Consider the following 72089-nt stretch of genomic DNA (forward strand, 5'->3'; position numbering starts at 1 on the left):
GCATGGGGTTCTTCCTCCCTAGGTGCAGGACCCTGCACTTGCCTGTGTTGAACTTCAGGAGGTTCCTCTCCACCCAACTCTCCAGCCTCTCAACTTACTTTATAGGAAATTCAGTCCAGTATTGTGGAAGAACTTTGGAAAGACCCTAAAGAAAAATCTAAGATAGAAAAAAAAAAAAAGTCTAAATACAATCAAAAATATACCAGTAGCAGCTTTAATTAAAAACATACTCAAGAAGTGAGTTAAATGATACATTTATTATAAAATTTAAACTGCAGTTTTAGGGATCTTAATAGCCAGATGCACTATTCCTTGTACTGCTGCTACCTGTAATAAGTAACCTGGGATTGTTTCTCCATGAAAGTGAATCATCTAGACCTTAGCTTGTGTATATCTATTATTATTCTGAGAGCTCTCTGAAGTAGAAAGAGAAGTATGTGGAAAGCAGTGAGAAAAATAGATTTTCCAACTTCATATTTATGTGAACACTAGGTTGGTTTGACTTGGTAAAATTGAGACCATATTTTCTGAGATATAATGGATGTAGATCTGGTCTTCTTGAAGAGAAATGGGCATCAGAATATGCTTCAGGAGATATATAGTTTTTGCTATTGCTGAGATTGATAGGAGTTTTCCAGTGAGCTCAGGATTAGTAAATTGATATTCAAAATGTTATCCCCACTGCTTTTTGGAGCTGTTGCTCCCCTGTCCCCCACCCTGGAAAGTAAACTAAACAATTACATACCTTAATTTTAGATCTAGAGAATGAATGACTGGCCTAATATGAAGTTGTTGATTAGTAAAGTAGTTTTACTCTCAGAAATGTAGAAATGTCCTCCTTCATCTAGAAGTCTCCTGAAATGCCTCAGTATCTGAAATATTTCCTCTTTGATAAAGTGACTTGCAATTTATCATTCTTTAGCATACCCTCTCTACCCACACTGAGCAGCATCTGGGGAAATAAAAAACAGAGGGAAATCTTTTAAATAAAATCATCCTTAGTCGAATTAACAGGCCTGCACACTAAGCTGAGCCATACACTGATTATGCATAAAAAGTAATTGGCTAGGTCCCAATAACTTTATTTTGTGCAAGGACCAACTTAAGAATTTGGAAAACTTTTGACTAAGAAAAAAGAGTAGCTATAATGACCAGTTCGGGCCACGTCTTTCATCTTAATATTTTGATAGCTATTCTTCATGAACAATGAAATAAAAATATGTTGCAATAATGAAATCCAGATTAATAAACTTTTCTTCTCAAAAGCGTTAAGACTTGTAAAACTCAGATGGCTTTGAAACGTGTTTATTATTTGAGATTATCTCACTGAACTAAGGAAAACTTCTTGTTGTTGTCTAAGTCTTTGTTTTTTAGAAAATCTTAGAGATGTTGGCTGGAGGGGACCTCTAGAGGTTATCTAGTTCAACCACCTGCTCATATTGGGACTACTATCAACACAAGACCAGGTCAGCTGTAGTTTTGTCTATATGAGTCTTGGAAAATCTCCAGGGATGGAGATTGCACAGTCTCTTTGGGCAACCTCTTCTAGTGCCTTATAGCTGAGTGAATACATCCAGCTTCTCCAAATGGTCTCTGTCCTGTTTCCCCACTGTTAACTGTCCTGTTTCCCCACTGTTAACTGTCTCTCTCCTTCCCAAATTATGCTGATACACACACATAGATCTGGGAGTATGCTTTGACTGTGAAGATCAGTCTAAAAAAGTATTGAGCATGTTGTCCTTTTCTGCATTGTCTGTTGTTATCATCTTCCCCAGTCCATTGAAAGGCCAACATTTCCCCTGAACTTCTTTTTGTAATATATGCTTTTACAGAACCCCTTCTTGTTAACTTTTATGTCACTGGCTGTTTAACCCAAGCTCACCTGATTTTGCCCTTAAGTACACAAGCACAGCTCTCCTATTCCTCTTTTGTTTCCTGTCCTTGTTTCCACTTCTATTATGTGCTCTTTGTGTCTTGTGGTTGATCAAGAAGTTCCCTGCTCTTAGCTAAGAGGACCTTTGCGAAAGTTCCTGCTTTTTTTTTTTTTTTTTTTTTTTTTTTTCCTTTACAACAGGAGAGTTCCTTGCTGAGTTTTCAACAAATAAGCTTTAAAAATCAGCTGGGTCTCCTCTCCACCTTACATGGCTGCTTCTGGGAGATTCTTCCTAGCAATTTCCTGAACAAGCCAAAATCTGTCATCTGCTTGCCCATATGTAAAAGGATAATGTCTTCAATCAGCTGCTTTCTCTGGATCCTGAATGCAGTCATTTCTTGGTTTCTTGGTTGCTGCAATGAAAGCTGTCATCTGTGCGTCATTCACCAACAGATATTCCCTGTTTGTGAGCAGCAGGTCAGGCAGGCGTTACCCTTGGCTGATCCTTCTAGCAAACGTGCTAGGATATTACTGCTGACATGGTTTAGGAATCTCCTAGCTTTCTATGTAGTGTCATGTTATTGTCCCTGCAGATGTCCTGTTGGTAGAAATCATCTGTGAAGACTAGGGTCTGCAATCAACACACTTTAAATTATGCTACCTCTTTGTGGTCAGGCTGTCTGTAGCAGACCCCCTCCATGACATCCACAGTACAGTTTACCCTTCTAATCTTAACAGGAGACTCTCAATAGTGATGTATTCAGTTTCATTCTGGAGTAAGTCAGAGAGGTGCTTAAAATAGAGTGAAACTCCCTTTCCCCTTTGATCTTGCCTGTCCTGCAAAAGCAGCATGTACTTGTTCATGACTGGGCTCTAACCATATGTAATATGCCACCAGGTCTCCAGCATGGCCAACCACAGTTACACTGGAGGTATCCCTGTTTTTTTTTCCGTGTTTTTTTGGGGAGATGGGGGAGACGTTGCTGTATTCCATTATTTACAAGAATGGTATTTTATTTGTATTCTGGTTATTCTGTCACTTACAGGAAAATACAGTGACCCTCTCAGTTAATGTAGAGGGAGTCTATATTAACATGATGAAATAAATATAGGCTATTATTGCTCTCAAAGAAACATGGCAATGATCCTCTGCATATTCCTTCAGAACAAATTTTGAGAGGCAGAGGTGAAATATATTGGATTTTACAGATTTAGCACTTACTGAAATCATGAACTTTCTTGAGTTATGATATGAGATGAACAGCAATATGGCTTGTAATACTGGGAGCAAAGTAATGGTTCTGAGACTCGGATTAGTGCATCTACATAACAATCTTCTAATTAAAGGGGGTGAGATTTAGCCTACTTTTCCAGGCTTACCACATTTCAGAATAATTATATAAAAAATAATATTTCTAACATTATTTCATAAATAAAATAAAAATTTTCAGGCAATATTCTAAAAAGCATGCAGAATTGTATCACTTTTGCAAGTTCTCTTGAACTAGTAGTCACTCAAGATCTAAATTAATTTACTTAAGTATCTAAATATCTGATACTTAAATGTTTAATCAGCATCACTTCCATTTTAAGTAAATAATTCCACAAATATAAAATATTTCATTTTTAATCTTTTTGCAGACAAAACTGATAACTCCAATGAAATAAGCAAAAAAAATGTTATAGGTATTTTCATAGAATTATATTACAGTAGATGAATAATTCATTGAATGAAAAATAAAAAATGCAAGCACATACACAAAATAGAAATCAGTATTTTGGTATTACTGATATCTAAATACAAAGCTAGAAACTAAACTTTATCTAATAATATAGCCTTTTCTTTGGTTATTCATGTCAACAAGATGAGAAGTCTTATATGAATTTTCTTACGTACATCTGCTACAAGTTATTCCTGTATTCCTTCATGTAATAATGTGTAGGATAGTGATGCATCAGCATATGAAATGAGAGAAAGTAAAATTGTTTGGACAAATGTCCAAATCTAAATTACTTGAATTTAAATCCTAAGTATTAGATCTCTGTATCAGATGTCTTTTGGTTCTGGAGAAATTCAAGGTCAGGGGAATAATTAAATGTACAGTAGTGAGCAAGCTGTGTAAACTGAAAAAAATACAGTTCTTTGCTGTGAAGAAACGGCATTTATTAACTCCCAAAATATTTCAGAAAATACACTTTCATTTTGTTCTGTAATCTTTCTGCACCAGGTCCAAAAAATCAGATTTCTAAGTAATTCGACACTTTTTAAATTTGTTGCTATTACTCTGATAGCCAAATACTGAAGAGTGTATTTTGGAAAGGTTTGTACTTCAATCAAGTTTATTCTCATTTAGAGTGAAATAGGTGGCTGAACCTACAAGCAGGGGAACTGAAAAAGCTATCAAAAATGAAAAATATTTTCAGAACTTTATAAAAACAATATTTATTTAAACAAATATGCCTGATATAAATATGATTTACTTTTAACTCATATGTATTTCTGAATTCTGAATAGAGTGCTGACTGTAAGTCCATCCTTCATTTCAGACACTGGACTTTGAGCAGACCACCTAGCATTTGTCAGTGTTACTTCCCCATCTGTGAGAGGGATACGATGGCACATCTTTTACTGCTATGTCACTGAGTACATTCTTATTAAAATACCTTGTAATGTGCTTTTCTGATATAGAATGCAACTACATTAGAAATTTAATGAAATATGCCATATATTTGAAATCTAAGAAGTTCTCAAGAATTATGGTTGTCGGAGAACTATTTTTTTATTATTTTTATTTTATTTATTTTTTATTTTTTTCAGGAAGGGATGCTATAAAACTTCTGACACTGATAAATGATGTTGAACGATACGTAACGTCAGTGCTAGAGGAGAGTCTCAAATACAATATGAGGAAATCTTCCAAGTACAGCGTCATGGATGAACTTAAGTGCCGTTTGACTGCCCAGCCGAATGAAGGCTGACTAAAAGCAATACCTTTTAAAAGAGACAACAAATATTTACCACAACATTACCTCAAAATCTGTTTTTATGAGTAAAAGAGAACAAAACATTTATATGGAGCTAAGAATTGATTGACAGCCCAATTAACATTGTAACTGTCTAATCAAAATACTACGGTTATTGTTTTTCTAGTTACAATAGACCTATTATTTGTAGTCCAAAGTAATACAGAAAAGCTTCATTAATAATTTCCTCATATTGTTATACAAGAAAACATGCTAACAGCACCCCCCGCCATACACACATGCTCTGATATTGCACTTAATCTAACAACTGTTAAAGCAAACTAGAACCAGATTAGACCAAGGCAAGCCTAAGCCCTGCACTGCCAGGTCAATACATAGCTCATAGCTTTTCACAAGTTATGGCAAAAATTGTATTTACTGGGCTATAACAAACTGTATGTGGACCTGGTTCTGATACCAGTCCTCACAGGCTTGCATACATCCTCCTCTATTTGTGCAATTATCTATCCAGCTTTCATATCCAGATGCCCATTTGTGCAGATCAATTTAGCTCCCTCTTAAGAGAATTTCCCTCTGAAGCTTTTATTTATGAATATTAATTTGTCAAGCCAATATGAAAAAAATGAGAGAAATCAAATTATTTTCAAATAAAAAATACTCAAGGAGAATGTGAATGACAGTGAAATTCAAACAATACAAATAAATACAAATAATTTTATACTCCATACAATGAATGTTGACAGAGCACAGTCTGCTTTCTCTTGAGCAAGTCAATAAGTGTTACATTGCTTTATAACAATTTGTGACACAGATCATAATAACGAAAGGGCTCAGTATTATTTGAGGGGAGTCATTGGACTTAAGGAGATATCTGTGCTTACAAACATTGTCCCAGCTTACCATGAGGAATTATGAAACACCAAACTTTTGACCCTAAAAGAGGGGTTTATTTTCAAAGTAAAAGTCCTCTCATCACTAATGATAATCTCCTAATCACTCCTGGTAATTTTAAGATAGTTGTTTATGGAGATAAAAAGGCATCTTTAGGAATCTGTTTATAGTAAGAAGTAATCTGTTTATAGTAAGGAATCTGTAATAGGCAACTGCACTGACAAACTTCACCCTCTATCTTTCCTGTTTTGGCATATGAAATTGAACCTAGCTTCACACGTGCTAGGAAAATATATTACCTAGGAACATACTCCTCTGTTTTCTCAGACAGTCGCTCTACATTTACTCCTGTTGAACTTGTTCTATAGTTTATGACCAACTGAATGTTGATTGGGCAAAAACATGAACCTGTTCCTTTCCAAACGTGAGGGCCCTAACCAATAGCTACAGAATCAGTATACCTTTCTTTCCAGTGTAATGAAAATTAATTAAATGACTGTAATAAATCCAAGGCCACAGCGTCAGAATGCTTTTTACTCCAAACTCAGAAGAACACTGTCCTGATATAGAAGAACTTGAATTAATTTGCAAATTAAGGATTAAATAAGGGGGTTCCTCCTTAAGCCTGTTTTCAGAGCAAATAAACTTACAGCCTTCTGCATATAATTGTGTCTGAGTTGTTTAGATGGGATCAGTTGTTGCCTGTTGCTTTTCACATTTAGGAACTATTCATTGAAGGGATGTGTTCCTGACTAATGAGACAAACACACGTTTATGGCACAGAACTCAGTATCAGAGGATCCATCCGTGCTGCTAAAGAACTTAGCTTTCCATATCCTGATCATTTTATAATTCATACTATATAAACCTTAGTTTATTCCCAGACTTTTTTTGAGTTAAAAAACAAGTTTCCGAAAGATGGAAAAAATCTTCATCATGATTCTTAGGACTGGGACTCTACAAAGCGTGTCTTCTTTCAATATACACGATCCTCCAGTGCCCTTCCAGTAACCTCAAGACCTTTATACCCACACCCTTGGTCATGTTTTGTACTATAAACACATCATTTGAATTGGATCAATACTATCCAGATATCATTTCAGATAGTTTGTACTGAAAGAAACATGCAAAAATATATAATCACATCTTAAAGCTACAGGATGTCGTGAGGGGCTTGGATAGGATTCAGTGTCAAATGATTTGTAACATGGATGTGGCCTGTCTGCTCTAGCAGAAGGTACCACCCCTTGGCTTGCAGGCAAAGGAGTATCCAGCAGAGCTTATGCATTTAGCAGTGCAATTTAAGTCAGCATGTCTAATGTTACTGGGAAAAAAAAAAAAAAAAAAAAAAAAAACAGAAAGAAAGAGCATGGTATGATAGTTGTCATTATTAGCAGGACCAATTAGCAGATACTTAGCCTAGAAGAGAACTCATGGAGATCCTTATCTGCAAAAACATATTAGTGCCATTGATTTTTTTCAATGTCTAAAATGGTTAAGTATTTGTAGAAAGGTTTACAGGACAGGGACCCAAATGATAAAACCTATTTTAGGGATAAAAGTGATGGAGATTCTTTGATGGATGATCTCCTATTATATTTAGTGATTCCTATGTGACAAGATGGCACTTTCTATTGTTAGCAAATCCCATCCTTCATTTCTTTCAGAAATGACATTGAAGCCCTTTAGGTCCTCCTAAGCTGGTTTGAAAACACAGCCTCTTTGTTATTAATTTTTTTTTTTTTGATCCTTTTTTTTTTCCCACTAAGTCCTGATTGATTTGACTTAAACTGTCCCTAGGCTCAGAAGCTTGGCAACATTATTCCCTCTTTCCCATTCCTCTTTTTTTTTTTTTTTTTTTTTTTTAAGTCAGTATGTTTGTTTCAGCTGTTTTTCCCTAAAGGTTTCACGGTTCCATATATAATCCATTCCTATTATTGCTAACAGCAAAGAAAAGACTGCTCAGTTTTTAAAAATTATGAGCTCTTAGTTGCTGAAATGACTTCTGAGATTTCTAAATCTAAAATGAGTTTAAACATACATAGAAGTTTGTTGTCCTTCAGTCTAAACACTGATTGCACCAACGAATTTTAAAGGAATAAAGAATCTACAAAATATTTTCCATTTAATTATGAAATATTAAGAGAATCTCATACACTGTACAAGTTTCTCCAACTTGTCTACTGGGAAAAGCATGAAAGGGTAGCAACTGACACGGACAGGATCCTACCCAGGGGTACTTCATCTTCCTAAATAGACAAGAACTACAATGAAAAGTGAGTAATGATTCACTGTTAAGGTGACTGTGTCAGAGATCTACCAGCAGAGATAGTTTACACTTGTATACATAAAAATACAGTGAGTGATTCAAAGCTAGATCTCTTTATTGTAATGAGAGGTAGGAGGGCAAATAACTCCACAGGCAAATTGAACCCTCTATCCCTTGAGCATGAATTCGAACCCAGCTTTTCATACATCAGGGGAACATAGTACCCGGAAGGATTCTCTCTAATCAATCTTCACAAAAAACAAAATCATAAAAAATGGAATAAAAATTCTAATGTTATTACTTCAGTTAATATTTTCAATATCCATTATACAAAGCAAATCGTTTGTGAATTTGTAATTTAAGAGAACTTTTCTCTGTAATCTCCACAACATTTTGAAAGATAAGGCATGTCTTAGGCAGGGTTTCTTCACACAACATGTTCTTTGTGAATTTAATATGTCAACAAAGACCAGGAAAATGCTGTGTGTTGCAAATTCCTATTTTACACTTTTCCCAGTGACAGGATGTTAAAGTAATAGGGACCATGATTTATCTTCTCATATTTCTTCTTCTTTTTCAGTTCATCAGGTGCAAAAGGAGATCACCAAAATTTTTGTTCTAGACTTTAAAAGATAAAGATAGTACAGGTTTCTAAATCTGTGTTACATTTTGCTTCTCTCTATTTTCCTTTAGTACATTGTTTTACTAAGATGTGTAATTTTTGGAGTGCTATTATTTTTCAGAATCACAGAATCACAGAACTATTGACATTGAAAGGGACCTCTGGAGATCATCTAGCCCCACTCTCCGGCTCAGGTAGGGTCACCTAGAGCACTTTGCACAGGACCCTGTCCACACGGCTTTTGAATATCTCCAGCAAAGGAGACTCCACCACCTCTCTGGGCAACCTGTTCCAGTGCTCTGTCACCCTCACAGGAAAGACGTTTTTCCTCATGTTCAGAAGGAACTTCACGTGTTTCAGTTGGTGCCCGTTGCCTGTTGTCCTGTCGCTGGGCACCACGGAGAAGAGTCTGGCCCCATCCTCTTGACACCCTCCCTTCAGATACTAACATGCATGGATCAGATCCCCCCTGAGCCTTCTCTTTGGCAGGGTGAACAGGCCCAGCTCCCTCAGCCTTTCCTCTTGTGACACACGCTCCGGTCCCTTAAGCATCTTAATAGCCCTTTAGCTCCATGTCTCTCTTGTAGTGGGGAGCCCCGAACTGGACCCAGTGCTGCAGGTGAGGCCTCCCCAGGGCTGAGGAGAGGGGGTGGATCACCCCCCTTGACCCGCTGGCAGTGCTCTTCCTCCTGCACCCCAGGACACCATTGGCCCTCCCGGCCGCAAGGACACACGCTGCTGCCTCGTGGTCAACTTGTTGTCCACCAGCACTCCCAGGTCCTTCTCCGCAGAGCTGCTTTCCAGCAGGTCAGCCCCCGAGCCTGTCCTGGTGCATGGGGTTATTCCTCCCCAGGTGCAGGGCTCTTGCACTTGCCTTTGTGCAACTTCCTGAGGTTCCTCTTTGCCCATCTCTCTAGCCTATCCGGGCCCCTCTGAACGGCAGCACAGCCCTCTGGTGTATTAGCCACCCCTTTCAGTTTTGTATCATCAGCAAACTTGCTGAGGGTGCCCTCTGTCCCTTCATCCAGGTCATGGATGAATAAGTCATCCCTGGAGACCTCTGAGCTCTGTCATTCAGCCAGTTCTCAATCCACCTCACCGTCCGCTCATCTTGCTGCCTCCTCCAGGACATCTTTTTTCTCTTTTATTAACAGCACAAGCTTTCTTATATGTAATACATTGCTCATATCAGTTAAATAATTTCTTTCCTTAACCAGAAAAAATAGGGTTAAGTCTAAACCACAACTTCACACAGTGCTGTGACTGTGGAGAAAAAAATGTTTTTATGTAAGAGAAAGGGATATATTTTAAATTTTTTCTTCTCCTTATATGTTCTATTTTTATAACAGACTTTTTAACCACTATATTCTGCTAACATAGACTAAGCTAACAATCATATTAGCTCTAATTGGCACCATTCTTACCGCTTAGTAGTTGGTGGTTATCCTTCAGCACTTCAACCTACCCTCTCTCTATGCAAACTAAAGTCATCTGCTCTTCTCACAGACCTACTCCCCTCACAAAACCTTCCTAAACTACAAATATTAGTGTTAATACAGTCACTCAATTCATCTGGCACTGACCATATTATGTATACATACATACATTCACAAACACAGACACAGACACATATACATATACGTATGAAATTAGAAATATATTCCCATCTGGTATGTGCTGAAGTTTGCAACATCACATATTCACAGAAATATATATGGATAACAAATTTCATGGTCATAAATATAACTCATATATAAAATATGTCATTGTAAAGCACAGTAAAATTAAAAAAAAATCAGTAGTATAGATTAGCTCTGAAATACTTACTTTCACCTTTTAAATTACTATTCACAGTTAAGTTATTCTTATACAGTTTCAATTGCTAGATTTTCCTGTTCCAAAAATCAGTGATATAGAAGAAATCTTAAACATTACCAGAGAGTGGTAACCTATCAAAAGCCTAGATATGACCTGCACAGAGCTCAGCTTACACTCAAGAGGAAATTGCAAGTAATGCTAATATTAAAAAAAAAAAAAAAAAAAAAAAAAAAAGATTTGTTCCATAAAAAAAACCCTTGAAATGAACTAATGACTTTCTTTTCTATCCATAGAATGAACAGCCTTATTTTGTATATTCAGCTTCACTACTTAAGACATATGTCCATCTCATATTTAAACACTAACTGCTATGCTAAGTCATATTTCACTCATACTTCAACAACATTTTCAGCCTCCTCTTTTTTTCTGGTCTGATTTTTTTTAATTTTTTCACAAGCAGAGCAAACATAGAATCAGATTTTTAGAATACAACTGTTCTGGAATGTTTTACAAAATAATTCAGTTCCTACTAGCTTCCCTAATAAAGGCCACAGTGTAAAATTCTCATCAGCTAAATATTTCCACTCTGACATCATCTGGAAGATTTAAAATGGAAAAAAAAAAAAAAAACCTTGCAAACCTCAACCTTTAACCTGTTGAATTACTGTTGAAATCTAAGCCCTGAAAAAAGTGCCCTTAAAAAAGGAAATAAGGAAATTCATGCTTTATTTCCAACAAACTAGAACAACTATTAATCAAAAAAAATAAAAATCCATGTAACACATTTATTTTCATATTAATAATCAAAAAGCACTGAAGAAAAGTCCAGAATATTATGAATATGCGTTGTAATATATTTGTATTATCCCAGCCATTTGTTCTGTACTACAGCAAAAGCATTTTTCCTACCTGCCAAAAAAATAATTGGTCTTTATTGTTTTAAAATGACAAGTCAATTTGGCAGCTGCTACAATGTTTATTTCCCATGATATTACTCTTCCAGCACAAGTGTTAATTAATAATTTTCAAAATATTATATTATGCGTTATCCATTTAAAAATTTTAAATTTAAGGAACACATCAACTCTTTCTATATTATCGGAGCTGTATAACCTGTACTAATTTGCCTCACTTTTTAATAATGATAAGAAACAGATCATTTCTACCTCAGGTCTCGGATGCATGCAGCAGTTGAGACCATTTAACATTAGGAACATTCACAATGGGCTTGTACTGTAATCCATCTGTCATAAGCTTATGCTATCTATGCTCGGTGAGAGGGATGTGACACATTATATAGCTTCCAGCATTTTCCCAGCCACTGTGATACTGGAGAACAAAGTGGATGAGATTACCTGTTCCAGATACATTTACCACCACACTGAAAAAGTAACACTGAGAATTTTCAGAACTAAAAAAATTAATTGAAGAGAAAAATAGAATAGAAATGTAATTTTCTTTTTTTTTTTTTTTGTGGGGGGGGGTGGAGAATGAAAGAACAAACAGCACTATCTTTCTGATTTTTCATAATTCCTAATTGCTTGGCATGTTCCTGTGCTTAAAACTAGAGTGTGGGTTTATTTTTCAGAACTTTTATTTCTATGAATCGTCCAAATTAGTTTTCGTTATGAGCACAATGTCATATGAAAAAGGATCTTTATGATTAAATTCACACATTATGGGAAAGCTTTCCGAAAGTATTTACTCTGGGCATAAATTTATTCCAATGAAATTGTTTGAAGCTTTTCAGTGTACAAATTAGGCTAAAAGTTTGTGAAAAAAACACCTACAGTATTTGATGTTCCTAGATTTTCTTCAGAGGTGTGCATAATATATAAAACACGCAACAGTGTGTGATTTTATGTGTGTTTGTGTGCAAAATTCAGCATCACAACATATATGATTTTGGATATATATATTTGCAGGAAAAGTATGCTTAGGTTTCACCTTTTGACGGGGGCAAAAAGCTAAAAAACCTAGCAATAAATGCATGAATATAATCTAAAAGGAAATAGCTAATTTGCAAATGGGAGATATTTAATAGATTTATATATATATGTGGGTGTCTCTGTGTACGTATGTGTGGGGGTGTGTGGGGGTGTGTGTGTGTGTACAAAATACATACCAAATTACTTCGATTTCATTCTTCTAGAACGTTTCCCTTCACACTGTTGACTTCCTGCTCCCTTTTTTTAGAAAAGTGTTTTGAATCCAGTTGTGTGTTCCTGACTCCAAGGAAAAGCTATGTAAATTTTTTAGTAAAGTTTCATAATCCTTCTGGAGTTTATCAGTGTAGAAATATAAGGCCTAACCAGCTTTAAGAGTAAAGAAAGATAAAATTCCCAGTGACATTGATTTTTTTATTGATCTCTTATTACATCATACTGTTTCCTATGTATCTGAAAAATATTTATCTATGTGTCAAAACATAGACAAGATTGAAGCTGAAATTTGAAATTATCCTTTATTTTATGCCCCTTCAGATCATATCGGGGGAGTATGATAGTCTTGTGTCTGATAGGACATATCCTGAAAGAAGAGTTAAACTATAATGGCCTCCAATTTCCTTTCATCGTGATACTGATTGGTATTTATATATTTTTTCACTTTGAACTGTCTGACGACTGTGAACAGTGTGACAGCATGTCTAAAGCCATATTAAGTTCTTCGATGGGTGCATGCAGTAGGCAATGAGGTAGACAAGTGTAGTTTAGAAAGCTACATGCTGTAATTCACATGTATCAGTAAGACAATAAGTCTCTTAAAGCGTCTTCATATTAAAAGACAAGTGCTAGCAAGGAGTATTTATTATCAAATAAATAAACTGTAAGATCCTTGGCGCACGCATGCACGTGTGCGCGCACACACACACACACGCAAGTAATTATGTCACAGTTTTGTGCAGTACCTGATCTGTCTGAGATCTTTAGGCATTGTTTTAATGAAATGTATATTTTTATATAAATGTTCTTCTCTGTCTCTCTGAGATAGTCTTTTATCACATTTCCTTTGGACCCCGTTGCTCCTCAAGGTATTTAAGCTTTAATATTCTATTATCAGGCTCCCACTGACCTTTTTTCTTTATCTGTAAAGTGACTTCTGCTTTTGAAAAACTCCTACTTGATGAGTTTGACACATTCACTGGTTTATTTTTAAGGATTTTCTTGTAAGAATGCACTAACTTATGTACTTACTTCTAAGTATGTCACAACAGGACCGTTATGACCTGCGCTAAATAACTGCATAATAAAATTGACATTACTTTTCTAACCCCTTTTATCTCTGTTGTTGTTTTTCTCTATACATATATGCAAAGCAAAACCGTTATCTTGCCTTTTTGTTGTGAACATTTATATTGGGAAGTATTAAAAAAAATGAATTTCTTTTGCCATTAATGTTTACCAAAACAAATATCTAACATCCTGACCATTACCATGTCACCGCTTCTTCATATTCCAGATCAGACTACTTGTACTACTCTGTAGTATCTTCTTTTATACTTTTCTTGTGATATGTCTGGGATAAGTTCATCTTTTTATTCTGTGTTTGTATAGCTCAAGGGAGACCTAAACTGTGACAAGAGCCCCTAGGCAGTACAGTTACAGAAATTTGGGAAAGGGAACATATTTCAAGGTGACATGTCTAAGAAAATGGAAATTCTATAAAATAGTAGATAAGACCTCACTACATACAAAGTCATGAACTTTCCAGAGACTAATGCATTTCAATAGAGGTCAAATTTGACTGTAGCGCAAATCAAGGGTGTGAGCAGAACCTAGTATTAGGTATAGATGAGTCTCACTTCTTTCTATTAAAAGAGCATGTGTAAGAACATAGCTGAAACTTTTCTTTTGCCTAAAAGACAGTGAAGACCTGCCTTGCTTCCCCCTCCTTCCCTCTCCCACCCCCTGGTCAATAAAGCAATAAATTCAATGCCTTTTGTAAATATAAAAAGTGTGCTTCTTGAGAAACTTTTTTCAGAAATCTGTGCTTCTTGAGAAAGCAAAATATATATCAAAATTTCCTATCCCTCTTCTAATTGCACCGAAGAATAGGCCAAAAAACAAATATTTTTTATTGTCAGAATAGTTCATATTTATATTGCTAGTTAGGTTGTTCTTGCTCTTCATACGTTCCATGGCTCAAGTGAAAATATGGAGGTAAATTACCTCCAAATAACAATATTAAGAAACTTTGAGCAATTATTATTATTACTATTAAAGCAGCCCAAAATGTGATAGACAGTGTTGCGCAGATATTTACTTGACGGATCTGTTCTTCTGTGAACCATATTCTTTGTTCTGAGTGTGCAAGAGGTTTCAAACAAGAATTATATAGTGAGAAAACCGTTGTAGATGAATGGTATACTTGAGTACCATTGTGCTATGTTATGATATTACTAGAAAGAGGTATGAAAACAACACAAAGGAAAAACAAAGAAGTTGCTTCCAGTTAGATATAACCTAATCTTGGAACTTAAAGAAAATGAAATTTTATTCAGAAATACATATATTTATGTATATTTCACTCAGAAGATTTCTACATATTTCGTCTCAGAAGATGCCTAATATATGTTGCCACTCACATACATGAAATCTCACCACTGTTACAGAAATTGTCAAATATGTCAGGAGATGTTTTGAAATATCCACTTGGGGTATGTACCTGCCAAAGTATCCATCAGTCAGAGAATTATCTTAAACATCACCTTAGCACTGAAATTCCAAGTTGAGTCTCTTACAAAGGCTAACAAGCCATCTGGGTGTAAGAAATGCCTCAATTAAACCTACAAAACAGTAAATAATACAGGGAATGATAGGTAGAGAACATGTGGTGAGAGATCTTTGAAGAGAAGCTTTAGTTACACTTCAGTTATCCCTAACAATTATACAGCAAATGATTCCTGGTCTTTGTTAAAGAAAATAGGCTAGACTCCTTTGTTTATCCAAGAATGTAAACAGAGAAGTCCATTGGACAGATGGAAATCATGCAACATTTGAAAGGCTGAAAAGCTCTATAGGGTTTCTAGTGGTGTATCTGATAAAATTAATAGGGCTTGTACAGAGATACAAAATAGCCTGGGTGAAAGAAATTCTAACCGCTCTTATTACCTTTAGAGAACAACAAATTTGAAAGTGTTTGTAGTTATGCCCAAAATTAAGAATATTAAATTAGAAAGAAATCCATGCAACAATTTGGTATACTGTATAACACAAGCAATATAGCCAATCTGTGAGAGCTGTGTGAATCAGCTTACTCACTGTTTGGAAAGCAGCAATTTTGACACATTTTAATATGTGTTCATAAGGTGTTAGAGAGTACCCAACAATATCTCTTAAGGCATTAGTGGAGTTGAATCTTTTTCTTTTTTATCTTTTTCTTTTGTTTTTTCTTTTTACTTGATGAATTTTCAGAAGTATGCTTTCTACTCTTCAGATATTCAGCAGTTCAAAAATTCATTGTTAAAATAAAGTAAAAGATTTATGTTGCTTACAGGTATACACAACCTCCCCATTTACTTGCAGACAACATATTGATGTATGCTTACTCAAATTTCTGACCAGACTAATTTGAAAGTTGTGGAAACTTTGGCAAGTCTTTCATTTGATGGTCTCCTTATTTGTGGCACATGCCTAATCTTTAAACCAGACAAGCAACTTTTGCGGGTTTAAGATTCCTTACAGAAGTTTCATGTAGTTCTAAAAGGAAACTAACTGTTGTATAGTACACTATACAAGGGAAGGGAAATTACATCCCTGCTTGCACACTTTGGTCTCTACTGCAGTTACTTGGTTGCCTCTGTCTCTATTAATATTTTCTGATTTTGATTCTGTGATTCATTAAGTACTACTATCTGCTATATCCCTGTTTCACACAGTGCTAAACTCCTGAGGCTGCCTATGCAAATAGAAAATGCATGAAGACTTTCTCACTTTCTAGAAAAGTACACAGAAGTGACAATAATATATAATATTACAATAAACAGTATGAACAATGGAGAGTAAAGGGATTTTTTGAAATGTGGTTGAACTGTGGCTCAAAAACTAGAAAATATATTGTTTGTTAAAGTACACTTTTTTTAAAAAAAGTAAGATGCTATCGTTTTCATCAGGCAAAAGGCAGTGATATCACAATATCTGTCTGTGAAACCTAAACCATCTGTAATTCAAGTGAAATAACAACTCCAAGAATTCTTATATGTATATCTGTATTTTCCCTAATGTTTTGTAACATACTTATCTATATGAAATCACAAAATAATGTTTACTATAATCTCATAGCTAAAATGGTAGACCTAGGAACTGAGGCCTGGACTTTATGGGTAAGATACTTTTTTTTTTTTTCCCCCAGTGATTTTGCTCTGAACCTTGAGCTGTCTATGCTGGCTGTCTATGCTTTCTCTATTATCAATAGAAAGAGATAATAACATCCAGAATGGAATTTTTCCTGTTTTAAGAGAGGTGTCTAAGATACTGACTTTAATGTAAGGAGAAATTATATATATTGGGTCTTTACAGCTTGGCAGAGAGAAGATAGAAGGGACGCATTGAACAGGTAACACAATTTGTCACCATTTTATTAAGAAAAGATGTATAAGGCATTGCATGAAATTATCGTATAGTACATTAAAAAAAAAAAAAAAAACCCAAATATGTACGGCTACAGAACTCATTGCCATATGAAATAATGGAAGAAAACTCTATCAAGTTTTTATTAAATACAAAGAGAAACATAAAACATCTGACTCCAGAAATCCCCTAAAAATGGAATTTTGGCAGCTGAAAAAGGTGTTCTGAGGAAAGTGTTATTTTATATGTTCTTCTAATCTTTGTGGTAATACTTGCACGTTAGAGATGTGTTACTTGGCTGGATATGTAATCTGACACTCTTTTAGAATGTGTTCAGCCAAAGCATATTCTTTTACTTTCCTAAAGTGACAATGGTTAGAATTATTTTAACATAAGGGTTTGATGTGAAAAAAAGTCCAATATTAGGACTGTGGAAGTACAATTTAACCCACACTTCATTAAAAGCCACAGCCTTGGGAACTAGCTTCAATTTCTTTGATATTAACTTGGGGTATTTACATTATGTTAATACCTTTAATGTGAATCCGTACATTCATTCCCTGGAAAACATTAATTTTATTATAATTAACCTGTACTTTGATTTCTTTGTCTTGCATGATAATTCTAAAAGCATATTCAGGTTTGTCATAAACTATTTCAAAAGCTATTCATTTTATTCCTTTTACTTGAGGGTGACATATGGTTCTTACACCTGAAAAGCTGTTTAATAATCTGTAGTGTTTGCAAATGGCCACGTGCTTCATAAAAACTCTGATACTGAATTGTCTACAACATAAAATAGTACCTTTTTAATATTTAAAAGCTACGGCAAGAATGTTCTGAACACTGTAAAAATTAATCATACACATATATATATAGTACTCTTAGATGTCTAAGTGTTCATCACCATGCAATAAAAATCAGTCACTGAACACATCCACCTCCAAATTTCAGGTTCTTTGATAGATGATGCTGTTGTAAAGATATTATATGTAACCCTGACAAACATCAAAAAGATTTGATACACTTAATGTTGTTAGTAACTCAATCAAAAACATAGTGAAAAATACCTTATCAAATTATGACTAAGGAATCTAAAAACAGGTATACTATAATTTGATAAAAATGAATAGTGAAAATGTTAGGATAAAAGTCATAGAATCCAGAAGAAGAAGAAGAAGAAGGAAAATAAGATATCTAAACATAAAGAATAGGAAACACTTAACATTCCAGAATGGGAACACCTTCCAGAGTGGGAAAGTGTTTTTCACCCTTTTTTCTCCTTTCATACTTGACTAAGACTTGTTTCCACTTATGAATATAGAATCAAATTGTTTTCTGCCTCTGACAGCACATTTGTAACATCATCTATAAATTACATAGGCCAGTTTAAACAGTGGTAGAGTGCAAATTACCTAAACTCAAAACCTAATTTACACCCATATTTTCACTATCTAGTGAATTAGTACTCCTAAAGTAAGTGTGCCAGCTCCCTGTACAATAAGTGGAAAAAGTTAAATACTTTTGAATCTGGCACAGAAAGAATCTGTCAACCTAAGGTACCTAAACTTAAGGAGGCAGGATCTGATCCGAAGAGTATGGAAAACTGTTCCTCTCTCTTCTGATAATACCGAGAGCGTAGACACTCAGGGTGGAACTGGGTAGAAATGAGCACCTGTGTCTGACCTAACTGTTAAACTTCCTTTAATAATCAGTGCAGAGCAACAGGAGCTTCCGCAGCATAATTTATCTTTTCATAAAACTGATGTTTAAAATAGGTCAGGGGAAGTACCTGTTTTTCACTATTGACTCTCAGGAAACAGGGAGGTAGGATTCAATTTTCTGCCTGGTCTCCAGCTGCTCCGCTCCAGATGAGAGTAGGATAAGTCCTGCATCATATCTACCATATCTGTCTTGCTATTCTAGGGCATCTAAAGTGATAAAGAATGTGTATTTTCAACAAATTTAATCCATGGAGCTGATTGAAATGCAAATATCTTCATTGTTCACTTGCCCATACACAGGTGCCTAGTGCCATTAGAGATACCTAGCATATCTGAGAAATCTCACAGATATGAGGCTAGCAGACTCCCTTAGGGTATTCAGGATATAGCATGTATGGGAAAGGAAACCTATTTGACTCTAGAGTGATAGCTGGAGGCCAGACGGAGTACCTGTGACATTTCAAACAGTCGTAGCTGACAATGTGTAGGCAACTGAATTGAATCCTAATGTGTAGCGTAAGAATCAACTCCAGATTAAGGACCCTAAAATAAGTATCTATATGTGGGTATTAAGGCTCCTGTTATAATCAGTGGAAATCAAAGCCTCATTTCAGCTGCCTAACTGTAGACGTCTAGCACCATTTGCCAAGTCCTAAAGTAGCTGAGATAGCTACTAAGCTGGCATGTACATCACAAGACTTAGGGAAGATTTATGCTCTTCTGTAACAGACAATGGGTGCCAGACAGTATATCCCAGACATGGAAACACTTTGTGTCCTGGGATAAGAAGGAAATCTCATCCTTCTGGAGTGATCAGCTGATGTGCTCTCTTGGTTCCACTAACTGTAATGGGAGAATGGATCCTTACCTAACATGTTGGCAGCTATATGTAGATCCCTAAATATAGTTATCTTATCCTCTCCATATCTAAAGTAAGGGGAAGAGTGGGAATACTGTTTCGTCAAAGCTGCATAAGCAGAGTGGAACTTATAATGCTTACCAATTCCAGGTATGCATCAATCCAATCACCACCCTCCTGTACTCTGACTTCTGCAGGAAAGAAACCTGATGAATTTAATAAAATTAATCCTCCATAATGCTTGGGAACAATAAATGATTGCAGATCCTTAGGTCTAATGATTACATTGAAAAATAGGAGATAATTTCCACAGATAAATGGGAGCTAATAGATCAAATGAATAAGAATTTTGAATCGACTTTTCACAGAGGTTTTCCTTTGTAGAGTATGGACATTTTGCTATCTTTTCATAAAGTTCAGGTTTGAAGTACAATGATATCACATTATGGTCAGCATATCATTGAAGATACATTCATCCCACCTAATTTTAAGGACCTTAAGATAGGATTATAGTTGCCCAAAGCTCCCTCTGCAGTCAATGGAGAGAGACAGAAATTTTTCAGTGATTCCATCATCTTAGACCAGAATTACCCCTGTACAAGGATTATTTTCTTTCCTTTTCTCTATTACTGGAGATGAAACCAGCCTTCATGTTTTAGCTGAAGATAGCAAAGGAAAGCCACTGAGAAAAAGGGGTAAAACTCTAGCATGATAAAATCACTGTAAAGCTATGTATTCCTTGCATCTGACAAAAGAAATTAAAAGATACATACACTAGATCACAGCAATAGCAAGAGGTTGAGGGGTATGTCAGACATACAATAAAAATTAATTCAATTCAAGGATATAGATCCTATATTTGTAACAGTAAATTAGGCAGTGTGAAGGAAGGTTCCTAGGTATTGGAAAATGATTATCCATACCATAAAAGTGTTAGAGTAGTCTTTTGGTCTTTTGTACGTTTTTGGCCTAGGTCAAATGACACTCTCAAACAATTCCTAAAAGTGGTTAAGTATTTGCTAGAGTAGACAAGAATGTGCCAGTTTGGCACACTGCCTATGAAAGTCCTCCAGCATTATCCCACAAATTTCACACCACACAAACCCCTTTGTATCTCACCCCACGCCTAAGCTCATGTCAAATGCCACCCATTTACTGTAAAATCCCAGCTCTGTGGGCCTACAGAGCAGGTCTCTCATTTGTTCATAATCTATTTTTATGATAAAATCGGTCTAGTTCATTCAGAAAATGACCTGGGTATGCAGGATATAGAATCATAGCAACATAAAATAATTCCAGTTGGATCTGATTAATTTATTAACTAATATTAAATAAATCAATAGAACCTTGGAAGGCGTCTAGTCCAATCTCCTACTCAAAGCAGGGCCAGCTCTGAGGTCAGACCAGGTTGCTCAGGGCTTTGTCTAGGTGGGTCTTGAAAAACTCCAAGGTTGGAGACTGAGCAGCTTCTCTGGGCAACATGCACCACTACCTGACTGTCCTCATGGTGAAAAGGGTTTTCCTTATACCCAGTCTTTCACTTTCCTAATGCCATTCCTACATGCCTGGTCAACACTTTGAAATACCTCCTCTGCAGCCTGTCCCTGCTTTCACTGCCTATATGCTGCCTTTCTTTCACTGGAGCTCCATCATGAGCTCCCCGCTTAGTCAAGTCAGATACAGCTACTTTTTTTGTGAGTATCAGGATGGAGTGACTGTCCTTGCACTTTGAGGAGGTTGTCTTTAAGGTCCTGTCAGCTCTACCGAGATGCTTTGTCTTTCAGAACTATCCCCCATTGTATCCTACTTACCAATTTTCTGAACAGGTGAAACCTGCTCCCCTCACGGCCGGCGTCTGTATCCTGTTACTCTCTTTCCTCACTTCCCTAAGGATCTTGAACTGCACTATTCCATGGTTGCTACGGCTAAGGTTGCAATTGATTATCACATGCACAGCTTGTTCTTCCTTGTTTGCAAATGGTAAATCCAGTTGTGCATTACCCTTGATTGGCCCTTTGGTACCTGCATCAGTTCCTGACACCCTCAAGGAATCCTAACTACCAGTTTCCCACAGTGCTGCCCTTCCAGGATATATCAAGGAGATTGCAGTCCGTTGAAAGAACTAGGGTCTGTGGTCCAGAGACTTACTTGAATTTCTTCATCTTGATTAGGAGGTCTCTAACAAACTCCCACTATGATATCACCTTTAGTGGCCTCTTCTCTTATCCTGACCCAAAAGCTCATAACCCACCTGTCGTGTATCCCCTGCAAGAGCTCTGCACATTTGAGCTGCTCTTTCACACAAAGGGCATCTTAATCTTCCCTGTCTGTCTTTCCTGACAAACACTTATCTGTACATTACAACACTCCAGCCGTGTGACCTGTCCTACCACATCTCCGGCTTGTTTTCCAAGCTGTGTGCATTTGTGCATATACACCTGAGATGGGTGTCCTTTTGCCCTAATTTACCATTCCTGAGTTCTCTCCTGTTCCTATCACTGCACCGTTTGCTTTCCATCCTTGCCAACCATTTCCACACTTAACAGTGTGTTGTTATCTCCCTCCCACATCATTCACAGTTCAAGGGTCTCCTCAACACCTTGGCCAGCTTTTTGGCAAAGTTACTGTTTCTCCGCTTGGTCAAGTGGAGCCCATCTCTTCCTAGTAGACGTTACACCTCAGAGAGGGTCCCACGGTCATACACGCCAAATCCCTGCAGTCAACACAAGCTGCACAACAAGATGTTGACCTACGTGTCTAGTTAGGCTTTGAACATCTCAAAGGATGGAATCTCCACAACCTCCCTGGCCAGTCTGTTCCAGTGTTCAACCACCCTCACAGTGAAGAATTGCTTTCTTGCATTCAAGTAGAATTTCCTGTGCTTCAGTTTATGCTCATTGACTCTTATCTTGCCACTGGGAAACACTGAGAAGAGTCTAGATGTGATTTCTTTACACCTTGTCATCAGATACACAATGATCAGATCTCCTCCTAGTCTTCTCTTCTTCAAGCTGAGAAATCCCAGCTCTCAGCCTCTCCTTATATGAGAGATGCTCCAGTACTTTAATCATCTTTGTGGCCCTTTGCTGCACTTGTTCCAGTAGGTCCATGTCTCTTCTGCACTGGGGAGCTCAGAACTGGACTGAGCACTCAGGATGGGGTCCCACCAGTGCTGAGTAGTGGGGAAGAATCACTTCCTTTGATCTGCGGGCAATGCTATTCCCAGTGCAGCCGACGCAGCTGCTGGCCGCCTTTGTTGCAAGGGCATTTCTCCACATTGCCACAGCAGTTGAATTTAATAAAGAAGTCAATCCCAGGGAGAGCTCTTGTGGACAGTAACCTTCTCTTCAGTGTTCACTGGCAAGCAATATAAGGGAGGGAGAGAGGGAAGGAGGAGAGAATACACAATTTGGTGTCTGGTGTCTCTGCGTGCCGTAAACAGGACAGGGAATGGATCGTGCAAGGGAGTGCTCAATAGAGACTTCTTACCTGAGGATGCAGGGTAGAAGGCTCCTTTAAATCCTCTTCATGTGCAATATGTGCCAGCTGAGACAGAAAAGTGGAGTGTATTGCATAGCATGCTGTCGAGTCATATGGGTGAATAGGTGCCTGTAGGATACAACCCATGCCTGGGCCTGTGTCATGTAGCTTACAATTGAGATGTGATCACCACATTTTAGGGCGGAATGGATTACAAATCTAGACAAAAGCTGTGCCGTGTCAGCCGATCTCCGTACCAGGCATTTGTTTACTAGTAACTATAGAGACAAAGTTCAAATTATCATTCTAATTTTTTTCTCTTCATTGTCTCCAAATGAGCTATGTTTTTTTTTTTTCAAAGAGTGAGCAATTCTTGACTTAACTTTAATATATTTCAATGTACAGAATATGACTTTTTAAAAAAGGTGACACAAACAGCATGCATTTTAGATGCTGAGAGGAGATTAATATTGTAAATGCAAAAATATTAACTCTAGATAAGATTACTATGAAACTAAATTAGGTGATCTATTTCACCCTGTTTTACCAGAGGGAGAACGTTCTTTTTAGGCAGAGTACATTGTTTTAAATGAAAATAATCCACAACAGATGTAAAGAAATACTATTTTGCAGAGAGTGGACCATTGGTGGCATATTTAAGAGCTAAAGAAAATAAATTTGTTTAAGCAATCAATGAATAACATCAAATTTAACTGAAGGGTACCGGCAAGCTAGCAAAGCTTGGGTTTGAGTATAGTCAGCCGTGTTTGCTAAGTGCCAGAAGGGAATTCCTGACTGGGCATACTAATTTATTCCTAGATTTGCAGTGATTTAATTTACACATGGTTGTCTTTTTTTTTTTTTTTTCCCCACATTGACAAACAATGAATGATTTTTCTTTTAAGTTTTTAACCTTCAATCCCTATAGGTTGGTGTGGGCGAATTACTCACTAAACCATCTCATTGCCTATATCTAATTCTAGTACTGTACTATTCTTTCTGCAAAGTCAGTTTTGGGTCAAAACCATACAATGTTCTTACAAGATGTAAATTAGATGTTGTGATTCAGCAGTAATGCCTATAATTTTGAATGTATTTTCTTCCAAAACATAAATAGCCATTTCTTCAAGTTCAACGTTACCAGGACAAACTCAAACAAATTATAGGGTTCTTGGAACAGGTGAGTTTCATAGCGTTGTAGCTATCCAAATAGAAAAGGAGATTAAAAACACTACAATCAAAGACTGAAAACTACATTCAATAACTTCAAAGTCAAGAATCAGAGAGGAAAAAGGAGAGTTTCAAAACAAAAGAAATTTGGCTTAGAATGTACAGAACCCAAGAAAAGATCATACAAAAGATTTTTAGATGGATAAAAGATGTAAAAAAAATGCAAATCTTTTTCAAATGAATAAATATATATGCTTGAAAATGAATAAAAATAAATAATGTTGTTAGAGTGTGAAAAAGTATGTTTTCTTGTAAAATATATTCTCTCTCAAATATAAAAACTATAACTAAGTCAGGGAACTACGTTTAAATCTGCCATCCAGATCTGTAGCAGGCCTTCATCAGATTTCTTCCAAGATGGTACATATAACATTTTCTGGAAGCAACATGAAATTATGCATTTAGGACACCATAAGGTAGGATTGCAAAAGACCAGTAAAAAGGACCTCTGTGCTGTGGACACCTGATGTATACCGCAGTTGGTCTTCCTCGGAATAATCCATCCTACGTCTAATGCAATTGCCCTTTATTAATGCAGCTATTTTCTCCACAGGAATATCTACCAGGTGAAGACTACTCTAGTGGTTATAACACTGGTCTTGCTGTTTCTCCAACAAACCTGTGCTTATGACAGCATAAAGCTGTCTTAAGAGCTTGCTGTGGTGGTTCTAGCATAGCTGGCGCCTCCTCTGCTAACGCAACTGCTCTTAGTCCTTTGATGAGTTTAACAATGCAAGAATTTTGAATTTCATGTATCAGTTTCAAATCCTGATTTGGATCCTGAAGCCCTATTTCCTTTCAGTTTTTGGCACCTAAGGGAGGTGTAAATTAAGAACAAGCCACGAAGGGAGGGGGATAGGTTTCTCTAAGAGATGATTCAGCCAACACAGGAAAATCAGCTGTCATTTGAAGTTACCTACTTCTCTTCAGATTAGATGCCTTAGGAGTAATGAATCCAGTGCTGGGCCTATACAAGCAGGTTGTCATAATTTACTCACAGTTTCAAAACAAATCAAGCTAAAACAAAGTGCATGGTGGCTGCACATTTTAACACTCACCTTAAGTTACATTAATAGCTAAACTACTTTCCATCCTTTTACCTTGTGTATTGCATCTGCTAATGTGTATCACTGATAACTTTCACACTAATAAGCCAATGTGAAAGTGGTATTCATAGTAGAATAACGTCAGTTCAAAGGCTTAGTATGTTTTATAAATACATCTTCAGCTAAGTCATAGTTTTGTGTACAGATCAGTGTTTGCTCCCGAAGAACAAAAACTCAGAAATTGCTTTAAAGTCACAGAGAAAGAAAATCATATAAAAGTGGCTTACAAATGGGTAATTTATAACACAAAAAGAAGGGAATTTAGTCAATAAATGATCCAATCATATCCACAGATTTAAGATTTTCTATTTTTTTTTTTCACAGCAAATCCCCATTGTGGACCCCATATATGGGTGTTTAGAAGAAGCAAGAAGATGACTGTATAAGCCCTTGGTTTGTATGATGCCTGTGTATTCTTCCATAAGACATTTTATACAGCCACTTGCTAGATATGTGTACACAGAAGCATTCAGCCTAAGCAAAAAGAGCCTAGCAATTTATAAGGGCAATTACAGTGTATGCAAATATGAATTTTTATATATTAATATCTTCTATATTTCAAGTCCCAAGGAAGAGATCAGTGGAACACCCCACCCCCCATTTTTAACTAATCTAAATTGATGATTAAATTAGTATTATATAAATTTGTTTCATCTACTGATCTTGTACTTGCTAACAGCAATTCTTATCCAACAGCAGTCTTTATCTACTATGTTAGAATACTTCCTTATGAAAAATGCTCCAGGTGGTCAATAATTGGACCAACCATCTTTTTATTTTATTTTATTTTTTTGTAATGAGAGAGAAAGGAACTAAAACACCTTTGGCAGGGTGTGCCTTTCATATTGGCTTGTCCACTGACTAATATGTCTTCAAAGGACCTTTTAGGCCTGCTGGAGATGTAGTCCATGTTAACAGGATTTCTCTGTTTTTTGAAAATATGGAACAACCTATCTTTGTCAAAATAGATCAGAACACTTTTCAATTTCCTTTGAAAGAAAGCTTCAGGAGCTAGGATGAAGAGTGTGGAGGTGGAAAATACTTTGATTTAGCCAGAATTTTTTGACATTACTGATAAAGCAGCTATTATGCATTGACAATAACATTTTCAGATCTACAATTCAAAACGATTTAATAACTTATTACATATTTGGCAGTTTTTAGTGAGGAAGTAAAAAATCCTGGTGTCTTTGATCAAGTTCTAACTATCCGCTGAGCTAAACATTTCACATTCATAGTCTGGAAAGAAAAAAGGGAAAACCAAAACAAGCAAACTCTTTTGGCACATTTATTAAAATTTAGATTAAAAAGGAAATTGAAGCATGTATCTGAACATCTGAATTTTGACATTAGTATACTATTGAATGAATCTTGCAGTAGGGTTTTTTTCCCATAATTAAGAAAATGTTATTATAGCAAAATAAAATATTCAGAGATTTGAAATACTGGAATCATGGCTTACCATAAATCATTAGTTTTTTGCTTTGTACATTTCAAAAAAGTTTTTAATAGCAGGATCACATGGACATGATTTTATTTCTTATAACTTCAGCCATCTAAAAGTTAGGTGTCTAGTCTAAGCTAGCTGTGTAGGTTTTCTCTGTAATCACTTCAAAATGTATGTAAATCCAGAAGGTTATGATGCTAAAATAAATGGAAATAATTACCTTTATGAGCTGCTTGTTTCTTTTTAGAAAATGTGACTGGAGTAGATCTCTAACTTTGATATGGCTAAAGCTAAGTGAGACAAATCTTTTCATTGTTTTTTCTTTTTTCTTTTTTTTTTTTTTTTCCAGATCTTGATTCCTTCACAGAGTAAGATAGTGTTCTGAAAATAAATCGAGCTGTATAGTGAAAGAGTTTGCTATAAGGCTACATCCTTACTCAAGAAATTGGAATCTGGGTAGCAAATGTGATAAGGGACTGCAGGAAAAGAAAAAATTGATTACAATTGCTGTTTTGGCAAATGAACGAGCATTTCTGCTTGATACTAAGCAAATTGTGCAACACAAAATGTGCACAACATATCAAAGCTATTTATCTCACGGTAATGTTAATGTCGTCCTTTGATCAGCTCTCCAACCTCCACTGCCTATGTTAGTGGAGTGCTCATTTCTGTGGTCCATGTAGGCACTATATATTGTCTGATACATGCCTGTGGCCCTGGCAGATATTTGAGGATGATGACAAAACATCATCTATTCTGTGCATGTTGCAGAGTTTTACTTTATGGTCAGTGCGATCTGGTCCTATGAACTCAACACTTCTGTGGCTGGAGCACAGCATGGGCACTCTTAGGGCCTGTCTTCCAGCAGGACTCTGCTCGTGTTCACTGAGACCACTGCAAAATGAACAGAAAGTGGGTCCAAGTGGGAGATTGGCTTCAGAAACTTGGTGCTTATCAGAATTCAAATGCTCACATGGACATCAATGTATGCCCATATGCTGCCTGGTCAGTCTGGAGCCGTAGGAATTGATTTACAATAATGCTAAAAATTAATGATTATAAAGAAACATATGCAGTTCTCTTAAAATGATAATATAATCAGTATATCCAAGTAGTTTCAGGTTGCATGCCAACAGATATTTGACAATGTTAACCTTAATTTCTCAGTCCTTTACATCTCCAGAGATGAATCTGTTATGATAGTATTTCTTGATCTCACAGGGAACTTTGGATTCTATTGTAATCAGCTCTAAATAAGTTTTTACGATTAATAACAATATGAGAAATTATGCACTTGGAACTGTCATGAGACCGAGTGTGGAAAAAATTTTCTCTTTACCCCATTTGAAATTGAATTATACAAAAGAAAAAAATGTGATCTATGCAAGAACTTCCCATACTTTTAAAGCAAAGATTTAAATTTTAGGGGTACAGATATGCACAGATATTAATTGCACTAAATAAAAGGCAATCATCTTCCAGATAAAGAGACAAGAGCACAGGGACTGGATTGCCTTTTGGTAAAATTTTAAAGGTTTTATTTTTATAACTGACAAGCACATAACAAAGTTACTGTATGATCAGTTAACACAGAATTGCAGTTAATATTTTATTATCTTTCAGCATTATTTTTACCTAGTATTAGCAAACTTATGTATGTAGTTTGCGTTCCTGCTTACAGATATAGACTCAGATGTTTAAACACAAAATTTAAACATGTCTGTTATTATTCTAGTTGATAGATTAAGCTACATGCGGTCTTTTTTATTCATTTATTTCAAGTTAATCATGATACATCTTAGGGAAACATTTACATTGCCAGAAATGCACACCGCAAAGCTTCAGCTCTAGAAACACAGTTAACAGCTCTATACAGAAGATATAAAGTGTTTTTAAGTAAAACTTTTTGAATTATACTCTTTCTTTATTCATGTTTTCTTTCTGTAAGTTCTTAGTCATAGAAGATACTTGTGCCTGGAAGTAAGTGAACAGATAAAAAACTCTAAACTCAATGTTTTCAAGGTTATTAATAGGATTTTCAAAATATTCAAATATAATATGTACAAAGCAGGATTACCAGGCAAAATCTCTGTTATCCCTTGTAAGGACTGTTTGGTTTTTTTGTGTGAATTGTGCAAACTGGTTGTAGAGATGAAAAAGGTCAACCACTTATATCATTCTCTGATTGTACAGCAGATTATTCTGAATGGATCCTGTTTTCACTTAATGTAAAAAAACAATTCAACAAAGTTTCTCCAATTTCTGTAAGTGCACTTGAAAACAGAAACATTTTTTGAAGCTTTGATTTCCATAATAGAGTTTTTGATAAATGCTTATGTTTCTAAAGCACCCAACCCTTTTTCTCAGTTTAGAATTTTCCTGAGGGTTAACTCAAGTGAATATTTTGCTTGGTTTCTTTGTGAAAATATAAGGAAAAAGAAAGAGCCATTTTTTATATATTTCCCATAAATGTGCAAATGTCAATAAACTAAGCATTGGTGTTTTTGTCAGTGTGATATGAAATGAAGATTGGCTGTTACCGTGATTTTGAAGTTAAGTAGACGAACCAAAGGCTGATCACCCATATCACTCTGCAGCAAGCTGCAGAAGGATTAGAGGAGCAGGCTTGGCTCCATGAAAAAGCAAAAACTGAAGTAGAATTAGATTTGACCTCTTTCTTAAACGAGAGCCTGCTGTGGTTAATGTGGCTGTTACTGAATCTAATCGGTGAGTCATAGAACTGAGGACGAGCACACTGGCCTTTCACACGCTGCTTGCTGTTGTCGTGGGATCACTCATGACTGGCTGTAAGACGTCAAAAAGTGGTATCAGCAGGAAGAGTCGCTCACTGGCATCCTCCTGCTCCTTTTTCCTTTTGTCATGACTCATGGACTCCGTGGGAGCACGACAGATGAACTGACACATCCGAGAAAAAAAGATCCTAATCCAAAGCCCTCAGTTCTGTATTCCCTATTATCATGCAGCAGTGCCATGCAATGTAAGTTTTCCCACTGCTTTCAATAAGATTTTATAGAGCATAAGATCCTTCTCTCTCAAGTAGAGGAGGGAAGCATCCATTACCTAGGTAAGGGATCCAAGCAGAGTCTCCTCTTGAAATCTTCAATCCAGCTCTTCATCTGACTGTTTACTTTCTTCTCCTTATTAAATGCTGAAAAAATGTTGACTTATTCTGCTAAAGATGAATAACAAGGATAAGTAGAGTGATTAGGGCACTCTTCCCACCTTGAACAGCTTTCAACAAATGCTAGAATTGGGAAATTTGTTACTAATATGCTTCCGCCAACATTACCACTGAAAAAGTAAACTACAGAGGAGGAAAAATCTGTTGTTGTTTTACAATTTTTCTTCCATATATGAATAATAATACCATCCCACTTTTCAGCTATGTTTGCTATCAGAGGTCTTGTAATAGTTTTCCCCCAATTTGACAGAGTAGTATCAGTCAGTAATATTCTTATCTGTATTTTAAAGTGAAAAATGGTAGCATAAGGATGTAAAGAGACTTGGACAAGGTCACCCAGGAGGTCACAAGCAGATTTGAGGCTGTTATCCAGGTTACTCTGCATGTGTCTACATCAGAGTTTAGTTCAGATGAAATGTAGTCCAGTCCATGTGGCAAGACTAGAGCTCATCCTAAGTAAGCCCTCAAAACCTATATAATGTAGACATTAGGTCCTTGGCAATAACCATTTCTCTCTGCAGATTCACTAATGTTGCACTGCAGAACAAGCTAATATATATGGTGGCTCTATGCACAGAACCACAGCAAAAAAACCCACAAACCCTCCTGTATCAACATTTATGTGTACATGTACATATGAAGACACACATCTCTCCTCATGATATTCTGTATGTTATATACTAATTTTACTTCTAGTATAAGCTTCCAGTTATTTGGAATACATAATCAGATGTAATACATAATCAGATCTGATTAGCCATCTACAGCTGGAGGTCTAGAAAAGCTTGCTGTCCGGGCTCCCTATGTTAATAGTCACTTCCACAAAATGATTATCTCAGATAGGTATCCGGAACAGGGAGAGGCCCCCTGAAAAATTTTTTCCACTAACTCTGGGCAGTCTTTAGATAAAACAACTAAAATTGTAACAACTAGCTTATGAGTTGGGTTCTACCTTCTATTGAAATTGCATTCAAAGTATTTCCAGAGAGGGTTTCAATGATCAAAACATTTTCACAAACATTTTAGTGAAGGACTCCATGGGAGAATTGAGAAAATTGTTAAAACTAAGCACAGTATTCAAGAAAGGGCAGCTCTTTTCTTTATGATTTTGTTATGTTTTGTCTACTCCTTGCAATGCTTTGAACTATGTGCATAAGGATATTTCAGGCTATACATTATTTCGCTCTAAGCAATTGTTATTCAAACTGTGTAAATTTAGAATTTAAAAATTCATGCTATATTGAGTGAGTGTTCAATTAATGTCTAAGTTCCAGATTGACTTTGACAAAAGTTTTCACATACATTCGTTTTGGGTTTGTAGAAGATCTACTAATTAAAAATAAAATTAAATTAAATTAAAAAAGGACAAGTTTTAAAGGCACATCAGTATCCAGAATAATTTTTTAAAGTTATTTGGGGGGGGCGAGGAACCTTTAGGCCAAGTTTTGTTAACTTTGAAGGAGAAAGAAGCTCCTAAATTAAATTTTGAAAAAGATTATAATTGAAAAAAAAGTGTTTTTAAAACTGAAGATTAGTACATCTTTTACGTCTTACAAACATATATATCCCGAGGAATATGCTAATCATTTGAAAGTTTTAAATAGTCCTAAATGAGTGCTTTAAGATATAGTAAGAATATGCCTGTTAAAAGAATGCATGAATACAAGTGATGAGATTTTCAGATCAGCTCTGGAAAAAAAAATATTATGAAGCTAAGCTTTCATGAAAACAGCAGTTATTGAAATCCACACACAGTTAAAAAGATGTCAGTAATAGTGAGTAGCATACATTCAACTCAAAACAGACATCTGCAAAAGTTCAGGAAAATTTGTGCTAGCGGTGCTATTATTATTTATAGACAGACATAAATATGGGGACGTCCCTTTCACACCTCTATCTGTGCACTAAAAGATTTGTCAAAAGGCTGACTCTTTCGCTGAAAGATACAAATGAGCACCAGGAGAAGAGAGCTATATCATTTCCTATGAATTTGCTTTTTTCATCTTTTCGAGAAGGTTATTCTAATCAAGGGTCTGAAACAAGACTAAATGCCATCCTTCTTAGTATTTGAAACATAGGTGACAAATTTTCTGTTTAAAAGAAAACAGACAGACCATTTCAATGAGGTAGATATTCCCTGAGGGACAGGAACAGTTATCTATTAAAATAGTTGACAAAATAAAGGGTTTGTAGCCAGAAGCAAAGGCAGGCATACAGAGCGCGTAAAATATGTACTATTTTTCCTATGCACTGGAGCATTTTGACAGTGAGTAGTGACAGCACAGCTACCAGTACAGGTACGTTAGAGAGAAAGGGAAGGTTAGCAGTCTGGACTAGTTCTGTGCTCAGTTGAAAGTCATGGCTATGGTATACTTCTGTCTCCTCCTTCTTAGAATCACAGAATCAGAATAGTTGGGGTTGGAAGAAACTACTGGAGATCATCTGGTCCCCCTGCTCAACCAGAGTCAGTGATAGCAGGTTGCTCAGGGCTGTGTCCAGTTGGGTTTTGGGTATGTCCAAGGATGGAGACTCCACATTTTCTCTGGGCAACCTGTTCCAGTGTCCAATCACCCTCACAGGAAATGTGGAATTCCTCACAGGAATGTTCTCTTCTGTTCAAGTGGAATTTCCTGTCTTTGAGTTTGTACCCATTGCCTCTAAATGATCTTCACGGGTCTTCTCTGCACTTGCTCCATTATATCCATGTCTCTCCTGTACTGAGGAGCCCAGAACTGGACACTGTACTCTGGATGTGGCCTCACCAGGGCTGAGTAGAGAGGGAGGACTACCTCCCTCCACCTGCTGGCAACACTCTGCCTAATGCACCCCAGGAGACCATTGGCCCTCTTGGCCACAAGGGCACATTGCTGGCTCATCGTCAACTTGTTGTCCACCAGGTCTTTCTCTGCAAAGCTGCTCTCCAACTGGTAGGCCTGTGCATAGGTGCATTCCTCCAAAGTGTAGGACTTTGCACTTGCCTTTGTTGAACTTCCTGAGATTCCTCTCCACCCAACACTCCAGTCTGTCCAGGTCCCTCTGAATGGCAGCACAGCCCTCTGGCATATCAGCCACTCTGCCCAGTTTTGGATCATCTGCATACTTGCTGAGGGTGCACTCTGTCCCTTCATCCAAGTCACTGATGAATAAGTTAAACAAGACTGGACCCAGTACTGTCCCCTGGGGAACACCACTAGTGACTGGATGAAGGGACAGAGGGCACCCTCAGCAAGTTTGCTGATGATACAAAACTGAAAGGGGTGGCTAATACACCAGAGGGCTGTGCTGCCATTCAGAGGGACCTCAGCAGCCTGGAGAGATGGGCAAAGAGGAACCTCAGGAAGTTGCACAAAGGCAAGTGCAAGAGCCCTGCACCTGGGGAGGAATAACCCCATGCACCAGGACAGGCTCGGGGGCTGACCTGCTGGAAAGCAGCTCTGCGGAGAAGGACCTGGGAGTGCTGGTGGACAACAAGTTGACCACGAGGCAGCAGCGTGTGTCCTTGCGGCCGGGAGGGCCAATGGTGTCCTGGGGTGCAGGAGGAAGAGCACTGCCAGCGGGTCAAGGGGGGTGATCCACCCCCTCTCCTCAGCCCTGGGGAGGCCTCACCTGCAGCACTGGGTCCAGTTCGGGGCTCCCCACTACAAGAGAGACATGGAGCTAAAGGGCTATTAAGATGCTTAAGGGACCGGAGCGTGTGTCACAAGAGGAAAGGCTGAGGGAGCTGGGCCTGTTCACCCTGCCAAAGAGAAGGCTCAGGGGGGATCTGATCCATGCATGTTAGTATCTGAAGGGAGGGTGTCAAGAGGATGGGGCCAGACTCTTCTCCGTGGTGCCCAGCGACAGGACAACAGGCAACGGGCACCAACTGAAACACGTGAAGTTCCTTCTGAACATGAGGAAAAACGTCTTTCCTGTGAGGGTGACAGAGCACTGGAACAGGTTGCCCAGAGAGGTGGTGGAGTCTCCTTTGCTGGAGATATTCAAAAGCCGTGTGGACAGGGTCCTGTGCAAAGTGCTCTAGGTGGCCCTACCTGAGCAGGAGAGTGGGGCTAGATGATCTCCAGAGGTCCCTTTCAATGTCAATAGTTCTGTGATTCTGTGATTCTGTGACCATCATCCCCCGAATCATGTAGCGATTTTTGATACTGTCCAGCTCTCTCCTGGCAGTATTGTTGGTGCCCACATTGAAGAGTAGTGGGTGGTAATAGCCTGAGGCTTGCACAAGCCTCAGCAGCCTCTCCAAAATATCCTGAATTTGAGTCAAGAAGTAAACAACCCTAAAGCAGGTCAGGGCAGCGGATGGGGGCATATTATACTCTGTCCTCTGCAGCAGGGAGTCTCCCTCTATTAACAATGGCCACTTCCTTCTGGTGCTCCTGTGTGGCTGAGTCTTACCTGGCTCAGATGCTCCATTTGAGAGTATTCCCAGCCTCTCATCACCTGCAAGGGAGCAAATCTCCTGAAGCCGCAGGGTCTCAGAGAAGATTGAGTTTATCTCTTTCTCATCTTCTCCTATGCTGCAGCCTCTCTGAGTCTGCTGACTCCTCCTGCAGTTCCTAAACTTGGCCTCAGAGAGAAGCTCCAGGCACTCCCTGCAGCCCAAGAGTTTCAGAACTGTGTCCTCCTTCTAGTAAGGTTGAACTAGATAGAGCAAAATAAAATTTCTTGTCTGGCAAGAAAAATGTCGTACACATTTATTCAGAATATACTTTCATCAAGGAAGACTAGATCATTTCTGTGTATTTTTTTACTGAATATATGAAATATTTTGAAGCATATTGAACTCTTGAAGTAAATCGTTAAAGTACTTGTGATTGCCTTTGCAGAGACATCAGCAGGGTAGATGTAAACCTCATATTAAATGATATACCTACAATAAGAAGCAAATAGATTTGGAAGGATCAATTTTCCTAAACCTGAACTTGAACCTAAATTTAAACATATGCTAAGCAGTTGGGTAGCTGAAGATCTAGATTGAGGCTTGCAAACTACACACAGAAGCATAGCTCCATGGGAAAATGGAGCTTGATCTGTGTACACTTTCCAAGATTTGCATGCTACTATAAAAATGTTCCTGGCCACCAGTGCTTTATAATACCTATTAACCAGTGTCAGCCTTGCACCCCAGCTATGGACTTTATGCTACTGTAACTTTATGACCAAAGTATTATACTGTCATCTAAAATAAGACCTCTGATTCTTTAATTGAGGGTTATTAATTAGCTGTCTACAGTGGTAATCTGACTCTTGAGGCAGAGCATACTATACAGAAAAAGAGTCTATGAGAATAGGTGCCTAGATTTTTATCAGAATTTGGATTATATTGTTGACAGTTCATTTTGGACATTAGCCACGAAAAAAAAAAATCCTTTTAATTTTCCTCTCTGATTGATAGACCATAATTAAAGATTCAGTCCTGCACCCACTGAGGTCAGTGACTATCAGCAATTTCAGAGACCAGCGAATGAGGGCTTAAATTCTCTCTTGCTCCCCTGGGACAAAGTACCATATGGCAAGCTGGCTGTATTCGCTCACATTCCTATCTCGGAGAAAGGAGAAAAGCCTTGTGATCAGACACTGGTACTCTGCACCTGCTCTTTTCTTTTTCAGCGTTGCTTCAGAGTTGAAGCTGCTTTCACAAATACCGAGGGCAGAGAATGAGAGCTACAAAGAGAAATGATAGCTAGCTCTCTCTGTTGTTTCACCACTGTAATGCATATTTTATTCAGAAATGGAAAAGGAAAAATGTATGAACACCTAAGATTTCCTGAAGAATGCCAATCCGTTTTCTTTGTTTTTGCTACTAAACCTGAAATGATTGATTTTTGATATCTTTCTTTCAGATTAATGGAATGAGTTCAGAATTTGTGCTATTTCTAGTGCTGAGTGATTAGATACTTTTTAATTCTGCAGTTACTAGTGTTATCTTGCTTTGGAAAAAACATAATATTTCATGATTATGACAGTACATTTCTTTTAGTGCTTATGGGTCCATTACAAATATTTCAGTCATTATTACATCTGATGCCTCAATTTCTTCTTTGTATATAAGGAGACAATATTGCTTAGTCTTAATTTTATGAAAAGAGCAAAGGCTAATAACATTTACATGAAACATAGTCCTGTAAGATTTATTGTCTGTGGAATAATGCAAATTAGTCCTATGTTATGATTCTCTGAAATTATATTAAGGTACTTAAAACTCTCAAATTAAACAACGTAAAGTGGGATACTGATATCTGTTGCATCAGCATTGAACTTGATTGATTGATACTATTTACGTTTAGATCAGTATAACAAAAATTAAAAAAAAATAAAAGTCTAGGCCAATATATACTTCAGATTCATTACAGAGTTAAAAGAACATATTACCAAATATTATAAACATTTAGATAACTTTCATGTTGAGCTACTTATTATACTGGAAGATGGTAATTCCTCTCTTTAGTCAGACACTGCTTGTATTTTCCTTTCTCTTGTGTATTAATGAATCATATTTCCAGTGGTATAATGTGCTCTCTTTGCAGATTCTGCAACAGGATTTATGTTATGGTATATCTTCTCAGTTATTTCCCCAGGAGTTCATTTTTCTTACCTTTAAAACACTCCCCTCTTTCTTTGAGTTACTTTCCTATTATTCACACTTCTTGATCTTGTTGAGAGGTGCCAAACTGACATTCAGGAGACCAAGTTCATTTGTAGACATCAGCACATTTCTCTGGAAGCTTGGCCAGTAATTTCAACCAAGTTTCAACTGCTGAAACTTGATAAACAAATAAAAAAGCTTTTCTTCTTTTCCTCACCCATCCTTTGCTGCTTTCCATTTAGAATAAAAAATCTCCAATGTAGAAACAATTTCTAACTGTAAACATATGTTACACCATAACAGCCATACTCCGTTGGACCAGAGTTGCTGTTAGTACAAGAAATAGCTTCGAGGAACAGTATGCTAGCCCATCATTGCTTTGACCTAGAGTACCCTGATGCATCTATGAAGGAATTAACAGTTCTGTAGCTCATGGTGTCAGGACTTATTTTTTCCCTTTTTTGCCATCATCATGAATACTGTACGTGAATGTTGTGAAATATGAAAATAAACACTTTGTGAGCTAATTATAAAATTCTACATTTTAGAAAGCTCAGGCACATGTGTTTTCCTGCAGAAAATTCGTACATTAGCTAAGTACAATAACCTAGAGCAGTTTCAACTTACAAATTAAAAGACCACAGAACTAAACCTTAACAAAAGACTAACGTTTTAAAATATGCACCGACTTATTAAGAAAGTGACACAAATCACCCAAGGCGAGAAAATTCTCTGAAAATCCCAAAGGCTAAACAGTTCCGTTTAACTATATCCTCCTTTATGAGAGGTGAAAAATAAGCTTTGGCAGCTTCAGGAGGAATTGTGCTTCAGGCAGATGCAATCTTCCTCTAAGCTTTCAGTTGAGAAGAAGAAGATGCTGCTTGATTCCTGTTTTCATCTCATTTCTTCTTCGGAGATACTCCTACTCCCACCTGGAGCAATAACACTCCTAGCCTACCTGTACCACCCACCTACATTCCTTGAATTTTGTCAAATACAACATATGAACCAAATACATGAACATTTATTCTTGGTGTCTCTAACTCAAAAGTTTCAGAAAAAAGAGGGGAAAAAAAAGAGCAAGTCAGTGATATAACAAAAAATAAGTTTGTTTATTAATCTGCCATAGTTTGAATCAAAATAAGCCCTTATTATTCTGAATAATTCTTCATAAGTAGAAGCAAATATTTTATAATAATCTCATTTATAAAGGCAGTTAAACAGTATAAATTCAATTAATTATGCACATTATGATAGTGCTCTTCAGTTTTATTTGTGAACAACACCACATAGATAACAACATCTCAAAAACGCCACCATTAAAAGCCTTGAAATTTGCAATAGGTCTAGATTTATGTAGTGACTAATCTTTTCAAAAGTTAAACCCAAATTTGTTCTTTTTTTCAATAATTCACTTATTTTTCTGTTCAGGAGTTTGAGAAAATAAATATTTTATGAAATTTATTGTTACTATTATGCTATTCAAAACTCAAGTTAATATTTGAAGACCTTATGTGTCTTTTGTCCAATTGACATATCAATGTGACTCTACCATATCCCTCCTTTTTCCATCACAGTATCTGTAGTGAAATTTAGGTCAGCTGTAACAAAAAGTTTCTGCTTTCCTGAGCCATAGGATCTGTTCCTTTGTTGTGAATAATGTCATGCACCCATGGGTTGCAGAAAGAAAACCTATCTCTTTTTTTCCCCATTAGGTTTTTGTTCTGTTTTGTTCTATATGACTGTATTTCAATTTATTTTTTCCAAAACTATAACAAATCTAAACAAAGATATGCAAACTTTAATTGTAACACCACATAGTACTCCTTTCTTCTATCTTCACATTCCCTGGGTGGGTAAACTCCTCACTTAGTGCCTCTGAAATAAGAGTCAGAATCATTATTTGTTTTACTGATTAAAGACAAACTTTCAGAACCAAAAAATCATTTCTTCTCTTTTACTCCATGAAAAAATATCAAAATTAGATATGCATGTATGTCATCAGATATGCAACTGAGACACATCACTCCTTGTGAAGTGAACATATTTTGATCATAATGTATTCATAACCTCCAACAATTTCTTATAAACAACACAGAGTAAAGACATTCTGAAAAGGAAACATTTTTATATATTCTGAACTATTTTAATGAAATAATATCAATCAGAATAGTACCATAAGTATTATAATTCTATTTTATATATATATACACACATGTATACATATAATTTTGGTATTTTTAATAAAAGGTCTTAGAGAAATAAACTATCCAGTATATATCAGTTTACTTCTATACCGTACTTATACTGATATTATTTGTTAACACAGTCACCCAAGTCAGGGAAGTAAAAGTCCTTACCCATGTTACAAGGATTAGTTGAAACTTGAGGCCAGAGAGAAGGTAAAAAAAAAAAATTGCGTGTATGCAGCTTCAGCTTACATCTAGCAAAACTCTTTTCATTGCTCGAAAGAAGAAACATCGTTGGGAGAGTATATCTAATATCACCCTAGACTGGATATTACCTTTTCATTATTAGCTGCATTCACTATATTGTTAATAAAACATTGATTATTTATTTTCAGTGTTACTTATCCATTCCTACTGTGTTCAAACTGAAACGTCGTATCCAGCTCTGTGGTATGGGACAACCTGAAGTTTGAATAAGTCCCCAGCTGAAGTTTTCCTTCAGTGGTAACAGGAGGTAATCTTACACTTCACAAAACTGCCAGGTATTTGGGGGGTTTTGTCTTCAGAATGAGTCATAAACAGTAATAAATTAATTTTTGGATGCACTCATGAAATAAGTAAGAAAACATAACTTCTTTTCAGGGAAAAATAAAGTAATTATTAAAGCATCCTACATTCTGTCTAATCATGCTGATAAAGGATTTTACACTAAGCCTTATGCAAATTTATGGTGTTAAGGCATAGTACAAAGTCTCTTTGTTTGGAGCCATATTTTTTCAGTGTTCACTTCCTCATTCTATAGAAATTTAATTTTCTATTTCTAGCCTGTGTTCTTCAAAGGAAGAAGGATTGGTTCCACACCACAGGTCAAACCGATAAAGCACTTAATTTTTATGAATACACATATAAGTCAAGCTTTAAAATACTGGAATGGAGCATTTCTTAAATGGTGTCACTGGAACATTTATTACTATTCCATTTTAGCCTTTCTCCTCCTGTTCTGAACATCTGCCGCTTCATAAGCATACTAATTATTTAGCTGTCAAATTCAACTTCTCCCTGTATCTCTATAGGTGAGAAAACGTGACATGTAAGAGATAAAATGGGGGATTTTTAATATAAGATTAAAATTGTGATATCTGCATCCCGTCATGTGCAAGCAAAATCTAATTTGAGAGGAAGTCACACGTTCTCAGAAGCTCACTGTTGTGGAGAAAATGCCTCCTCTGCTGTACTTTGGCAAGGATGCACCTAAACAGTCCAAATCTTTTAGACTGAGCGCTCTTCCAAAAAGTAAGAGCTGCGGGCCCATGAGGAGGGCTTAGAATCCAGTTCTCACAAAAAATTACATGGATTACTAATCTATTTTAAAACAAAACAGACTTTACAACTCTGATTAGTTTTTCAATGAGTAACCACAGTGCTTTACTTTAGGCATGTGGTAGACTTTCAAGCTGATCTTTGAGGTACCTATCGTTATTAGGGTCTTATAAGACTGGGAAACTTTGTGCAGTGGGTGACCTGAGAGGTTTTCTAGGATTTAAGTACCTGAATTCCACCTCTATCCCAGCACAGGTACTCTGGCCCTGTGCCTTGCTTACTATCTGATAGTAATGCATCTCTTTACAGCAAATTTTGACAAGCTATTAATAATGGTGGGTTTCTCATTTCCTAGATATGCCAGTCAACGCATTAGTATGATCTGCCTAACTGCTGAATACTTATAGTTGTAACTGAAAAATCAGTGGGAGCTAAGATTTAAAGGAACGAGGTGCTACATATTGTTGATACCTAATATGTTCCAATAGCCATTGGAGCTTGTCATTTTTCAATTTGTCATTCAAAACTGGGAGATAGTTTAGCCTTAAAACTTGGTGCTTTAATTCTTCCTCTACAAAAAGAGAAAATTATTATTTTTCTAACGATAGTGTTATGACTGTGAGCTAGATAATGCTTGTAAACCATATAGTATTTTGGTGATACAGTACCCCACGATTCTATCTATCACAGGAGCCTTTGAATAATGTTCACTGAATATACTGTGAAATTTTGAATTGAACAAAGAGGAAAATAACAATGCATAGTCATAGGTGATCGTTAGATCACCATCTGTTCTCTATACTAAATTAGATTTAAAAATATGCATATAATCAGATCATTAAGCCTGTATCACATATGCACAAGCAATGTTGTCAACACTGTAGCTTCTAAATGACTTGACAATAAACTATAACAATATTAAGGTTAGTATCTGAGGTGAGAAGTTTCATGAGATACAGGGATTTGAATCATTCAACTGAGGAAGGAATTAAAACTAGGAATGGAATTCAGGTTGCAGTTAGACATGTAAATGTGAGTGTCTAAACGTAATTGCCTAATTTAGATGTCTAAATTCCCACTATAGTCAACGGAGATCAGAGGCTTAATTCATTTACCTAAGCATGGAGGTGAGACATCTGAGAGAGATGACTGCCACAAATCTGACATAAGGCCTGTTGGAAACCTGGCTGATGCTGCACTGGGAGGTCAGCCTGCACGCTCTAAGACATCTCAAATGGCACGAGACATCCATGGGTGAGCCACAGTTAAAAAATCCTATTCAATACAGACAGTAGGTTACTTATATTTACTCCAGCTACCCCAAATCTCTAAGGTAAAAAGCAAGAGTTGATCAGCTAGGCTTGTGCACCAACATGAAATAAGTCTGCTATACTATTTAATTGTTAACATATTACTTTGTATAGTTTTGGCCTGTTTAAACTCTTTCGGACAACGTCATGATGTCTGGAGTATAACATGGGCCAAGGATTTTTCTTGGTAATTGGTATGGATAAGGGCTTCTGTTTCGGGAAATGAAGACAATTCGATTGTATTGATACGAGCTCTACCATGTCAGTTAGCCCAATCGATTATGTGTACTAGTTTAGATATAACTAGTACATTCAAGTCACAATCCCTATGTGGTTCTTCACTGAAGATGCTTTTTGAAGCACCTAGCTATTTCCGTGAGCAGGAGATGAAAAATACTCAGAGGTGGGTTTTATATTCCACTCTGTACTTTCAACAGTTAAAATAAACAAAAAAGGACTCTTAGCTCCTTTGTCACAATTGAAAAAGTGTAAGTTAGCGAATATAGTCTTGGTAAAATTATATTTTGGAATGCACTGTTATTGCCAGATGAATTGATGCTAATACTATTCATATTTACTTGGCAAATATTTGCCTGACAAAAATTTTTTGAGTTCCTCAGCAGCTAGTAATTCACAAAACCAGGTGCACTGCATAAAAGATGCTTGCAATATGAAAGGAGAGAAAGGAGTCTGTTGACTCTTTCTATTTAAGCAATATCATAATTTCTTCCAAACTTCCGTGTGAACATGATACTATTAAATGCTATAAGCACTCAGAAAGAGAAGCACGAAGAAAATGTGTAAGTAAGTGGGTAAAAGAGGCTAACAGAAACATTTTGAAAATCAAAAAAAAAAAAAATACAGAAAGTTGATAAAGTTTCTCTTAAAAATTGTGTTTTAATGAAAGACTCACCGACGCAATTTGTGATCTTATAGACAGCATGGTCTTTGTATCATCTATTCCAGGAAATGCTGGATTAGTTAAAAGCACACTTTATTCTATTCAATAAGGATTAATTCAAGTCTTACAGCTTGCAACGGTATTTTCATTCAGAGAAGCTAAGGGCTATTTGTCTCGGTACCTCTCATGAAAGATGGGCATCCTTCCTACTTATGCAGATGATAAAGCTTAACACATTTTCAGTATTTCTATTTCAGAGCATAATGTATTACTGAGAAAGGTGACTAAGGAGAGACAAAATGGGAATAGGAGGTTTCTTCTGGGAAAAAATCTTATTTTTGGTAACTAGTTCAAGTCTACTTTTGGGTACCCAAAATAACATTAAAGGTTGAGAGTTGTCTAATTACATATGTGGAATTTATTAAAGAAATTTAACGTTTCCTTTTCAGCTCCCAGTGGAAAGGAATAGTATATATCTATCAGAGAAAAAAGGAGGCACATAATAGTTGAATAAAAACTGATTTTTCATTTCTGGTAGCAACTGAAAGAAAAAGATGGTTTGAGTAAAGGGCATTTTTTCTCCCCTCTCTTTATGTCTTCCTCTAAAACAGCTTAGAAAAAAAAAATCTTTACTAACAAAATACTCATCATCTATGAAATATATATTTTTTCTAAGTAGGCCAGTACAAACAAGAGAAAAACAGTGGAAATGCAAACTATTTTTCTGCAGCACTCACAGAACTGAGGTCAGAGAGGTGGTAGCAATAATGATCTTCCCATTGGCCATTAGCTCAGTGGCTTTGATAACCATGCACGAGGCAGGTGACCCGGTTCAATTATCTTTCATAAGACTTCCTCTGAGATGGTCTGAGTTTTTTGTTTTATGGGGTTTTTTTGTTTGTTTTTTTTTGTTTTGTTTTTTGAAGCTTGTCTGCATTATATAAATGATTTAGTGTTAATCAGAATTATTGTCAGCATGGTCTCCATTACAGAAGGAGCTGTTCAGAGGGTTGGCTTTGTAGTAAAATCTAATCAGGAAAGCCTAGATCAGGTTAACATTTCCCTTCTAATCCTATTGTGTTTCTCTTTTTGTCATATTGCATCCAAATTGCAGCTGAAGTTGCCTGCATTCTCCACCAGCTTATTGCATTGCAACTCATGCAATTTATGTGGACAAAGAAGTATACTTCATGTTTGAAACCAAGAGTTTACGGATAATCTAATTGAAATCTCAACAATCTAATTAGAGAATTATTCTTAGTCCAGATCTAAATATTAGAGGAAAAGAAATAATGAAAATAAAATTGCAAAAACAAATCTAAATAATAATACATTCAGAATTGTTATGCACACATTTCTAGTATCTACCCCTTCTTTCTGCTGTTATGCTCATCCATCCTTTGCCTCTCTGGGTCTTAAGGCTGATGACCTCAGTCAGGGTGAGGGTTTGTTACACTGGGTTGTCAGCATTCGGAGTCCTTTGCCAGGAAAAGTGTTATGTTAAGAGAGTTATTTTCTGCCCCTAAGTCCATCTGGGTTATTTTTACATATTTTCTGATGCTCTCTATATCTTGATTTCTTTTCTTCTTGATTTCTTTTCTTGATTGCTCCATAATTTCACACTGTATCTGCATTTACTATATATGATGGGTTTTATTAATATTGGATACTTGTTCTTTGTTCTGTTTCCCCTAAAAAGTGTTACCCAGATCCCAAGGTTGCATTCCTTTAATGACAAGTAATTGGCCATTAGTGGCTTGCTTATGGCCCTGGGGCATCCTTTATCGCGTCCAAATTTTTCAAGGCTTGTGCTGTCTTCCCAAACCTTCATTCCTATGCATTTATTTTTCATTCGAGGGTCATGAAGAGTTTATCCTGCATAGAATAACTTTTTATTACTATGGGTTAGTTATAAGCCTACAAAAAATACCGTAACAATCGTTATCTCATCACACACATGAAGCCGTGCTAAAATAAATTAGCTGATAATAACCTGGTCATTAGGCAATTGCCGTTGCAGCCAAACAAGCTAAAACAAAGTTCAAGATGAGCCCAAGGTAAACCCAGACACAGAAAGATCAATTAGTTCTAGCCCTTGCAGAACTGATACACAGACTGTGGCCTGCTACTAGCAATGGTAATAGCAGATTTACTGGGTTACAGGGTCATGGCTACCTACATCCAGACTTGTTATTCTAGTCCTTTTTCATGTATCACATGGTAATGCCAGATAGCAGGAGATGGTCTGGGGATGTTGATTATGATTTGATTGTTTCCATTCACCTTTTCTTTTTGAGTTTCTTGATTGCAGATTGGGTTTTAGATATGTTTACCGGATCCTTCGTAATGGGACATTCTCTTTGTTCACATGCTTCAATTAAATCTGGTGCTGAGACAGGGTAAGACATGCTGAGGATTTTTGAAGCACTCTGCCCATCTGTTGTAACACAGTTGTAGGCCTTTTACCAGTTTGCTTCTGGCTGGCGTATTTTATTTTTACAAATTTCCACAAAGATCTCTCATAACCTGGTAAATGCTTTTGATATTTTCTAACATAAAAGATTTTTTTTTTAGTTATAGATCTAGAATAATTCTCCTTTTACTTTTCCTTGCTTAGTTTTTTTTTTTTTTTAATTATTTTCTGATATGACACTTATCCTTTTTTTTTGATTTGTCTTCCTGATGATTTTATTTCCTGTGCTATTACTGGATTTAGATTTTAGAGATTCTCCTTTCAGTGCTTATTTTCCTCACAACCTCATTTTTTGACTTCTCCACTTCCTAATCCATGTCAATGTCCAACTGTGAAAGATACGGCTTAACTCAGGCTACCGGTGAGCAATGACCATTTTTTTCTTCAGGTCTGCTCTATGTCTCACCTTCTTTCACTTCCAACAGGGATTCAAATCTGTTCCTCAGTTCAAAATGCAATTTCTCATCATACTGTTGTTTTTATTCATTTTCCTATTGGTTTCTTTGCTGCTTTCTGTTTTAAGTTCAGTCTTTTTTAGCTTTAGTTTTAATTTAGCAATTCCAAGGCTGTGAAAACTGCTGATAGAAGTTGCTGAGTATACTGCTGCAATTTGGATACATGACGTGATATTTAAACTGATACAGATATAATGAATCTGTGCTGTCATTGTGTTATTGTTGTCATTACTGGTTTTGATTTTATTTTGTCAGCTGGTAGACTCTATGTTTCTTTATATGTGACTGCATGAAGGAGCAGGATATTTGCAAACTCAGTCAAAAGCATGGAGAAAAATTCTGTGAATCATTGCTCATTGTTTTAGATATTGATTCCTCCCAGAGGTTAGTTATGCTGTGGAGGAAAGAGTGATAGAACCAGTGTTCCAGTTCCACCTAAGTTTACTTCTGGCAGTTGCCAGCAGCAAGTGCCTGGTAAAGAGTAGAAGATCAAGTGAACCCAGAGTAATACGACTGAAGAATATTTCTCTAGCTTCCAACAGTTTGAACAATTTGAACCTCTTAAATCAGAAATTGTTTTTCTGCCTATCCCAGTAAGCAGCCAAAGATAAAGAAATGCTATCAAGAAAAAAGCAACATAATTTTGTTTTTCACAGTGTGATGGAATATTCTGCTTTTTAGCATGTATACGCAACTGTTTTCTCAGTATACCTCTCAGCTCTTCAGATGATTTAGCATTCCTGTCCACACCTCAGCCCACTTATGCCTCTTCTCCCTATCCGGCTATCTTAATATTTTACTTACGATCATCAGGAACAGGTAAATGCTTCAGATACACATTAAAATAAAAGTGCATAACAGAGCTTCCCTTTATATTTACGCAGGATAGTAGAAGTCAAGGCTAAAAGGGGTTTTTTCAGTCAGTAGTCACAACCCAAGAAATAAACTGGTTATGTTTGTAGTTATATGAAACAACTGCATTTATAATGGCTTTTATAATGGCTTGGCTACAAAAGCATCCAATAATATGCATGGTAAATACAGTATTAGCAGTAATGTTATGGGAAAAAGTGAACAAAATGTTACTGCTAGATAAATATAGCTTTCACAAGTAAAATCAGGCTTTCCCATTATCCTAAATGTTGTGTTCTGCCAAGTAGGATATCTCTTGACATTGCCTCTTATTTGTAATCAAGGCCTTTGAGTGACTTCCAAGTCCATTTGGATATGCATCTGTCACCAGGTATCAACAAAATTACTTATAGAAGAAATTTTTTGTTTTGTTGTTTTCCAAATTGGAGCTGCTAATTTTGATATGAAACTTCTGACACAGTCTAAAATAATGTCTGACTGAGGTATTACATTATGATATTCAAACAAATGGGAGGAGACAAAAAACCTAAAAACGCAGTAGCTGAATGATAGACAGTATTTGGAGAAACAGAAGGAGATTATGGCATTTAAAGTACCTTATAATTATATCAAAGACTATTATACTTTTTTTTTTTTTTAATTCTAACAAGCACAGTGTCATGAATACAAAGAAAAAGTAATCTGCTAAGCATAATCTGTAATGTGTTTATTTGCATCTGAGCCTCAAATAATTTGAAATTAAAAAAAAAAAAAAAAGGAGAGAGAGAGAAGAGAGATATACAGTGTCATCAGGGACCAATGGCTGATATTCTGTCCAAGTGCAATGGCTGGCACTGCTGGGTCACAATAGCTCTCAGCAGACAGCAGTTAAATAAATACTTCTGTTTCTAAAATTCATTTTATTTTCCCGTTAGTTGCTTGGTCAAGGGCTCTAGCTTTCAAGCCTCTGGGAACACAAAGTATTTTACCTATTTGCAGCCCTGATCACATACTGCCTATTCATATTCTTTCACCATAACCTGTGTGGTACATTAAGGATGATTGCAGGAAGTGAAAGCCTGAGGTAGCAGCCGTCTTGACAATCACAATAATAGCTGTAAGGGTGGATGGCTTCATAAAAGAAACTGCTGAACTTGCATGCAGTTCAGCAAAACAATTCTTTTGGCAAAGACATATTTTAAACTGAGAAATTTCATCTACCAGGAAGGGTCAAGAACTGTCTACTTTTAGTTTCTGGCATCACTGATGATGTCATAGATGCCAATCAGACACTCATCATTTCAGATTAACAATGGAAATAGTCACACCACACAGCGCCAGAACTGCTGGGCGAGCATCTGAAGCCCCTGTGATACCATTAGTGAAGAATACAGAAATCTGATTCGTATCTCAGTTGGCCTGCCTTAGGCTGTGGAGAATTAACCACACTGAGGTTCTCACATACAGAACAGTAAAAAGTAATTAAAACCCATAACATGAGTAAATGAGGGTGCAATACACGTAGACATGCCTGCCAGAGCTATTCATCAAAATTCCCTTTATAATCAATGAGAGAAAAACGGGGACTTTGAGGATGTGATTCATGTAATCCTAAAATAGATTTGTAAAATAGTTTGAATTAGGTTCTAGAATCTTTTTTTTTTTTTTTTTTCCCTGATGACAAAGGAAGCCTGGCTGGCCAAATCTGGGGCACACACTTGTGCAATATATAGCATTAGGAGACATGAATGCCACTCTAAATGCCTGAAATTATAAAAGTTGTTTAAAATATGCAGCTCTAAAACCATGGAAAATCAGAAAATAAAGTTGTAGTCTTGCAGACTGTTCACTGTGTTGCCTGCATGCATCTGCAGTTCCCAAAGCTCACATTATAAGAGAATGTAACCCCTCAAACACAGTTAACACCCTTATTTTCCTATCCATACAGCCTAAATGCTTCATGGTTTTCATCTGTAATATCTCTTGCTTATAAGTGTGTTCAGTTTATTTTATTGCATGTATTTGCCAAAACTACTTTCAGTCTGTGATCACAGTCAAAATTCATCCAACAGTTTGAATGAAAAGCTTATTAAACTCTGATCATTTGTTAAGCTGTTATTAGTAGTCACTTTTCTTTCTTCATTCAAATTAATAAAATTTGAACTATTTTCTCTTTACACTGTTACTAAAAAAAAAAAGATCATTAATGAATTCATCAGTTAGTTCCATGAATAACTAACTTCAGGTGTAGTGATACCCTTATTAAATAGAAGATAAATTGGAATAATTTGGTACTATTGATAACTCAGCCTAGCATAATTAGTTTATTTCTTCAAAGATTTCTGAGAAATTGTCAGTCCTGATGCATAGTAAATATTTTCTTTGAAATATTTTGCATCCTGCTCAAAATGTACACGTATGTGATTCAACAATGTGTGTAGCCTCACTTAATGCTACAGGACATTAATTAGTTGCTCATGGTTATGTTGTGTTTATGCAGTTGCCTGGATTAGTGCTGAAGAACGTTAACTTGGATGCTTATTTAAGTATTACAGAGCTAGATACCGTCATAAAAAATTGTCATTTGAATTCCAAAAGTGGGTTTATTTGCACTAGTGCTTTAGTTTGGATCTCCACTTGCCACACTGCGGTAACATATTATTGTTCCTGCAGATGAAACCGAACTGAAAGGTGCACTCCAGGAGCGTGTCTAATGCACTAACAGGCTTTTGACCAAAGAACCACACTGGGGCTAGCCTGACATAAACACCCTTGAAACTCACAGAGAGAGCACCTCATGTTCCCACCACAAACTGTTTTGGTCTATGAAGCCATTGCTACTGCACAATGTGACTTGTTAGTGTAAATATAGCTTCAGAGCACCAAACTCAATTTCCTGGGCACCTTATTTGGTTATTAGAGAGTTAAAAGCCTCCAAAAAGTGATGCAAAAAGCCCAGATGTTTAGCAGTTTGACTTTAGAGCTCAGGTGCCTAGCTGACAGTGACGCTTCTGTCCATAAAACGTCCTTTCTTTTTGGGAAGTTTATTTAGAATAAGATTAGTTATTTTTAAAACATAACTAGAGAGAAAATCCTCTAATTAAAATGCTTATCCACATGTAGTGCATGCTTATAATGTTGTCAGTGTCTGTCATTTGCATACACTTACTAAAGCACTTGCTTAGCTGATTATTTTGGATCCTAGACTGACAGGATTCATACTTAAATTTGTCATTTTGTGGGAAAATATTTGGGAGAAAGTGAAGAACAAGGAGTTGGGGAAAAATTGAACTCCTTACCCTTTGAGCTGCCTTGTAGTAAATAATTCAGAAAACACAAGGCCAGAGAAACAGCATGAGTCCGTACTGCAGTGATTAATGCCCTCAGCTGAAGACAGTATCTCAGCTTCTGGTTCCTGTTTCCAGGACTGCTTATGCATTTTACATTAAAGATTAATCGTCTCAAAAATCCAAGCACCTCCCCACCATCACCAGCAAAGAAAAAAAGAAACAAACAAACAAAAAAAAAAAAACTCCCAAAACCCCAGAATTTATGAGCATGGAAAGAAATTCTGCTTTCAGCATGAGTTTTAGAGCCCTCACCAGACAGATGGGTAGTATGAATATGCTGAAGGGACTCTGCAGTTCAGTTCTCAAACTTTCTGGTCAAGGCCTCTTCAAGGCTGTTATCTGAAAGATAGGTAGCAACATCGTGTGATCTGTTCTTTCAAAGAAAAACAGTTTGTGTAAAAGTGCAAAAGAACATTCTGTGCTCTGGATCTTAAAAAGATGAAGATATATTCTTGCAAACCTGATTCAGGTGCTAAATGTCTAGAAAGAGATGGAGTTCAGACACTCTTTGGAGCCCATGTCTGCTAATAACTAAACTGAGGCAGCTTTTTGACTGTCTGAGGCAGCGATAAGTCCTCAAACACTATGAATGGCAAACATTACTTTTGTATTTCGCTTTGAGGAATAGCCTTTAAAATATCAGGGATGTAACATCGTGTTTTTAGGTGCCCATCTGTTGTTGATATTTCACAAAGAAAGAACTGGAGCTGAACTATCCAGTTGGAAAGACAAGTTACTACTTCAGCTAATATAAGGTCGGTCATGAGCCCCAGGTTTGAAATGCAGCCAGAGAAGTTTTGGACCTTCTGCAAAATGCTCTACAGGCATATCCCAAATGTTTTATAGGATCTAACAGTAAATTGCTGCATATATAGGGTTGTGTGTGTGTTTGTGTGCGCGTGTGTGTGTAAGGAGGAAATTTTCTGTTGGGCTTGGAAATGGCTAGATAGGGCCTTAGACCTTGACACAATAAGATGTAATCGCCATGTTCTTTCATAGTAACTTGATGGGGGATTTTATTATTCTTTTTTTTTCTTCCAGGTGATTTTTATGGTTATATTCAGATGGCATTTATTACATAAGTCCAATCTTTTGAGTGAGGAAATAAGGTATCACCATGCCTTTGCATTCAAGCCACATTTATTCAGTCAAAAGTTTCCAAAACGAGTATTTTTTTTAAATATGGTATTTGTTACCTTAGAATCCATGCATATCCAAGAAAAAAGAGTTATTATAAAAATTAGTTTTATTGAATCTTAATTCTAAAAAAACCCTTAAACTCTATTTAAAAAAAAAAAAGTTCAAAGAGAAACATTGAAAGTTAAGGCATGTGCGGGAGTATACAAAACCCTTCTAATGATAGAATAGAAATAAATACAGACTTCTAAATATAGTTTCCAAATTATTTTCACTCGAACCTGGGGAAAACCTCTACATAATATGGTTTTCTTTATTTCGTAAGCACAAAATAGATACGGCAAGTAGCAGCAAAACTGCCTAGGAACACAAAAAAATACAAAAAATAACAAAAACATAAATGAAGAACGTAATAACGTTTCTGTAGTCTCAAAGCTACATAAGCTTCATCTGGAGAATCCCACATCATTTCCAGCAGTTATGGCTACCATATGCCTAAGTCATTCAGATGTATAAAACTCAAGACTTTTTTTTCCTAATATGAAACTAATGAAAAAGTAAGAAGATAAACAAAGCCTAGAACTTCTCTTTTCTAGAAAAATCTGAAGCTTTACAAGGAGGCAGCTTCACCATATGATTAGAATAAATATTAAAGTAAAAAGGTGGAATTGAAAAGGGGGAGCTCCTATAAAACCAATTATCTACTTGGAAATGCCTGATCGATCTCGGATCATTACAGAAATTCTGACTTTTTGATACAGATTTTACTAAGAATTTGCATAGCAACAGAAGGTCATGATTTTGTTATGCCTTCTCTTGATGAGTAACACAATTCCATAACATATGTTAGAGTTAACTACTTAAAATTAACCTTTATGTTTAAACAAGAGAAGGAAATTTTTTCAGGTATGCAGCAATTTGGAAGTAGTAACACATTTGCTCTGAAGAGACTTTGAAAGTTTTCTAAATCTCTTCATTGCAGGCAGTAAAATGTTTTCCAGGTGAAAAGCAGTTTCTGAAGTTATAAATTGCCTAATGAATTTCATAGGAACCAATACAGTATTTTTGCCCTTCTGCATTGATTGTACATCATAACTCTATGTAAGACTGCATCCCTCAACTTAAATGCGAAAGTGAGCCATATTGTACCATAATGGTCAGTTACATTCTGAAGAGTTTAAACATTTATTTCACCTTAATTTTAAACTTTAGAGAGATTACATAAAGAGAATGCCAGTAATTTGGGCAAAGCATACTCCTTCTGCAATATTTAAAGTTTTTCTTAAACATCTAGTGGTATCCTATCCTATCAGATTGTTTCCACTAATATAAATCTCTCTAATTTAAATCTTATGTAATAAGTCAGGAAAGAGCAGAGGACAGCAGTTTGGAATAACTTTTTTTTGTGAGGTCTGTTTACCTTCTGTTATTATTTCTCCTCAGATGTTTTGAAAATGTTGGAACTAATGGTAGCAGTTTCAGCTCAAAAGGCATCCATTAACTAAGTTTTAGTCCTTCATGAAAAAATTATTTATTGTAAGTTCTGTAAGCTGTTATTTTGTCTAAAAGTCATTTTAAAAAGGGGAGCAAATAGCAGACAAAATAAAAATACAGATAGATGTCTAATGCATTTTACCTCAATAATAGAAAGAAAGAATAATATTATTTTTGAAGAATGGATGTCTCTGTTTAAAGTAGTCTGCTACAAGTAATGGAAGTTGTCTGAATTCTCTTCAGAAATCAGACGCAAGCCATTTTTGGATTGCAGCTTTTTCTCTTCAATGCTATCCAAACATGGTAAAAGAAGCACAAAGCTAGGTACAGTGGATATATATGACTGTGGTTAGTTTGCTTCAAGGAATGTCTATTGAAGCTAAGCGAAGAGCCCTAGCCAGCTTCAATCTTAAATTATCTTCTGTCAAAAACAATGTTGTTCCCTCAAGCCCCCTTTAAATGAATATACATTATTAATTCATACTTTTTTTCCCTCTTAACATGATATTCACTTATCTATGTCACTTTCGATATCCAAGACAGTGAGAAAAAAGGAAAGATCCTTAATATAATCCACAATTTAAAAGACATATCTGTGTATCTCCCAAATATCTTACAGATTGTTTTCTTCCGTTTTGCTTTCTCAGTTTCAACATCTTTCTGAGTCAGAACAAACAAAATTCCATTATGGTTCACAAAAATAGACCAATATCCCTAAGCATAATTCTTTATTACCTATAATACCCATAACATCTTGTAATAAACAGGTAAAGTAGGAGATATTACAGTTTCACATTCCTGTATTTTGCTAGACACCTGATCTGATAATTGCAAAGATATTACTCCAATTCTAAAACAATATTTTCCTTATCATCCAATCATATAATGCAAAATTACTGTGTTTTCCCCAATTCTGCAGGTGTGTAATATCATATAAAGCTAGAATTTAATAAACTGTTTACAAGCATACATATCGAACTATCAAAAGTGATATGGGAAAATGTGACTTCACATTGTTTACCACTAAGTCCCTCTATAACAGGTTTACCTAAGACAAATCCAGAGCAAGAGAGATCTACAATTAAAAAGTCAGAATGGGCAACCATTGATGACCTTGGTCATTGATATTCTTCTGTTTAGTAATGAACATCTCCTATCTTGTCCCCTGTGTTGATGTATTTATCCACTTGCTTTTCCATGTAAACTACCTTGTTTCTTCTCTTTATCCAGTACCAGCCTATCTGTCCTTTCCAAAATACTTCTCACTTTTGGTCTGGGAAAACTCTCTGCATCTCTGATCTTTGAAACAATTCCACAAACCTTATAACACTATTTTAAAACCGTTATGAATACTTTCCTTTTTAATGCTTAATTATTTTTGATATTCTTTTCCCCTTTATTCTGCTACAGTTAAAAAAGTAAAACCATTAAAGTGCTAGCCAATATACAATTTGCAGGGAAGAAGTTGTATCCAAACAACTGGAATGTACCGATGATTTCGAGGGAAATCACTGAAAAATTCCTATAGACTCAAAGGAGCTAGCACTTTATCCAAGATATGGAGCACTTTTAAGTTATTCAAATAGGCCAGCTTTTCTCTGGATACTGAGAAATATGCTTGCTAGGTGATCCACTCACAGAGTAACCCACATCACTGTCTCTTTCCAGGGACAGGTATATAAAGCCTGCCTTCCTCTAACTATTGCATTATAGGAAACAGCTTGGAGGTTTTACTGTGATCAATTTCACAAGCAGTATATCATATATAAAAATGGAACCTATTTCATGAAGTTATCCAAGAACTTAATAAATTTCTAACAGCATTTTGCTGAGTGTCAGCATACTATTCCCCTGGTTGTATGCAATATTCAAGTTGGGTGTGTCTCTCATTACTAATTATTTAAGCTGAAATCAATAAGAACCCCCTCCTTTTTCTTTTCACTCAATGTATCCTGTAGAGTATGGAAAATGGAAATTTCCAAAAATGGAAATTTTTATTGCTTGCATTTGAACTTGAACTCCCACTTTGCTTCTGGCTGCAAATCTGAAAGAAGACCAGTTTCTCTAAACTTTATTTCCTATCTATCAGCCCTATACAGAGAGCTGGGCTACTGCAGAACATCTCAAAAAGTCACTAGACATACATACATTATGACATCTGAATTGAACCTATATTGAGGTACAGGGTTAAGTTTTCACAGGCATTTTCAGTGGACGTCCTCTTTAAATTACAGTAATGTCTACAGGGCTTCCTCCCCTCCCACCTTTAATTCAAAAACCCTATAGATCAGTCTGCACATAAATAAGAATGTCTTCAGCCTATCTAAAATTTTAGTTCAGCTCTTATGTTTCTATTCCCCCTCCCGGAATAATGATGTTCAAAACCAGAAATTAGCATACCGCATCATTCTGTGTAGAGGTAAAAAACAACCAGATCTGAGTCTTATGCAAGAATGTTTGCTGATTTTATGCTTTAATTCAGATAAAATCAGTCCCAGATGCCAAACATCTTTATATAAGTTTACAGTTGGTGTCTTTTGCCAGTGAGTTAGGTGGAACTTGCTGCTTCTGGGTGCCTCTAAAACTCAATGGAGACACCTGAACAAGCAGTATATCAAAGAACTTACAAGCAGTGAGGACTGTTTTGTTGCAGAGGTTCCTCACAAAACTTTATTAATAAAGGAATATGTGTGTGGGATATAAGCTGCAACTCATAGGAATTCAACTTGTTCAAGTATACACTTTTCAGAAAGTATATTTCAGAAAAAAAAGTGCATGTTTGTGCATTTTTTTCAGGTTCACTTACTGGTCTTCCTATTTACGAATATATGTTCTACTTTCTATGATACTTTCATCCAGGTATACTTTGTATAATAAACATTAATTACAAAGACACTATGTCTTTTGATATAAAACTGTAAATCTCTTAATAGCACAACATAGTTATGCATGAATTATAGAACATTTCACCTGGATTTGTTCCATATGTTCAACAAGTACTATCTTTCCTTTTTATTTACAATAGTCTGTAGATAAATAGATTTTTAAAAAATCAATTTTGATTCTTATCAAAGGTTATTGCAGGTTGGATGAACATCTAATCAACTTGCAATCATAGTCATATAAATTCAAAGTCATTTGTATACCCTGAAATGTATAAAACCAATTGACACACCTTACAGATCCCCAATCTGCTCAAGTTCTTATGGAGGCCATGTGGGATGCCTTTAAGGCACTCAAATGTTGATAAATGTTAGTATGTGGGCATCTGAATTGAGCCTTTAGTTCAGTACAAAGATAGCATAGTAGCAAAATATAGATGGAATTGAAATCACAGATTGGAGACCTAAATTTAGAGGAGGTATTCAATCTCAGAAAGAAAAAGAAAAAGAAAGAAAAAGAAAAAGAAAAAGAAAAAGAAAAAGAAAAAGAAAAAGAAAAAGAAAAAGAAAAAGAAAAAGAAAAAGAAAAAGTTGTATAGGTCATCAAGGTGCCTAAGTACCTGTTATAGCCACTGGAGAGCTATTTAGTAGAGTTAATGGGGTCTATAGAGCCATTTAGTTCACTCTTAAAAAGACCCCTAGAACTCAAATCAGTTTCCTAAATGAAGGTGTCTGATACCGTTTGAGATGCCCTGGAGTAGCTGACACTTCTGTATAGGACAGGCAGATACAATGCAAGACTTACCCATGCCTCCTGCCCTTCTGGAGAAGCAGCTGTGAGTCCGGTCTGATACCCAAGGACTTGTCAAATGTCAACAGATGCCTGTGTTGAGGGAACTGAATTCAACTCTGAGGAGCTAAATATCTTCTTAACATACTAAGAACCCTAGTCCTGAAACCAAGTAGACTATTGAGTCAACAAAAAAGACAGCTGTGCTGTCTTCGATCTTTCTGTTTACCAACCAGCTGCATACTTTGTGACTCAGGAGAATAATTCTCTCCTCCAGGCAGTGGCCCACAGGATACTGACCCAGAGAAGTTCAGCAACACTTCTTGCTTTGCTCTGTATCTAAATGACATGCTAGATCTCTGGTAAGCATCAAAATTCTGTTTGCCAACTATTTTGCTACGACTTTCTTGTGTATGACAGGCCAAATTGATGAAGTAGCACTGTGATACATCCTCATCTGTTCTAAACTTTATTCCGTATTGAAATCCGTGCTACAAGAGAAATAGCTTAATGTGTTAAATGGATAATGCATTTAAAATATGGCATATTTGTACATTGTGACAATGACAATATATTGTCCTATTTACCTAGTTTCAAAAGAATGGTAGGATCCATTGTACAAAACGCAGCATTGAAAAATAACCAGTTTTAGAGGTTATCTGACTGTTCTTCTTCCTATGAAATACAGTAGATATATATACTTTTTTGAATATCATGTTTCTCTTTCCTGTCTTCTTCCCCTCTCTGTCCTCTTTTAAAACAACTCGGGCTATAAACAGCTCAGCTTCACAATACTGTACTTCTCTTTATCAGCCGACAGAGGGAACACTCAAACCTGGACGTCCTGCAAGATAACAGGATGGATAAAATGTTGCTGCCAAGACACCTAGACAATCAGTGCTTTCTTTCCCGTGCTTTGTTACTATAAACTGTTATGGATGACCTACTTTCTTTATCCTCTCCAATAATGTAGAAGAGTATCAGATATAACGAAGCTGCCAACTTGGTCTGTCATTTCCAATTTAGAAAACAGCTGTATCCCCAAGGAAAAACTGTGGATCAGATTCCCATCTCTAGCTACATAATGCTAGATAGCCAAGGCTGAAGCGTTATAAAAGACTTGAAACCTAACAGTTTATTTCTAGCGTAATATGAGTGTTCCAAGTCTTACATGAATTCTCTATCTGAAAAATGAAGTTTAACTACCATAAATGAAACTTCTTGAAATGGACCTTTACAAGCTTGGTTAACACTACTCACTCTGTCAAAATATTTCAGTGAAATTAATTACTGAAATCTTTATGAGGTAACAAAGATGAGCAAAGCACAACAAGAGTTGAGTTTCCTTTCTTCTTTCTGATAATCAGTAATTTAATTCCTACTCAGTGTTGTATAAGATAAAAATTCTGACCTTCTTGCATTCCATTTGATGTACCAACTAATGAGTCCTAGAAAATGTTCCTTCTTTTGCTTACACTGAAATTAATATTCAGGAAACTTCTGACTGATGCATGAGTCATCTGGTTTGGAATTGGCCCAGGAGTTCTAGGAAAACATTCTAAGATCCACAAAGAAGACTGAGAAATTTGATACTAAAAGATATTTTTGAGTTGGTTGAGCTTTGATGACTGTGGAATTAACTAATCCGGAAATCACAGAAGATACTAAGGGAGGCAATTATACTTGAGTAAATGATATTGGGAGATACAGATACAAATGTAGCTTACAGCAGGGAGTTCATATCCTCACTTGAATTAGTCTAAAGTTCAAAGGCATTTGATTATGGTATAGTCCTGAATACCTGAATGCTTGCTGCAATTTCTCCCATTCAATCTAGACTTTCAATTTGGGCCTCTGATAAACAATAATAATAAAAAAAAAACTAGCTAATTATTCTAAACACTCACAGATGTCATTAATTGCTACATAATTTCTATTTTCTTATCCTCATGTTATTATTATTCATCCCGTGTTTTGGTTGTTAAGCTTCAGTTCCTTTAGCTGCTTATCCTTTGCGCAATATTCTCCCCTTCTTCATCCTTCTTCATCCATTCAGTAGAAAATGTTCTGGGTTTTTCTGGACATTGTTAATTTTGCAGCCATTAGTGAAATCCCTAATACTCTCAATGCTTCTTAGGTAAAAAAGAATATGAACACTTGCACTGTTGTTAAACCAGGCTGCTGGTATGTGAAGTTGTTGCCTGTTGAATAATAAAGTAGATGCTATTATTTCTCCAACAGCTTTATTATCACCTAGGAATGATGAGCAAAATATGAAAGTTCCTGGAATTCTTGCCCAAATGGAGAAAAATAAGTAAATAAATAAATACCTCAACAGATCATTTGGTATGAATGAACATAGTGGAATTTAATATAATGCATGGTTGAGCATTAACGTCATAGAGATAATTCAATATGTTACGCAAGCTTGTGTCAGAGAGGTCATTATTTCTTATTCCGTTCAAAAGATAATTCTAGAAAGAATATTGCTTTTACAAAAATCCTGTAAGAATGGCACTGAAGAAATAATTCCTTGAAAACATAGTTGAATTAGGTCATAAGCACAGCCTTCTGTGTACTCTACACTGTCTTTTCCCTGAAGACTAATATATCCCATGTGAGGATTTTATACTTTGTGAAATAAAGAAAGGGAGATGCTGTTTAGCAAAATTTAATCTCAGCAGTTCTGTAATTTATTAATTTATTTATTAATGAATGTTTTAAAAAGCATATGACCAAAAAGACCCCAGAGATATAATCCCCATCAACAGTGCAGGACTTCATGGATGCTAAATTTTATATCAAATATGATTGCATATGAACATAATATGGTGGACATATTCCAAAGCTTCTAACATTTTTTTTCTCATTTTCTCAGATTTTAACAGTAAGGCACTATTCCTTATCTGCATGATTGTTGTAGAAACAGATTGCTTGGTTGCAGCACTCAAGCTGTTGTTGTTGATCTACTATATTAGCATAAGAGGAAGAATTTCAGTTACTCAAAGCCTGGAAAAAAACAAATAAATCTTCTTAGAAAGAATGATGCAGCACTTTCTGTGTTCAGCAATGCCACTTTCTTTTCTATACAGCTATCTCTTATACACTAAATCATTTTCTGAAATCACATTTAAATATTAATTAATTTTTGCCTTATTTAAAAGTGCTCACAGGAACAAGTTAGAGAAAGTACTTTATCAGAAACTTAGCTTGTTTACAGCGTGCTTGTGTTGAATCTTCTTGTATCTTGTCATACAGTAAGACTTATGTTGATGATGTTGGAGTGCTCTCACAATAAACGGTTCGAGAGGAGATGTAAGTTCTGTGCACTCCCTTTGACATTTAAAAATCTTCAAAAGATTGATTTAAATTTTATTCTTTCCACCATTAAAAACAGTGAACCAGATCCTCAATGCGTGTTAATCGATGTACCTCAAAGGGTAGCTCTAAAATTTATCTTCTGAGGACCTGGTTCAAAGTTCATAAAAAAAACATGAGTTACAACTTGAGCTGTTCGTTGATAGAAAAGGTTGAGATTATGAATTTATTTCAGCTTAGACATTACATTTTTGATCGTCTTCCTGAAGGAATACGCTTAGTAAACATCTGACAAAGCAGACCATTCCAGAGAGAAAAAACATATCAATTAGTGAAAATGAAGACATAGTGATTTATAGGGTTTTTTTTTGGGGGGAGCAGGGAGAGAAAAAGAATATGTAAATTAATATGAAAAGAGTGAGCTAATAAGTTCCACTAAATCAAGGCCAAATTTTCTCATCCATTGAAACAACAGAATTTTGTAGACAGCCAAGCATTTCAATCACAATGTAAGCTGATAATATTTCAAACAGGAATTCAGAAAAATTTTATGCTTTCCTGTTCAATAATTTCTTTACAGTTACTGCAAGGTTCCAATCTCTGTTATATTTTTTAACTCAGAATAACTCTATTCATATTTATAGTTTCTGAAGGCCTGTAAGAATTGGAACAAACAAAATAAATATTGGTGATATGATGCCAGACCTACACTTCAGAAACACTAGTGATACTGCATCAAGTCTCCTTTAGCATAATATAAGCTAACTCTGAATATTTTATAGATTATTAGGATTTATCGTAAGCCTTCCTAGTATAGATTTAATTGGCATACACTGAACACATTAAAACTAATGACAATCGAACTAATCAGCCTAAGGGAGATTCGCTGGTAAGACTGATCCTTCTTAATCCCAGAATCCCAGAATGCTTGAGGTTGGAAGAGATCTCTGGAGATCATGTATATAAAGCTCCTACCCTCTAGCAGGGTCACCTAGAGCACTTTGCACAGGACCCTGTCCACACGGCTTTTGAATATCTCCAGCAAAGGAGACTCCACCACCTCTCTGGGCAACCTGTTCCAGTGCTCTGTCACCCTCACGGGAAAGACGTTTTTCCTCATGTTCAGAAGGAACTTCACGTGTTTCAGTTGGTGCCCGTTGCCTGTTGTCCTGTCGCTGGGCACCACGGAGAAGAGTCTGGCCCCATCCTCTTGACACCCTCCCTTCAGATACTAACATGCATGGATCAGATCCCCCCTGAGCCTTCTCTTTGGCAGGGTGAACAGGCCCAGCTCCCTCAGCCTTTCCTCTTGTGACACACGCTCCGGTCCCTTAAACATCTTAATAGCCCTTTAGCTCCATGTCTCTCTTGTAGTGGGGAGCCCTGAACTGGACCCAGTGCTGCAGGTGAGGCCTCCCCAGGGCTGAGGAGAGGGGGTGGATCACCCCCCTTGACCCGCTGGCAGTGCTCTTCCTCCTGCACCCCAGGACACCATTGGCCCTCCCGGCCGCAAGGACACACGCTGCTGCCTCGTGGTCAACTTGTTGTCCACCAGCACTCCCAGGTCCTTCTCCGCAGAGCTGCTTTCCAGCAGGTCAGCCCCCGAGCCTGTCCTGGTGCATGGGGTTATTCCTCCCCAGGTGCAGGGCTCTTGCACTTGCCTTTGTGCAACTTCCTGAGGTTCCTCTTTGCCCATCTCTCCAGGCTGCTGAGGTCCCTCTGAATGGCAGCACAGCCCTCTGGTGTATTAGCCACCCCTTTCAGTTTTGTATCATCAGCAAACTTGCTGAGGGTGCCCTCTGTCCCTTTATCCACGTCATGGATGAATAAGTCATCCCTGGAGACCTCTGAGCTCTGTCATTCAGCCAGTTCTCAATCCAACTCACTCTCTGCTCATCTAGCTTGCACTTCCTGAGCTTACCTATGAGGATGTGATGGGAGACAGTGTCAAAAACCTTGCTGACGTCCAGAAAGACAACATCCACTGCTCTGCCCTCATCTACCCAGCCAGTCATTCCGTCATAGAAGGCAATCAGGTTAGTTAAGCATGATTTCCCCTTGGTGAATCCCTGCTGACTACTCCTGATCACCTGCTTGTCCTCCACATGCTTGGTGATGGCCTCCAGGATGAGCTGTTCCATCACCTTTCCCGGGATGGAGGTGAGGCTGACAGGCCTGTAGTTTCCTGGCTCCTCTTTGTTGCCCTTTTGGAAGCCTGGAGTGACATTGGCTTTCTTCCAGGCCTCAGGCATCTCTCCTGATCTCCAGGACCTTTCAAATATGGAGGAGAGTGGCCTAGCAATAACATCCGCCAGCTCCCTCAGCATTCACGGGAGCATCCTATCAGGTCCTATGGACTTATGGATGGTCTACAATATGAATATTTTTAATATAGATATTAATAATTGTGTAATATGTTTTTTCAGTGATAAAACACTGAAGTCCACTTAAGGACGATCATAAAAGTTTTTTCTCTTCATTGTCTTTAAAAGGAGCTTAACATGAGCTGCTCAGTGCAATTATCTGCATCTGGTTAGATGAACCTCACCCTCTGAGTCAGTTCAAATAAATTTACCTACAGAACACAAACTTTCAGATTTCTGTTCCCATAATTGCTCAGGATTATAAGAATCTTGTGTATTTTTAACTGCATAGAAAAAGAAAATCACTATTTCTGAATTACATAGATGTGAGCAAGAGAGATACAAAATTTTATTCTCTGCTATTGAGTCATTGGAGCATTTAAGAAAGTCTTTAATGATTGGGAATATTTTCTCTCAAATTCTTATCCTGGAATATTTCCTTGAGCCTAAAATTATCTTTTAAAAAAAAAAATATTGTTTTTGATTTGCTACTGAAGAAGTAAGAGGGTTGAAGGACCTAGGGAAAGCAGAATTACCAAAGGTTTACATGAAATGGATCATATGATCTGACTATTTACATCAGAACATACCACTCTTCCTTTCTGTACAAGAACTAGGAGACATTAAATTAAATAATAACATATAGACAAGTAAATATTGTTGACCTTAGTAATTTTCTTATAAAAAACAAAAATTTTAAAAGCACCACAATCCCTGTGCCTGGGCATCCCATAATACTGAAGTTGGATAACTTAAAACTTTTCTCCGGAATCTCAGACTTTTCAGTTCCTCACTGGACTCTTACTAGTCGCAGAACCCGTATGTCCTTTCTTCTTACCAGTTTCTTTAAGGATATTTTGAGTACTCTTATGAATTGAATATTTCCCATTTACACGTCTTTAAATTATTTATTCTAAAAGAATCTGTGAGTCAAGGACTTTGTAAAATGGAGTTTGAGGTACATGGCTTCATAATAATCCCTGTATATATCTCAGAGGCTATAGAACTCTCATAAAATTTAGAATCTTCTATCTGAAGTATCCTCAGCTTTTTCTGAGAGTTTCTCTTTTGGTCTTTCCTTCAAATTCCTCTTCCACTGGATAATTTTAAGAAGAAGCTATATAATACCTTATTGCTAGTGCCTTCTAGACTAAATAACTGGAATGACACTGTACAGGAGACAGAAATTTATATCAAAGAAGTGAGGATCTCAGTTAAAAATACTGCATAGTTTTCTTAAGATTTAATTGCAGTATAGGATCGGTATGCAAGTTATTAAGCAGTTAAAGCCTTAGGATATGGATCAAAATCATGTACATGAGTGGACATCACTATTTGCTCCTCAGCAAGAACTAGAGGATGTCAAATTAAATTATCAGGAGAGCAAGGAAGAAAGAAAGAAATAGGTCTTCTTCACATGAGCTACAATTAAACTGCGGGGCTTATAGTCGGAGAGCACGGCAGCTGCATTGTAGATTCAAGAATAGCTTAGAAAAACAAATGGAAGGAAAATCAATTACAGCTTATTAAGCACAAAAATTTTATGTAGCTGCTAATTGCTAAAATAAAATAAAGCCAAAGAGTATTCCCAGGCCACAGGTCAAATGGCATAGACTGGCTGGTATCTAAACTATTACTCTCAAAAGCTGACTAGTCATGTGCATACCATGAAAAATTTGATGTTTAGATCTCCATTAGACCCCAGTAAGTTTAGCTGGAGAGTGTAAAATGATTAAGAAAGCAATTCTAAAGCCAATCTAAACAAAACAAAAGTCAGATTATGTGTATTTTCTAATGACCATAGATATCTAATTTCACCACTTCTCGGTTGTTTTGAGGTTTCTCTAACACTTTAGAGTATCTTTAATGTCAAAGAGCCTACTATCCTTTCACTTCTTTTCATTCTGCTTTTCAAGATAGTCTGTCACTTTAAGAAATTTTTGAAGTATATTTTTGTACTTAAGGAAAAATTATAACTCTCTTCAACTTTCAAATGGCCTATTCTTGATGTATTGTTTTTCTTTAAACTTTTGTTTTCAGTATTTGTATTTATCTGCACTTTCTAGTGTTGGTCAAGACTTAGAACAGAAAGAGTGAAATGTGATAGGGAAAGAGAGTGCTGTCAGACTTCCAGCTGTGCTGAAACTACTATTGGAAAAGCAAGTCTTATGAGGAAGTTAATTTTGTGGAACTTACAGCACGATTCATAAATTAAGAAATTATTATATCTGAATATCTTTCCCAAAAAAGTGCATTTTTCTTTGTGTAAATGAACCAAACCAATGAATATTTTTCTTCCTTTAGTGATTTTAATATAACTTGTTTAAGATTATTTGCAGTATTTCAGAGATTCTGTAAAGCTCTCTGAATAGAAATTGTGTTTCTAAAATATCAACTATGTGATATACTATGCAAATTGGACTTTACCGTGTGCTCTGGGAACATAAAGTCACACTAAAATCTATAAAATAAAGAAAAATAAAAGAAAGGTAGAAATGCAGAGATCTTCTGTATCTTTATTTAAGTTTGCATATTTACTGCAGACTTTTTCCATTACTGTGAAGTCAATAATAAGAAGAAATCCAAAGCTGGTGTTCTTGTAAAGATATGGAATGTGCAGATGAGGACCTGGATCCTGCCTGAAAGACGCAACAATAAAAAAAAAAAAAAAGTAAAAGGAATTGGATTCTTGCACACACAGACATATGCTCATTCAGGTGAGAATAACAAGGAATTACTTTCCTCTCTGAGGTCCCATTTTCTATTCCATAGTAATGGTAAGTCAAACATTTCCTGCAGTGCTACAGTTTTTCTGGATCCTCAATCCACGGACTAAATGAAACTCATTAACCTGTAGCTGCCATGTGGAAGAAGAAAAGTTATTATTGCACAATGTCGTATGATTCTTCCTAGCTGCAGCCTTCAGAGCTGTGAAACGGTCTGATGGGAGGCATGCTTCCATCTTTGAACCAAACCCTTTACGATAGGAGATGGTTGCAATGCTTATTTTCTCTCCCATCCTCATTAAGGTTACAAAAGAGTGATCTTCTTTCCAATATGCATCAAAATGGCTTACAGTACCTTTTATTCACATAAGGAATATTAAATCTAACTATACCTGACCTGCAAGTACTTCATTCTTCTACATAGGAGAACTCATTAATCTTTTTTCTGATATCTATAGAACAGGATGTCCTCATTTGACTTCAATTTTTCATTTTTAGTTTGGTATTATTTCTTCTAGGAAAATGAGTAGGTGGGTTCTGATAACATACGAAGTCCACAACCTGGCTTTTTACCTCAGGCTGACATAAAAGTTTGGCGGGCTGAATAAGCTCCAAGTTAGAGCAGCAAAACATCAGAAACCTTCAACTGAAGTTTGCTATTTGGGTGTGCATTTTGTGTGTTTGTTTGCTTGTTTGTTTTATTGATCAGACAGAGTGTGTTTTTTAACTCTGTATTTTCATTTACAGAAGGCGGTTCACACTATGAAAAACAATCAACACGGTAAAATGTTCAGTACCTGCTTCAGTATGGCCCATATCAGAACTTAGAAAGGCATTAGGAAGCCAGTGGCTTGCTGTTGGTGATAACTGGTGAATCTTGGCCTGTGATGCAAGAGCACTTTCGTAGTAGATATGAGCTCAACTGATTTACTTTTTTTTTTTTTTTAATAAAAGTATATTATATTTTCTTCAAGTTCAGTTTGGAAAGACAGAACAAGAATTCAAATATTATTTTAAAAATCATAATACACTGAGAGTACTTCCTTTCCCCAGTATAATTCACTGCTGTGGGATAGGAGATTATTGCAAGAACCAGAAAGGAATTTCAGACATCTAAAACTGTATTTCAGATGCAAATTTCAGGTTTGATCATGGCTTCCAAACTTTCTGAACTACCATCCTTAATCTTGCATCTACTAAAGATATACAAAAAGTGATATAAATTGTTCACAGCACTGATTTCCTACCAATTCCCTACTCTGTCTTAAAGGAGGAAAAATACAGAATGAATGTGTTAATCTGTCTTCTATTCTAGTTATAATTTGCTTATGCCATAGAAAATGTTGGACAAGTATTGTGCCATTCAGAAATGATTCCTGTTCTAAACAGAGAGATGGAGCTGTGCAGCTGTGGTTCACAAGTTCATATCTCTTCATATGAAAGAGAACATGTATTGAGGTGAGCAGTGATATGAAGAGAGGAGACAATACAATCAGTCCACTTAAACCCTCTTTGATATCAAAAAAGTTCTGCTATTTTTTTCCGAGTATATCAGTCAAATAAAATATATTACCTCTCCATATTAGTCTTAGCTCATTTAATTCCAAGACGAGTAGAGCAGGGTTTTGGGCCACCTAGTTCAGCTAAGATAATGTTTGACTGATTATACCTCCTGGCAGCTGAAGCCAGAATTTTTAATAAACTGCATACATTTGCAAGCTCTTATATTTATTATACTGAGAATATTCACAGAAGAGTAAGTTCTGCTGATATGTGATTTTATATCTATCTATATTTGTATCTAATCTTTATTTATATCTGTATCTTTCTGACCTCATGTCATATGTGCACCAGAGAACTTCAGTTTTTTTAAGTGAGTAAAAACACGATAAAAATTGAGTCCTCCTACCATTCCAGCTTCAGTTCTGCATAAGAATATCAGAATGTAAGAAATATCCTATGGGTCAGATAGACTGGGTCAGTCTATCTAGCTTAATATTCTGTCTCTGATAGTGGCAACAGATTATGCTATTTAGGAAGAGAACATGAGCCCAGACAATTTTTAGTCCATTTCCTTTGTATTCTTCAGCCTCCCAAATTCTTGTGTTAGGGACGTTGCCGAGTATAACCCTGCTTAGTCGTCTTAATGTCTGTTTTTGGAGCTGTCTTCCAGGAAGATGTCTAATCTCTTTTCGGATATAGGTTTTTGGTAGACCTTTTCTACCTCCACCTTATTCTCTGGTAGCAGGTTTCAGATGTTCCCTACCTGCTGTGTAAGGAAGCATTTCCTTTATATATTTGAAACTGATATCTTTCAAGTTTCCATTCTAGTACTGTGGGATTTGGTGAATAACTGTTTATGTTTAGCTTATATACTGTATCCATGATTTTGTAAACCTTAATCACATTTCTTCTCAGCCTGCTCTTCTCCAAGAGTTCCATTTTTTTAGGGTCTCGTAAGGCAGTTGCTTCATCCCAGTCACCATTGTAGCTGCCATTCTCTGTACCTTCTCTAGCTACAATATAACCTTCATGAGGTGAGGGGAGCAGAACTAAACACAGTATACAGGATATTGGTGAACCAGTGCTTTGTTTCATAGCAAATAGTGCTCTCTCTGTTCTTCTCAATATCTTTCCTATTCATTCCCAACATTTGCTTTTTTGATTATCACTGAACACTGAAATGACTATTTTAGAAAACTTCCACTGATGACTGGTTTTTCTTTCCTGAGTTACCACTTCTGAGTTCACTGTGCAGGCATTGTTTCAATTATTTTCCCTATGTGCAGCATCTGCAGCAAATGTAAATTTGGACTACTGAGGTGATTTGCTGTATTTGTAGTTATCAACATAGGAAAAGAAGTGTTCAGAAAGCTGAAAGCTATCCTATTGAAGCAAGAAACACAAACAAAGAAACGTACAGTAAAGGGAGAGCTGCAGAATCTTGTTACCTACATAGCAAAAAAACAATCAGCATAATTTAGGGTCTTCCTTGCAATCACTGACTTCTTCAAAATCTTGAAGGAATAAGTCACTGTGTTTAACATAGGGAGAATCATTTTTCCACTGAAAGCTTAAGTATACCCATATGGTACTTTCCAGCCATTCATGGTCAAGCTTGCTTTGCTCTCCCCTTAGGATGATGCATTCCTCCTAAAGCAGAATGTGGTTAGTGATATGCTCATCTTTTGGATAGTAAAAATTGAGAGAAAATATTCCTAGCCTAAAAACAAAGCAAAAGAACATTTCTGAAAGTCTGGTTCTCCTGCCTCCTAGCTGATGCATTAACCACAAAGCTGGAGTCAGGCAAAGCTATAAATCAAGAAAAAATATTGCTAAAATATCAGAATGTCAAACAAATGTCTGTAATAGGTATTCTGGGTCTCTGTGTTTATAAAGAAGCAGGATGAAACAGTAACAAAGAACAAGGTTTAAAAGCACACGGTGCTTGTACTGGATTTTTTTGCTTGCATGTAGATTTCCAAACTACTAAAAAAGTTGCTGTGGTGGTACATTTTACTTTAGCATAAAAAATGAAGGGAAAAGAAAGAAGACAAGATCAAAGGCTACACAGAGGATATTATACAAAAAATCTAGAAAGACTTTCAGAATCTGCTTTCCAAATGCAAACGTCTACAGTGACAAGCCAATCTCTCTCACAATACCAAGTAACATCTGCTGCAAAGTTTAAAACAATGTACATTTGGAAATAGCAATAAAGAAGGACATTTCATAAACAGGAAAAGGCAGTGCTATAAATATAATTCATACTTTTCTTTGACCAAAATACTATAAATCAAGAACTAGACTGTTTATCTATATACAAATTCCTGAAAGCTTTTTCCCATTTTGGTCAGCTTCTAAATGAAGATGACAGTGGTTGGCCATAGATATTTCTCACAATCTAAAGCGTACAATTGAGCTTTAAATTCATTAATTCCTAATTTTTAGGTTCATGTAGATCACACTTAAATGAATTATCCCTTTTTAAATTAATACCACTTTCATTAATATCCTGGAGCAAATCAGGACTAGGATATTATCTCTAGGACAAAGTAAAGTTGTATAGGTAGTTCTCTTAAGCCCATTTATGCTGATATAAATTAAATACATTTCTACAAACGCCCAATACATGTTTACATTTTGAGAGTACATTAATTAACACCTACTGAGGTTAATACAGTGAAAATAAGCGTGGGCAAGCAAAAATGGCACTATCTGATTTTAATTTTGGCAGATAAATATATTTCCAAATCGTTGGTAGAAGAACTAAAGATATTTCAAAATCTTCAGTTTCTTTGGCTTTTAGCAAGAGATAAAATTACAAGTCAGTTAAGATTTTAGTAGCTGTATTTCTTCCCCTTTTTTGAAAAAAAAAACACAAAACATAGTAAAATACTTTTATAATGCTGTAGCAGAGGCCATGTCCTATCTTCTCAGAAAGGGAGAAGAAAATAATCCTTCTGTATTATCACTAATAAAGGCTGTAATAGCACATTTTACAAACTATCTATCTGAATTAAAAGTGTTGACTTCTAGAGATATTTCAGCTGATTTTGTTACCAACTGACTTGGCTCCTCCTGGATTTTTTCTTTTAGTTTTATAAGATAATATTCAACTTTTAAAATAGCTGCTTTCTCATTGCTATAATTAGTTGGAGATCATGGGAGACAAGCTAAATCCATGCTTAAGTGACTATAAATGCAAGATCACCACCCTTCAAAACTAATTCAATAGCTGAATGATGTCATCCCTAAGCAAAATGATGTATACTTCCAATAACTCTTCAGTTCCACACAGTATTCCTTATTATCACTGAGCAAGGGAACAAACCATCGATGTCTGGATTCAGTTTCTTTCTCAGACATGAATTTTCCTGGGGGCTCGGATAAATTATTTCATCTTTATGGTGTAATCCCTACCTGTACAGTCTATATCACAAGCCTAACAGGCATTATCATAATAAAATTGAATAGTTCTGGATTTATATTCTACAGTAAGGTTACTCTTTCCTTATGCGATTATTTATTCTTCTGCAAAGGATGTAAAAAAGGAAATTCCAACATTTTGAAAAACTTAGGACTTCAGTGAAGTCCCCATCCCATATTGGACAGCCTTGAAGATCTTTAAAACCAAACTAAATCTCGAAATTTCTGGCCACCCTGAAACAGAGGCAGAGTCTAGATTTTAATAATCTGAATTTAGAGCCAAGGCTCCCAGAACCCCAAATTTACAGCCAGATGCCTAGAAATGTTGAAGTCCCTGCACATACTCATATTAATGAGCAGCTGACCTGTGCTCTTTTGCAGCTTATTGTGTGAACTGATAAGAAAGCCTTTGTGGCAAGTCAGCTTACATAAGGGCTTTGGCTGTTTTTATCAGAAGTTTCTTAAGACCAAATCTTTTCTATAATCACTTCTAGTTCAATTAATTAACATTTTTCTGATTTAAATATATATATTTGTAATATTTTGTAGATACATAAACTACTTCTACACACTGCAAAGGTGAAAAATAGTTTTCTTCAGGTAACATGATGGAAAGTCAAGCCCTACATCTCTATCTATAGATTAGGAAAGGCTAGATTCCAACACTAACTTTCTGTAGGTTGAACAAAAACATATGGAAATATCCCAGTCTACCCTCTCAAAAGACCACTGTGGAAAATCACGCACTACACTCCAGGACCTTCCTTTGACAACTCATAACATTCAGTTTTATTACCTATATTATTTAACATTTATATGAAGGTATTAGACTTGCTTTTGACAGCAGTTACGAAATATCAGCTGCATGAACATGAAGATTCTTAGCTTTTCATCTTCTTTAAGGTAAATGTTAACCACACCATCTCTCAGCTTGCTCAGCGCTTAACTGGCTTTGTCTATACTGTTTCAATAGCCACTTCAGAGAAACCATAAGCACAGCATTCTCTGCAATCCCCTAGTTTTCCATCTGAAGGATTCTCTGTGATAAAATACTGAGTGAACACAGACTTTATTGCCTCCTCCAAAGGGCACATATTCTGCAGACATGTCTGAGGCCATGTTTCAAGCTCATTGTATAGAAGACTATTGAATGTGAAATTTATTGTTGGTTTTTAGTTTTCTTCTCTAGGTTATTTAGAGAATTAGATCATGCCTGATAAGCAGCTAAGGATTAAGCTGAGTATAGTGGAGAAATGAAAGGAAACTTCAAGGAAAATGTTTCTCCTACAGTGGTTAAAGGTTAAGTGAACCCAGTGCTGTGGGGGCCATCAATCCTCATCAGTACTCCCACGTCATCTATAAACGACTACAAGATTTGTTTATCTGCTGCAAGTTGGTATGAGCTGTAATAATTCACCCATTTGTGATTTCCAGGCTTGATTATTTTTTTCTTCTCTAAAAATAAAGCTGTATACTAGAAGAAAAAAACACCAGCAAACTCCTGCTCAAATTGTAGAAGCTTCTTTTCTGAGAGGCCTCAATCACTCTGTATTTCTTCTACTTTAAATATTTCTATTCTAATCAATATTTCTGTCTGTGAATCAAAACTCTTATAATAAGGACGGATAGATAGGCTAACTGGAACAGGTAGCTGTGATAATTTTTCCTGAGTCTGTTCATCCAAGACTTCTGAGCTATATAGATGGTATACATCTAATCCAGATTTTGAAAAATGGTGAACTAACATGTTTTTTCTGATTTTAATTTGAGAAAGCCTTTTTGTGCAATACTTCTGTGCAATACTTTGTGCAATTCTTTGTTATTTGTGGCATTTAGGGAACTTCTCAATTACTTTCTGAGCAACATTCTGTAGCTAAATTACAAATATTTCATGACATATAACACAATGGCCTCCCCACTCCTCTTCTCTCCTCTCCTTACCTCACCTTACCTTGCTCTGTTGGATCTCACAAGGTTCTTACAATGATATCACCTGGACATCTTCTGGAAATACCTTACCAAATATATTATTATGTATGTTCTCATTCTCTTCTCTAAAGGCAAAAGTATGTGCAGTATAGCGCATTATTCTGGCAAGGCATTAGGTTTGCTATCTGGTTTGAAACAAATTAAGTTATAACAGAGAAGAAAATGTCAAATAAATCCTTTTGGTATCTGAAGAAGAAAATGGAAGTCGTGCAGTGATCTGTAATCCCTATTGAGGTCCATTCTATCCCTTTCCACCCCTCCCCTAATTTCCCTATGCTTTAGTAAGGATAAGCTTTATCTCCGCTGGAGAGAATTTGTTGTGCTAACAGGAGAATCAGTACCCAACGCCTTTGGGCACCAGATTCAGGGCTTATTTTGTGCCCTGTCAAACTGTGCTCACTTCTGTTGCTAATGTTACAAAATATGCTATCTCTCCTTTTTATTTATATATAAGTCAAGTAGGAATGTCTTTCTAAGTAGTGTCATGCTGAGTCTGAGGCAGTTTCTGAATTGGTGCTTTATAATAACTGATCTTTTCTCTTGTTACCCACTAATGTGATGGATTTCACCAGTTTCTTCACAGCTTCTTCGCAAATCAGTTTTTCTTTTCTTTCCTCTTTTAGAATTCTACAACAATAGAGGGTTTTGATTTCATTGCTCTTTCTCAGAGACTGCATTGCAGTTATTTTATTTGGCTTTGGAGAATGGGCTCACTTCCTCATTAATCAGATAAACTCCAAAACTTAACCTTATCTTAAATAGTTCTACAGTAATAGCCTTTCAAGCCTTTCAAGCCTTCCCTCAGCCAGCCAACGAGATGCTTTATTAAGTGTATATTGTTATTACCCATCTCTTCTTTGGGTCAGGCAGCAGGAAGCAGACAGCAGATCAGTTTTTACTTCTAAAAGTGGATGAAAAATCTGAGATATTGAGGAAACTGTTATATTATT

General features: G+C 36.4%; 1 long non-coding RNA gene across 4 annotated transcripts; it reads right to left on the reverse strand.

Moving 5' to 3' along the window:
- Window positions 1-28443: 28443 nt before the first annotated feature.
- LOC138064997 (uncharacterized) lies at window positions 28444-56020 on the reverse strand. 4 transcript variants are annotated; one of them, XR_011138198.1, is made up of 4 exons: window positions 55830-56020; window positions 49764-49850; window positions 34471-34515; window positions 28444-30063 (listed from the first exon to the last, which is right to left on the reverse strand). It is a non-coding gene; the product is annotated as an uncharacterized lncRNA (long non-coding RNA). The 4 variants fall into 4 exon arrangements; XR_011138188.1 differs by having other exon boundaries at window positions 28444-30066; XR_011138189.1 differs by lacking the exons at window positions 28444-30063; window positions 34471-34515 and adding an exon at window positions 35529-38539.
- Between the last annotated feature and the right edge of the window lie 16069 nt (window positions 56021-72089).

This window comes from Struthio camelus, chromosome 1, assembly GCF_040807025.1.
Source record: "Struthio camelus isolate bStrCam1 chromosome 1, bStrCam1.hap1, whole genome shotgun sequence".
NCBI lineage: Eukaryota > Metazoa > Chordata > Aves > Struthioniformes > Struthionidae > Struthio > Struthio camelus.